The 72,089-nt window shown below is 39.6% G+C and overlaps 2 protein-coding genes and 6 non-coding genes across 8 annotated transcripts in view; 6 read left to right on the top strand and 2 right to left on the bottom strand.

Moving 5' to 3' along the window:
- Positions 1–2,051, top strand: part of LOC119746388 (neuropeptide S receptor-like) — a 6,156-nt gene extending 4,105 nt beyond the window's left edge. The window contains exon 1 of the mRNA XM_038223303.1: positions 1–2,051. This exon is cut by the window's left edge and continues 4,105 nt beyond it. The gene's annotated coding sequence lies outside the window, so the exon portion shown is untranslated.
- Positions 2,052–31,428: 29,377 nt separating this feature from the next.
- Positions 31,429–31,501, bottom strand: Trnam-cau. Its single transcript has one exon. It is a non-coding gene; the product is annotated as a tRNA-Met (tRNA).
- An 862-nt stretch (positions 31,502–32,363) lies between these two features.
- Positions 32,364–32,436, bottom strand: Trnam-cau. The gene has a single exon. It is a non-coding gene; the product is annotated as a tRNA-Met (tRNA).
- Positions 32,437–32,901: 465 nt separating this feature from the next.
- Trnam-cau lies at positions 32,902–32,974 on the top strand. Its single transcript has one exon. It is a non-coding gene; the product is annotated as a tRNA-Met (tRNA).
- Positions 32,975–34,161: 1,187 nt separating this feature from the next.
- Positions 34,162–34,234, top strand: Trnam-cau. Its single transcript has one exon. It is a non-coding gene; the product is annotated as a tRNA-Met (tRNA).
- Positions 34,235–49,570: 15,336 nt separating this feature from the next.
- Positions 49,571–49,643, top strand: Trnam-cau. The gene has a single exon. It is a non-coding gene; the product is annotated as a tRNA-Met (tRNA).
- A 166-nt stretch (positions 49,644–49,809) lies between these two features.
- On the top strand, positions 49,810–49,882 carry Trnam-cau. Its single transcript has one exon. It is a non-coding gene; the product is annotated as a tRNA-Met (tRNA).
- Positions 49,883–65,572: 15,690 nt separating this feature from the next.
- Positions 65,573–72,089, top strand: part of LOC119746430 (scavenger receptor cysteine-rich domain superfamily protein-like) — a 14,845-nt gene continuing 8,328 nt past the window's right edge. Inside the window, exons 1-3 of the mRNA XM_038223383.1 lie at positions 65,573–65,828; positions 66,226–66,413; positions 70,618–70,831. Coding sequence (XP_038079311.1) covers positions 66,341–66,413; positions 70,618–70,831 — 287 coding nt within the window. The 5' untranslated portion in view covers positions 65,573–65,828; positions 66,226–66,340. The remainder of the gene's footprint in view (positions 65,829–66,225; positions 66,414–70,617; positions 70,832–72,089) is intronic.

Below are 72,089 nucleotides of genomic sequence, written 5' to 3'. Positions count from 1 at the left end.
CTGTTGTCAGTTCTTAAGCAATTGACATGTCGTTCTGATCCTGTCTATTCGTTGATAGCTTCCAAGTCAACAGGGACTTGTGTAGCCGGGAGATGACAGTTTGGCCAGCTGCCTATAATTAATGAATTACTTGACCCAATTGTCAAATATCCACTGGGGAAAAGTCCCTTGTAACATTCTTATTAACAGTGTCAAAGCCTTGAATAATTCTCTCGCTGTTTTGGCTTAGTTTTACACAGTTTTTACACATCGATACTAAACTATAGCCTTTAGAAAAGAAATAAATCTTATTGCTGAAACATGATCTAAATATTATTCTGACCTTACAGATACCTCGATCTGTAAGAGATGTTCAATTCATTCGCACTGATATAAATACTGTCTATTTGTGATTAATCACTGTTTGTAACGTAAGGACATTCGGTGGTTGTGTAGCAACGGGGCAGGAATGGTAATACTCAATACTTTCCCCGGAAGAAAGGCAAGAAAACAGAGCACAAACGAAAACAAAAAATGGCGCTTCAGTTCCATCATTCGAATTGTTTCAGTATGTAAAAAGAAAGTATTAAATTCGAAATTTTTGATTTAGAAAACTTGAGGACTTATCCAGCGAATAGAACATTTCTGAGAGACTCCTTGCAAAAAAAATCCAGGAAAAAAAAAGATATACTTTGATTTCGACGCCAAACTCTACGCAACATTAATGAAGACAGATGAACGGACGGACGGACAATCCGATGCGACTGTATATTTTAGTTGAATTTGTTTGATTATTGAAGATTTAGTTTAATTGCTGCACGGATCTTGATTCAAAATTTCACATTTTTTTCCAGACTTTGGAATTCATTAAAAATGATTAAATATGAACTGGTGTTGGTTAAGATCCAGTGTTTTAAGATGTGTCCTGAACTATTGGAAAACGGGTGGAGAAACCTGCATAAGAACTTGGATGGCCTCCCGAACTGACGTTAATCGTCAGAGTTTCCATGGCAACAAATTGGACGCAACCATTTTTATTCGGCCTATTAAGCAACAAAACGTGCTTGAAACTACATGTAGGCCTGTCTGTGTTTTTGTGTGTGTCAGCGTGCTTTAATGTAAACATTAATTATTAAACTTTTTCTGCAAGTGAAACTAAGTCATTTATTGTTATCATTGTAAACAATAATAAAAAAAATGGAATCCTATCCAAGCAATATCCATATTTGAATGACTTTAATTTTAATGATTTTAATGTGTCTAATTTAAATCCTGATATTCTCTGTCAAATAATAATAGACCATAAAACAAAAGAATGTTCTTAACACTTATTTCAGGTGTATGTTGATAAACATTCATGTTATTGTATATAATTCAAATAAATTATAGACGACGTAAGTGTGAACACATGTGGAGTATGCTTGACAAGATGGGACACATTGTTACTGGCCCGTGTATATAATTGCATGATGCAGATAGAGAAGTTACAAATAAATGTTCAGTTTATTTTTACACCGACGTATTATTAAGGATTGGTACGAAACGGTATTTCAACGGCGCATCTTTTTTACACTGTAAAAATTGCCCGGCGCATTTTTGTTACACTGTAAAAATTGCCCAATGTTGGTCAACTCATACCAACTGCCAACACTCTTGGGGAAATCCTTTCCAATAGTTTGTAATTTTTTTACCCAATGAGGTAACTTCATACCAACATGATTTCACCCAACTTTTTGTTGTTGTACAGTGTAGATTACATTAAGTGTTTCAATTTCTCCCCACTAGGGCAAGATAAGAAGCATTTAGTTCGAGAAACGATCTTCTGTTTTGTTAAATACCAATACCTCTGGACAAGTGTGAACAAAATAATGGAACACAAAATTTGTGCTTGAATGTGCGTTACTTTAAAAAAAATAGAGTTGAATCCAGCTGTATTGATTTTTTTTGGAGGGGTAAAAGTAAGGAGTGTTCCATTTTATCCCGTGTCCCATCTTGTCTCTGTTTACCATAAGACGTAACGACAACATAATCTTAAAGCAAAGAACTGTATATTACCAATGAATGAATAAACTCTCTCGAATGAAATTGGTTGCGGTGATTGTTTGTTTGTTGGGCTGTTGGGGTGTTTGTTTATTTTACTTTATTTTGTTTATTTTTGGGTTGGGTTGTTTTGTTGTTGTTGTTGTTGTTTTGTTGTTGTTGTTGTTGTTGTTGTTGTTGTTGTGTTGTTGTTGTTGTTGCAGCTGTTGTTTTGTTGTTGTTGCTGTCGTTGTTGTTGTTGTTGTATTTTTTTTTTTTTAACTGTCCCAGTTTGTCGTTCCTCAGCATGTTATTGGAACTGACTCACATGCAAGTTCATTTGCACCAATTGTTCACGCCACGTCTCCAGGCTTGTATTTCAGATTTTTTTTTTTTAACTGGCCAGCCGTCGAATTCTTTCCATATAATAGGCATGAATGTGCCTCATGCAGGTGCGAAAAGAGCACCCGCCAAATTACCACTTCAATTTCCCCCTCCTTCTGCGTGACGCACGGGGCAGGTTGGGCCGCTGATTAACCACGGTCGGACGGGGGGAAGTAGTACGATCACGCGTTCGGTGATTGGACTTAGCGCGAAAGATTTCTGAGTAATGCGCACCGCAATTCGGGCGTGCCGGGTAAAGCTAATACGAAATTTAAAAGCAGTGGGCTGGCAAGTGAACTCAGAATTAATGTCTCCCATCAGAGGCCCACAGTGCAATATGGCTGTCGCCACAACGGCTCTGCTGACTGCTACCGTATAAACGACTACCAACAATATTTGATGAGAATAATAGATTGACCCTTGCACATACTGTCGCCATATTGAACGTGTTTTTCGTAATGAATACAAGCAAGGCATGGCAAACTTATAGTTGGTCCCATTCCCAGAGCGCACAAAATACTCAGTTGATTCAGAATAGCTTTTCACTGGAAGTCTTTCCATGTACGTGTGTACACATGGGCCTGATCAGTAGCCCATTCTCTGGCGTTACGGAGTAATCCTATACGATAGGACTACCCAGCTTACAAGTGACAGTGAGCCAGTCAGTCAGTGAGATAGGTACAAATGTCTATTCGTGCGTATCCCTGTTCAACTAGGGCACTGCAACTCTCCAAGATGGCTGTTATGATAAAGACCTGTTAACTTTTGTATCTTAACACAAACAAATCGTTCCGTACCTGCAATTTCCTCCGAGAACGTCATCTTCTTCAGCAGTATATCCCGAGTGTTGAACCCGTGAGCTGTCAGTCACGTGATCCCAATACCTGATCACAATCTCCAGATTTACTTCTATCTCTCTCCATTGGTTAAGTCAGCAAAATATCCTGCCGGATACATCAACGCTAACTTGCATTGGACGGAACTTGTCGTTGCCGTACTTCATTCTTATAATGACGCCGGTCACTGCTAACCCCCCAAGCACAAAGTCTTACGAAGGAAACTCTGGTGTCGCGAAGCATTGTGGGTGTTTCAGAAATCTTCGCAATACGAGATAATCGTTCACCTGCCTCTCCTGATCTTGCCTTGAAAACAGATGTGGTAACTCTATGCAATCGTGTCCAATTCTGGTCAATCTTATCAGTTTTGTTCCATTTTTCTGTTCCAAATTATTTCTCTCTTGTATAATGACACCAAGGATTCTTCAAGCGTTCACTGGCGCTGTCACTCGCTGCTTGAAGAAATCTAGAAGAATACGATGAAGAGATGAAGGGAAGTTCAGTTTAACCCTAAAGGGGCCGGGTTATTTTGACCATCTCTCAGCCGGGGGGGGGGCGGATTCCGCCCCCCCCTAAGATCTCGGCCATCGAGTGACGAAAAATTTTGAAACTCAGCACATGCATAGAGCAACTCTTCCTAAACATGCCCAAGAAATTTCATGACTATAAGTCAAAGGGTTTTGGAATTATGGCTAATTAATTATTCATATGTATGAATGGCAATTCTGCTCGGTGTACACAACGTATATGCGAAAATTCAGTTTTCACGGCGCGTAGCGCCGGAAAATTTTTCGCTACGTGCCAACCCGTGGTCCGATTTTTATGTTTTTGGTATCAAAAGATGCGCAAAGCTCGAGGCTAAAAAGTCATAACAGCTCGGGTCGCGAGAAGCTATCGCGGAAAATGTTGAGGGGGGGGGGCGGATTCCGCCCCCCGGCCCCTTTAGGGTTAAAGGGTGGGATGAAATCGGAAAGGATTTTGCATCAGCCGTTTCACGGATACCACCATCTTTGTGGTCACGTGGTAATCTCAGGAGGCATTTCAATAGAAATACGTCCCATCGTGCTCATGATACAACGGCATGATGGGGTGTATTTCTGTTCAAATTCCCCCGGAGATTATACCCATTACAATTATGTGACGGAGGGGTACCCCGCATGTCCCTATTGACCATAATCATTCTGCCACCATTTCAGTCATGTCCCCTGTATCCAATAAAACTACTGAATGATATTTTTTTGTGCAAAAAGGAACCAGACTATTTTTCCTTCTAGCCTCGCTTTGGTTACGTTGATTTGAACGAGAAAACAAAAATCATGATGACCGCAACATGATAATGGTCTTTACCATATACACACCCAAGACTAATACTACCTAGCAACCCCCCCCCCCCCCGATACCTCAAAAGAATCCGTGAGATTCTGGTAACACAATGACTAGCACTAAAGAGGGGGGGGGGGGGTCCCCTCTGTCCCATATCTTGCCACATAGGCCGGAGATTACTACGTGACCACAAAGATGGCGGTATCCATGAAACGGTAGCCATATTGAATTTCAGGTGAGGTAAAATCTCCATTTTTGGCACTTGCCACACAAAGTGAGGCTAGCATGTATTATTATGTTTGAATAGTCTGGCACCACTCCATTCAACAGTTTACAATTAATAAAATACATTCAGGGAATACGACCAAAATGGCTTTCTCGGTCCACCGGGTAGTTCGACAAACCCAATGCCCTTTACGGCCTGGAAGGGAATCGAACCCAGTTCGCTTGGTGGTAAGCGAGGAAAGAAACACTGTACAAACCTTATTACCAAAGTACAGTGCTCAAGTTGAACATTGTATATCCTCCATACGTCTTTCGACGTCCCTTTGATGTGCTTGAGAACGGCCAGTTTGTTCCGCTTTCTGCTCAATCAGATCGTGAAGTGTTTCCTTTGCTTTAATGCATTCTCTGATCCTCTTAAGTTGTAGAAACCTCGCTCTAATGTCGTGTTACTAAAAAAACACTGTCAAGATTGACAAGGACAGTTTTACTCACGAAAAGGTGCATAACCTAACGAAACTCGGAGTAGATAATGTATTCAGCACTTACTCAACTGAGGAGAATAGTACATGCCAGGCAAAACGGACTAGACATTTCAGCGATGGCCACTTCAGGATAGACCTCGTTGAGCCGTTTATCAATGCCTTCTATAAACAATATCTGACTGGCCAAACAGAAAATATTTCAAGACAAAGCGGATTTACAGCTATTCAGCGCCCTGGAACTGCAGACTTCAACAAAGAACAGAATCGCAGGAATGCCCCACATCAGCGAGAGCAAAATTTGCCACTAACAACCCCCGCACTGTTGTAAATAATCAAAGTTCTGTGCACAATGACCGGGTTTACAAAATTCGATAGGAGGGGAAAATTGGAATTGTTGGAGAGCAGTACATCTTCCAATCCATTGTGCTGATGCCATGAAAAGGTCTCTTAAAATTGAACGGGCAACGTTGCTTGAGACCTAATTTAGAGACAACGAAGAAATTGTCGTTTTGTTCTAAAAGAAAAGGAAAAACCAGCATGATGATAAACCCATGACACTTTGCACGGGACTGAAAACTAAATCCGATCCGGCCCGGGCAGGATTCGAACCCTTGCCACATGCACAGACATGGGCGTCGCAAGGGGGGAAGGGGGGCAAGGGGCAGGGGCTCCCCCCCCCCTCCAAAAAAGGAAAACAAAAAAACAGAGGTGCAAAGTCATATTGCTGTTAATTTAATGCACATTGTAACAACATTGGCGTCCGCAGGGGTGTCAATAGGGATGGGTACGGGGGCAAACGTCCCGGCCCCCGCCCACCCCCGTACAAAAATGATAAATTGAGACTATGCTGGAGAAAGTAAAATGATTTTTAGGAAATAATGTGCTTTGCCCCATCTAGAAAAAAAACCATGGCGACGCCCATGTGCACAATTTCCACACTTGTGGTACGGCATAGGGACATAATTGCATTTTGTGATAAAAGCATGAAACTTGGCATGTGAGGTCTTCATACTATGACAACAAATTCCAGATATGGAGGCATTACATATCTGACCCCTGGTGACCTTTGAGGGGTCAATGACCTTTGAATACTCTATTTATACATATTGTTCTTGAAAACATCGCTTTCCTATGACCTAATTCTATGTATAGTCTTCATACAATGTTAATAACGACCAAATGCGGAAAAATGTCACAATAATTGACATTTGATCTAAATTTTCCTTTTTATAAGGGCAGACGCAGGCGCAATAGAATATAAAAGGCACATCGCACAAGCATCACTCTTGGTAAGAAGTGATGGTAAAAAGGTCAAAACATGGTTATCCAAGTCCATCTGGATACAAAATGGTGTAATAAGTACATAAGAGTGAATATTGCTTGACATAACAAAAATGTACATTTTCCATAACAAAACACACCCACAGATTTCTATTCCAGTCTCATCATATTACGTCTGCCAATAAAACAAGGTGAAACGAGGTCAGAGGTCACCTCAAAATTGCTTGTTGGGTCTGAATTCATAACATGAATGTAGACTAATAGATGCATTACCGTTCTTTGGCACTATTGAGGCTTGGGTCACGAAAAAAATGGCGTTTTGACAAATAAATATGATAAATAACGGCAAAAAAGTAGAGAAGATATACAGAGCTCATTGGCCTCTCCAAGGGTATCCCTACGTCAAATATGATGTCCCTACATCATGCAAATACTTTTCATGGCACAAAGATTTAAATTTTAGACTTGGGTCATGAAAAAAGTGGCATTAACAATTGTGTAAATCGTATTAATATCCATAGGTAGGCTATGGTTTTACAAAGGTCATGACCTCTCGTAATGTCACCAGAGGTTAAATATGAATTGGGCTATATGCGAAAATTATCTTTATAGCATGGATACCTTTCATTTAGACATGAATTGTGAACAAAAGATGTTTTAAAAAAATGAATCTTACAAATAGCTATAAACAGGCTTACAAAGGTCATTGACCTCTCAATTGTCACCAGAGGTCAGATATGAATTGTTCCGACATCTGATGATTTTTTTCATTGTTTGAAGACCTATGACATAGACTTGGGTCATGGGAAAGTGAAGTTTTGAAGAACAAACGTTATGGAGAGAGTGTATGTAAAGTTCATTGACCTTTCAAAGGTCACCACAGAGGTCAAATGTGAAATGTCTCCATATTTGGAAATTTTCTCCATGGCATGAAGAACCAACATGCGAAGTTTCATGCTTTTATCACAAATTTCACAATCCTTTGGCATTTTGGGGCTATGCCGCACCAATGTAGTGACCATTCCTTTGCACCCGGAGCCAATCAATGGATGTTAAAAATCCACAGAGCATAGAGTGTTCTTTTCCAACTCCGTGCAAGGTCAAGGTTGCCAAACAGACACAAGATTCCAAATATCATTAGGTTGTTGCAAATACAAAATACACGACAAACGCTGTGAAAACTTAATCAAAATGTCTCTTTCTTACATACTGAGGGTGGCAATATTCAATTTTTACGGCTTAAATTTATGCCCTTGTGGCAGTCCATACAAACTGGCACTCAATGTTTACAAACAAAAGAAAGGTCTATAGAACCCTTGCAGTCCTTGAAGTTTTTTGTTGTTGTATTATATTCGGTGAACAAAGAACTGTTCTCAGCTGTGACGTCAATTGCAAGCGATTTATAATCCATGCAATTACATGAAAGGGATATTACGGTCTGGAATACGCCCAATCGGGCTACAAAATGCGTTTTAAACGGAACGATATTAAATAGAAAGAGCATTTAAAGGTAGAATATAAAGGCCCACACAACCATCCTTTCAAAATCGGGCGTTTTGTGTTATTCTTGCGAGAACCATGCAAGAACGAATTTTGGGGGTTATAATAATTTTGTGCCCGAAAAATCGAGCTGTTCAGTGCTAGTTGTGATCCAGCCGCACAGTGGGTCGCACTCTGCGGACGTGTAAGAAACAACATTTGTGTATTTGTAAGGTGTGTATTATGTACCACACACAAAAACGTGTACGCTGCATTGAATACACACGACTTGAAATATGTATGGGCATGCCACAAAATGACCGTCGCGTCCGATGTAAACAACCGTTTTTTTTCTTTTTTTTCTCTGGAACGGTAAGACATTAGGTTTGTGTCCTTTCAGCCAGGCCTTTGAAATAGATAAGTAAACAATCCAAAACATAAAATTTTCGGTGATTTTAGGCCGTAATCCCCTATAACGTAGCTCTTACCATATCTGCAAATACGCAGCACGCAATGACTAGTTTCCAACCAAAGATTCAGGGCTCAATTTTTATTTTTTTCAAACATTCCATTGTGTATCCGATTACCCTATCCCTCCGTATTGATTCAAAGCGCACACGTAACCACTCAACGTCAATGTTTGCACATTGAGTCGTGTGCGTTCGTGACCCTGTGGGAGAGGCAACATGCATATGCTTTGTACACAAAGTGGAATTGGTTAGGATCACACAGCTGGTTGAAAGCAAGTAATATTAAGTTCAGAGTTATAGTCTGACCCCCCAAAAAATGCAACCCTGAAACATTTTTTTTCTTCAAAAACATGATCTGTGAATTTTTATGTTTTGGATATCACATTAAAGCTGAGAGTTTGTCTTTCAAATACTGAAAAAAAAAATCATGCAAACAGCACATTGGGTTGCTGAGAAAATGCCAATTATGTATTACACATCTTCTTTTCGGTCCGTTCGTTTGGCATTGCCACAGTAAACAAACGTTCATTTTAATATGTCTTTAGTTTGTGCAATTCATTGAATTTTTTGACATATTAAATGATGCTCAAAAGGTTAATTGTCATATTATGTCACCGTGTTGTTTGTAAGGATAAGGACACAATGCGCCACATGCATTTTATGCACCAATAGGTACAGTGTAAATTCCTTAACTGTGGTAATGCCAATGAAATGCACCAAAAAGGAATTTTGTTACATAACTGGCATTTTTTTCAGCAACCCAATGTGCTGTTTCATGATTTTTTTTCAGTATTTGAAAGAAACAACTCTCAGCTTTTATCGGATATCCGAAACAAAAAATTTACAGATCAAGTTCTTGAAAAAGGCAAATGTTTCAGGGTTGTATTTGTTTTTTTTTGTGCCGCAAGAAACAAAAAAGCGCCCATTTTTTTCCCAGGATGTTTGTGTGGACGTTTGTAATCTACTTTTAAATGCTTTTAAAAAGAGAGACTTCGCCTCTCTTTAACATTCGCTGGAAGTACAAACTGACCCAGATAGGCCCACTGTCTTTGACCTTCCGTCGATGGATCAAGGCAAACGTACAAATCGCATTCCTTCACCTCATGCAATTAATGCTCTGCCGTTCGGAATTACAAGACGGTATAAAGAATGTTAAGACGGTTCGGTGCTTCGGCGCCAAAAGCCAATCTGCCATTGACTTTCCACAAATGGCGCACCCGCCATTTTTGTTCAAGCAGAAACAGTCGATAATGTGGCAAATCAGAATGTCCCAACCTTTTTTCTTATTCATTTGTACTAACTTAATCGCTTTCCAATCTGCAACTGTTCCCGTTTCCCCTGTAGCTGCGTCAAGTTTTTTTTGTAAACGTGGTTGCCCCAAAAAGCCGATTTGAGGAAAACCATGAGGTTTGCTCAATCAGTACCGAGTCTCGCCTGAACAGCGGGCAACTTAGCGAAGGTCCACCGAGCGAATGATTCGAATCCAGGCCGGTGATTCACACACACAGAAAAAAAATGGAAAGACGTTTCGCCGCTAACTGACCAGACCTTTGCTTTGTAGGCATAAACGACCTGGACCCAACATTGCATCGCAAGATATTTCTTTTAACGGAGCCCAGCCCATTTTTGGGGAGGCCGTAAACAGCATGTTCAGCGAAAACACCACAAACTGCAGAGGCAGAATTTGCTACAATGGCGATATTACCACTGCTCTTCATGAAAAAATAATAAGCTCTGGCCGTCACGTGGCATGAAAGTCTTGCATAAACTCTATCCTTGCCTGACGCGGTCTGTACTATAGTAACCTATGCATATGTACATGCAGTGTGAATAACGACTAAGTAACTGGCTACTTATTCAACGTTGAATGTCGAACGGGGCACCAGTCTCCTTTCCGCACCAGCAAATGACCAAAATAAGACCCAAGTTTCCAAAAAAATATAGCGCGCTATATACCAAGTCACATACCACGTGACTATAGCATTACTGCACATAAATTATCTTGCCACCATTTACACAATTGTCATAAACAACTTCACGAATTGTTACAAACAACTTTTGTTATTAAGTATGTATTTTTTTTGGGGGGGGGGAGGGGGGAGGGGAGATTAAAATTATGTATTTTATGGGAAACTTAGGGGGCTCGTTTTTTTTCAATTTTTGAGGACCAACCGAACAACCACAGAGTGACATGAGCTTAAAAGTGTGGATTGGCTGTCCAAAGTGAAGTCACCACCCGCCAAACTGTACCATCCCATTAACAACGGTATAACTTCTGTCACGAAGGCCCCTTCAATGGTGAAATCATTGTGCTAGCTATTGTTCAGATAATCCATCACAGGGCAGTTGCGTTGTACAATTATAGCGTGCACAATGGTTTCCCCATTAAAGGGGGCCTCGTGTCCGGACAGTGTTATACGTGCCTGGATTCATTTATACGCACCGACTAAGTTTCCTTGGTTTACTTTGATAAGACATGACTCTGTAGAATGCAACGCAGTGAACGTTCGGCTCAGATCGATGAACGAACTTTCTGTCGTAGAATGTATACATAATAATTCATAACAATGCACTAAATGCGAAGAAAAGCTGCCGAATCTCACCAAATCCGCAACGGTGTCGGGTACTCGAATACTCGCTAACTCGAGAACTGAAACAAATTTTACGAAGCCAAATGAATTAATTTTTTACTTCTGACGTTACTTCAGATTTCCAGCGGTAAACATAAGCCCCCTTCTTGGACGAGAAGTTTGTCCCCGTTTTCCTTGTCAGTATCTTCTTTAAAGTGAATTGAATTGAATTCAATTCAAAGTACGGTACGCGTCGTGTATGTGCACATAATGTACACTGAAGTAAACAAGTTGTTTCCCGCAAGTCCGCAGTATGCGATGCACTGGTTAACATGTGCGACTGGAATCACGACTAGCACCAAAACAGCTCGAATTAGAGAGCAGAATTATGACTCTCCAAATTAGTTCTCGCAAGAATAACGCAAAAACGGCCAATTTTTTTTAAAGGATGGTTGTGTGGACGATTATATTCCACTTTTAAAATGCTCTTTTCAGTTGATATCATTTCGTTTACAACGCGTTTTATAGCCCAATTGGGCGCATTGCAGGACGCAGTGCTCATTTAAGCACAAGGAGTTTGCTGAACGCACAAACAAGTTCGAAGTAAAACAGCTTATTCCAGCCAAAAGTGTTATCTATTTTTGTTTGCTAATAGACCTTAATCATGCTGCCACCAGTTTTAATAGTCATGTTCCCTGTATCCAATAATAGCACTGAATGATAATTTGTTTGCGCAAAAAGGAACCAGAATATTTTTCCTTCCAGCCTCGCTTTGGTTACGTTGATTTGAATGGGAAAAAATCATGATGGCCACAACATGATAATGGTCTATGAATGCCCCTCAGGAGATAGTAACATTCGCAAAGTAATGCTTGTTTGCCCTGCCACTCAATCAAATAGATTGTCGAGATGGTTCATGTTAAAAGACAAATCTCCTTATTACATTCTGTGTTATTACATTACCCCTACCCGCCAGCATATTCATAAAATAAATTGAAAAAAAAAACCACCACATCAACTGTTCTCTTTTCGAGAGTAAATTCCAGGCACTTTATTTTACTATTTTACTGATGCCTGGAAATGGTATACGTGACGGCAATACCGTGTTTGCAGAGTGTGGCCAGAACATAATCTTACATGCCCCGTTTCCTAAAAGGGTACTGCAATTGCCGACACGTACTGGCGGAATGAAGTGTTGACGTAAGTCACTTCGGTGTATTAGCTCTTGCTACGGCCTCGTTCATCAGCTATCGTCCTGCTATCTATCGGCACGACGCCTTGCTGCAAAACCCGCTGATCTAAAAGGTGTCGAAAATTAACGAGAAACGTGATCTAAACCATGTTCTACTTGTGTGAAAACCCCTGGAGTATAAATAAAAATCAAGCTTTTTCCCCCTGAGCGCATTTAAAAAGGATACACGCTTCAAAAAATGGTGTTGAATTAGAACATCGTGATATTCATCGTAAACAAATAGTCGGATACAGATGCTAGCAAACTGAAACGCTTCGGGTGTCGTGACTGTCACACCTTGCCCTTTGCAGAGAACTAACTATACATTTTGGTGGTATTTGTTGAATGTATTTTATTGTCCATCTGAGATAGGACCCCAGCATTGTTAAATTTCCAAAACTTTTTCGTTTGGTCCTATACGAAATTATTTACAAATAGGGCCATGTCGTCTACCTCATACCATTCTAAAATGTCTTCGAAGATCAAATGTTATACATCAGCTCACCTGAAAACCAAATAACACGTGGCCATATGTTAGGAACGAAATAAGGCCGAGGGGAAAAATAATACATTTTGTAATTTGTTATACTAATGTTTTTCTGCGTGTCCGTATTTATACTGACTTTGTTTACAAAATGTCGGGACTATTGTTTTAGTGAATTTCCGCATGTAGCACTTTCAAAATCTAGTATATAAAAACCCAATTCATAAGCTTTCGTTTAGTACAAGAATCATACAAAGCACTCATGTAATTTTCAAGTTACGGCCGGGAATGTTAAACACAACCACCGTTTTAAAGTTCTGCCCACGGATCACAGAAAGGTAACTGTTCTTTCAGCAAAACGAAAACAATTCACATAGGGATGTGTGTGAATTGTTTTTGTTTTACTGAAAGAAGGCACACATTTTTTTGTGATCCGTGGACAGAACTTTAAAACGGTAGTTGTGCTCAAAATTCCTTTCTTTTTTTGACTCACCCTGCAGTCTAAAAAGCATCTTAAGATACAGGTTTTAGATGTCTTTTGATACATGACAATTTTGAGCTTTTCAGTAACACTTTTCATGGAGAAGACCTACGTAGTCTACTCTTTTAATTGAAATCGTAATCACAATGAAAAAAACGTAATTTTTTAAACGCAGTCAACGAAGACTTTTCTAAAATGCGCTGGTCCTGCAACATTGCCACAGTAGGCAGAGCAGGCCCACGTTAATACAATGATCAATCTGTTTTGTTCTCCAGTTCAGCACACAATTGTAATTACAGCCTAGTACAATCATCAACATAGAGTTTCAAGTGGGGGCTAAGCATAAACGAATCATCAGAAAGCCTTCCCTGTAACGTGTACTATGATATCGTTCCTGATTGAAAATTCCAATGACGGGTTTGAATTGAATCAGCTCAGCGTATTCGCTCGATTGAGGATAAGAGAAATTCAATCTCAAGTCTATATACTACGTTGTAATATCAGTCCTTTTTTATATTGTTGGACATGAGGATTAAGGTTTCGACCCTTTGTTGATAGAATCTTGTAGTTCAGATAGTAGGCCCTATAATTGGAATCCATCTTGTTTGCCCCGATGTTGTGTGTGTGGGTGTGTGGGTGTGTGTGTGTGTACATGTTTATGGTGCAAATCGAGGACACGCTTGTGAAGCATCATCGAGTAATTTGAGGATAGGAGTCAAATCGAGGACGACCTCAATTACAAAACGTATACAACCCAATGGGAGCTGTTGCAAAAAAAGTATAAATAAAAGATCGACGATGAGGAACAATATAAAATTTTTCGATTACACCATAAACTAACGTGTGTGCGTGTTTATTGAGTAAATCGAGGACACACACGTGCAACATCTCGATGAGGACAGGAACCAAGCCGAGGACGACCTCGACTAGAAAACGTGTACATAACCAATGAGAGCTGTTTCAAATAAGTTAGGAGTATAAATAAAGGAAAAGGGCAGACAATCCTCGATTTACACCATAAACACACCTGTGTGTGGGTGAGTTTGTTTCTGCATTCAATAGGGGACGTTGAACAATAGAGGACAATAGGTTCCCAAATTCCCGAGAGGTCCCCAATTTGGATTCGTGTATAAAACATATGGGAGGTCTTCCTAAAAAGTTAGTACAAACAAAAGAGGGACAATAGGGGGTCCCCGATTGCCTACAAGTGCAACAGGTCTATTGACACAAAATTTAATTGAATTTCTAAAGCCATATTGCTTCCTTCGTGTTTTATATTAATATCCGCAATAATCATTGGTTTTAATTTTTTTTTTTGTGAATGAATAAAAAATGGTTGACTTGAAACGTACTTTTTGGGTTTATTTATTTATTTATTTTGTCAGTTTTGTTAGCGTCTTCTATCATGAAACTAAAATACAAATCCTCGATATTTCATGAAACGTTTTTGTATGAATAGTTTTAAAATGCTGTAAGATAACATTATGAAAGGAGGCATTCTCATTGATTATACATCTGGCTGTTCCCCCACGAATAGCGCCACCAACCGTCCGATTGACCCCTGCTAGTAAAAACATGTCGTGGTAGAAAGTTTAGGTGAATTGTTTTGATTTGTTTTCAAGACACTTTGAAGAAATATTTCTCATAGCACTACCTGAAACCACCTGCACAACTAAAAAAGTTATGGTCGTTATTTTCTCGTTCAATCACGTCACATCTCGCATTCACGGATGCAGAATGTTATCCAAACTGGCATCAGTAAGTATGGCGCTGAAAAATATTGTGATGAAAATTACAATTAGTTTTGCTTCATTCAAAGTATGCCGCTCTAACATCGGACCTTAATATTCTTCAGGTCTGTCACCTGTTGGAACTTGACTTTGAAATTCAGTTGGAATCTTCCTGTGCGTTGATATGGAAGTGGCTCTGACAAGATGTAGTGGCATCGGTTGACTGAATTGGGAATTGTATTAACAAGAGCCGGGCTTTGGGGTGACACCTGGCTGTAAGGACGCCTTTATTGTCCCGCCGTACGCGGCGGTTATGTCACGGCGCTCTTCAAGGGACCACTGACCGCAGGATTCACCTGCTTCATGTGAGGGTCGCCCCCGCAACAGAAACCCAAGACACGCTGGTCATTTTGTTTACCCACTTCACCCGTTTTTGTTCGACGTTTTCTTGATAAAAATACTTCCGTCCAGACTTGTTCAGTTTCATTTGTATAAGCAACTGCAGGAAATGCCTTTAATAAATTCAGTTGAACAAAGTGGTCATTTGCATGATGAATAATTTACAAAGTAATCCTTGCATTCTTTAAAGCACTTTCAATTCAATTCAAGAAAACATTTATTTCATACTACTTTAGCGAAAAACATCAATAAATAAAAACTATCTGGTACACAGCAAGATAACAAATTTGGTAAATATATGTCGCAAAAAATGTAATAAAGTAAAATGCGTTATGAACAAAATAATGATAAACTAACTTTGGTTTATGTACAGGAGAAAATAGCAGTACGGGGCTGTTAGAGTAAGCCGAGGCTTGTAAGAAACAGCCCTTTCAGACAACAATAACAACCGACAAACAAAACTATAACAAGACACGGACAAAACAGACAAGACAAATGTGACACGACGAAAGCTGACATGATGTGAAAGTACAAAGTGAATGAATAATTGGAAGAGCAATGATTGTTAGAGAGAAGGAGCTATAATAAAAATTTGACCTGAAATTATTTCAGGCTTATCGAGAAACGTGGGCGCATGATTTTGTCCCAGACCAGACAATTCCTAAGATGGCAGCAGCTCGGTTGTTATCAATCACCGTCACTGACAGAGTGAGCTACACTTTTTTTTTAACGGCGTGAAATTGGTGCCGGCCCCGTCCGGTTAAAATTGTCACGCGCTAGTCACAGCCCACGGCACGCTACACCGTTACCCCCACATGTCTCTTATTAATAAATCTCATTTAGACCATTGCATGAGTCCGTGATTGAAATACACAATCAAGATATAAACAAGAGGGTGTTTTTTTTTCATGGGAAAGGAAATGGACAAGTGTTGTTCAGCCTGTGGCAATCTGAGTCTGAGATTTCTCAGGAAATATTGGCTGGCTTTTAGGGGGTTGGATACAGTACCGCCCGAATCAAACAGGCACGTACCGAGCCTTTTCAGTGCCTCCCGTGCAAATGTTTGTCGTGTTCGCTGCATCAACTACGAACACTCATCTGTATACATGGTCACGCGCTCTGCGGCTATAGTCATACCTACTTCAGTGCGAATTAGCTTGCATGGCAGCTAAGTAGTTTTAAGGGCGAAATTCTGATCCAGGGATGGAGATAGTTTGACACCCGAGGTGCACTTTTTGTTGTTAGGTATAGCAGAAACTGTTGCACAGGCGACACGTTATAAATGAAACTAGAGTCATATAAAATGTTGCGAAAAACAAGTAAGTGCACTGCAGAAGTGTGGTCTGCTTAAGATAATATGACCAGTAGCATCCTGGACAAAAGTGGACATGCTTCTGAAACCACTTAATATAAAGAAATCCTTAGTTACACATCTACTCCTATAAACAGGGTGAACCCCCCCCCAAAAAAAAAAAAAAAATAAAAAGAAGAAGAAGCAAACCTCACTCCTATATACAGGGTGAACCCCCCCCCCCCCCAAAAAAAAAAAAAAAAAAACCAGACAAACAAACAAACAAACAAACAAACAAACAAACAAACAAACAAACAAAAACAAAAACACCCCCCCCCCCCCACACACACACACACTAAAAACGTGATCTGTGAATTTTTATATTTTGCATATCAGATTGAAGCTGAGAGCTTCTTCTTTCAAATACTGGAAAAAAAATCATGAAAACAGCACATTGGGTTTCTGCCGTTCCAATGGCATTACCACGGTTAAGGGATTTGCACTGTGTGCATGAAATGCATGTAGCGCATTGTGTCCTAATCCTTACAAACAACACCGCACGTAAGTGAAACAAATTGATTTGATGGGAATACCTTTTGTTTTCCATCTGAACAAGTACCTTATCCTATTAGTCTTATTTTTAACCCTTTTCAGCATCATAAATATGTCAAAATATGAAAGAAATTGCACAAGTGAAAGACAACTGCACAGTGGGCTTACATGTTTCACTGCTTGAAGCACTTTTGGAACGGATGAAAAATCCTTTCTTATAATTGACATTTTCTCAACAACCCAATGTGCTATTTTCATGTTTTTTTTCAGTATTTGAAAGAAAAAGCTCCAAGCTTTAATCTGATACCCAAAACCTAAAAAATCACACTTCACGTTTTTGAAAAAAAGGTAGATGTTTCTGGGTTGCATTTTTTCTGGTCACAGTACGAGGATGTCTGGGCACGAAACCTCACTTTAAGAAGTAATGGAGTGATGTGGCCTAGGGGCGCTTGTTAAGGGCACTTGATTCGTGGTCTGTGGGTTAAGCTGCGGGTTGTGGGTTCGAGTACAGCCGGGGTCATGGTGCGTGTGCCCTTGAGCAAGGCACTTTGTCACTCATTGCTTCTCTCCACCCATGAGTAAATGGGTACCTGTGAGGGCAGAGATGGTTATTGGGATTGAATAAGCTTGCTTGCGCCTAACAGGCAGCATCGAGCTGTATACTCCCCAGGGAGCTGAGATGGTATTTGGAATGTTTAAATGGCGCAATGATCAGGGGCAATAATAATACTGTAAGCGCTGTGATTTAGTTTACTAATAAGAGCGTTCTTAAATGCCGATTATTATTATTATTGTCACAACTTCTGAATCCTTTCAGCCAATCTGACGCGTACGTACTGCTGATCATTATGCATGATGAATATACGCATGCGCACATAACAAACCACGTTCCGCCTGCTTGATTCGAGTTGGAAACTCAGATTTTTAGTAGTGATCACAAATAATTGAGACGGATTAGTTTTGGTTTGATGTCCAATCTAAAAGCGAATAAATTAATAACACCAATAAGTCACGCGTATAATTAGTACCCACATATCTTTAAAATAAAGTGGACCTTAACACTATTAGTGATAGTCACTTTTACTGCCCTGTTGGGTGAAAGGGTAGATACAAATGCACCGTCCATCAAATGTAAAGTTTGTTTTTCTTTTCTTTTCATGGTACACTCTAAACGTTAGTATAGGTCATTGTTTTTTAGAAGTCTGCACATCTTGGTTGATGTTCTAAAGAAGTAGGCATTATTGCCTTATGCTAATTCTGCATACAAATGAATTATGTCTGATGAAATTGTTGTCTCAGTTGAACAGGTCTTTGTTGGAAAATTCGGCGCAAGGTTCTAATTAACAAAACAAAGTGCTTTAAATAACAAACTAAAGAGCAAAAGAAAATTGCAAAATCTAAGCATATCGTTGGACAAATAAGATTAGTAAAATATATTAGTCTAGAAGTTGTTTTGATCTGAAATAATTTACCTTTTCAAGGTCAATATCTGACCGTTGTAAAGGCCTTTCCGCACTGAATCTAAGAAATATTCTCTCCTTTTTTCCCAATAAAACAAGGACAAAGTATAGCACAAAACAAGAGAGAAAAACACAATTTGAAATATGAGAAATCGTGTTAATTTACAAACTGTCTTTGCTTCCTGAACTGAATATGGGATGATCGATGAGAGCAACTTGAAGCCTTGCGTTTACACAAAATGCTTGGAATTTAATAACTGTCCGACGCGCTTTGTTAATTTGAAATGCGATTCCAAAGGCCGGTGATTTTTTTTTGCGAAGCGACAGCGATGGGTGCCTCGCCGTGTTTACGGCGTGTTTACCCCGTTCTGATCCGGCGAAATCTCGTGCTCGTACTAACCCACGTAGAATCGTGGGTGGAAATGGAATATTGGACCACTTGACCCGCAATTTGTCGTCTTAACAGCGCTTTTAAGCGCATGAATGTAGTTCAGTGGAATAATGGATGTGCCATTTTGACGAATTGCGGGTAAACACGACTCCACTGCATTCGTGTGAAGTGGTCGACATGTGCGGCCTTTTCAGGCTATTTGACTTACATGATTTTCCTGAGAATGGCTAAGCCATTCTCTTTAATCTAAATTCGTTTAGCAGAAATGGAGTTACTTTGCAGTTCAGTGAAATAGAACGCACACTTTACAGAGTATAATTACAGTTGTAATTTGGTGAAAAGAAGACGACACAACTCGTCCCAGGTTAAAGAGTGTAGTAAATGGCGAAATTGGCAGGTGGTGATGTATATTACTGTTTGACTTTAATTAGAGAACAAGAAGAGAACAGACATACAAATCCACCCACACACAACATTACTTGTTTATTTGGTATCAAGTGATGCGAAGTTGACCTGGTTTAGCTTCGTCTTCATTATCTCGTCCAGTTAAATGGAATATACAGCATTTGCAAACATCGAAAAACAGAACTACACATTTTTTACGAAATACCTTAAGTTACTAGGATGGTGGTAAATGACAGTCTTAAGCAGGCCCGGATTAAGTGTTTCGTAGGCCCTAGGCACCAGTGTTCCGAAGAATGGAGTAGGAAGGGGAAAGGAAGAGGGAATGAGAACAAAGTGGAGAATGTAAATAATAAACACCGCTGCTCAAAACTAAAATCAGGTTCTGCAACCCATGTCAAGAGATTGTACATTCTGTAATGTCGGCACAAGCTGCCGCGCCAAGTCGCTTCATATACGGGGGTTGACAGCTACAGCTGTGCAAAACACAAGCACGTGCTCGCTCGCAGGCGTTTACGAATTGAGCTGATTCTTATTAGTGACTACTCAAAATAACGAGGGCATATTTCGATAGAGAGTCAAGCTATAATTTTGATATTTGCGCCACAGAGCACAAAACGTGGGATTTAAAGACCCCCCCCCCCCCCCCCCGCAGTCTGGGATTAGGGAACAGGCGTGAACAAGGTATGCGCAAAGGTACTGAGCATGTACATGCAGTTTTGCGACAATGAAATAAAAACATTATAGCTGCATTGAATTTTGTATTTTCGAGAAATTTTAAAAGTAAATTTTTAACGATTACAGCACAATTGCAAGCTTTCAATATAACAAATTAATCATTCTTGCAATTATTGTCCTCAGATAGAAAAGAAAGAAAAAACAAAAAGTTATGTGGCGATGACCAAGTCTTCAGGAGTCGGACTTATGACCCTAACTCAATGAGCCCCTTACCGACTTCCATATAGAACTCTTCTGGGTCTCGGTACCCGGCCCACCACACCTCCTTCCCTGTCCATCCATGTAACTCGAAAGTCAGGCACCATAAAGGGAGGAAACGAGGTGGCACCCTAAGCCTTGCTGCCGAGTCAGCAAAAGAACCCCGTACCTATACGCAGACGCCAACCTGGACTTCGCAGACAGTCCCAACTTGTGAGTCAGCTTACCGACCGACCGAGCTAACTGCTGTTGGTAAATGACTACGGGAAATTAATACTCTTAAATGACAGAACCGCGGGCATCGAAAACCAAAAAATGACACCAAGCGGGTTCGAACCCCTAACCCCGGGGTCCGCTGTCAGACAGCTTAACAACTAGGCTGTTTTAGTAATTGCTTTTGCTCTTTGCGTTTAAAACCTAATCTTTATTTCCGCCGTGGGAGAGTTACTTTGTGTTTCATAGCTGCACGAAAGATGCATCAGCATCGCGCTATACACATGAATGCTGTTACGTAACTCTTTTCTACAATCATTCTTATGTACCGAGCAGATGGCTATTCAGAGTCACTACGAGCAATTAACCTTACCAAGCTCGTCCTTATTCTCATCAATTGTTTCGCATTGCGCGTCTTTCGGCCGGCACTGACATGTCGCGCTGATTGAGAGAAATTCTAGCAAGTTTCCCTTACCTCATTATATTTATATCAAACTACTGACCCGTTTACAAATATTTACGAGGGAAGTTTGTTTGTCTGACTTTGTCATAGCTGCACGAAAGATGCATCAGCATCGCGATATACATTAAAGTCATGAATGCTGTTACGTAACTCTTTTCTTATCATTCTTATGTACCGAGCAGTTGACTATTCAGAGTCACTACGAGCAATTAACCTTACCAAGCTCGTCTTTATTCTATCTTATTGTTTCGCGTCGCGCTGCTTCGGCGGCGGATCGCGCTGATTGAGTGAAACTCTAGCAAGTTTCCCCTACCTCATTATATATTTATATCAAACTACTGACCAATTTATAAATATTTACGAGGGAATTTTGTTTGTCTGATTCTAATTCAGTTCCCTCAGCTAGCTTGGGGAAATTCATCTTTTCTTGTACTAACGCTAAGTCTAGGGAATGATGCCATTATAATACAATGTCACATTGACGTCAGCCGGTGGCACGATTAGAATCGTGAACACGCGAGTGCAATGACTGCCAGTGGCGTAAATCTGTGCCGGCGAGTGTGAGCTTGTCTTACATACGCAGTGTGGACTTCCGAACAAAAGACGTCCACATAATGTAGGTAGCACCGACGTTGTGTGGACTTGCCCACGTCCACACAGTGTTTCCCCATTTCTGGAAAACAGGTTTAGAGGCATTTTTGGGTTAGGTTTATCTGTAGCAGAATGAAGAGAAACACTAAAGGGAATCATAGAAAAAAAATTGGGTTGAAAGAGTTTTCACAGTTTGAGAAAAATGAGTTTTTTCACTGGTTTTTCTTAACTACACGAAAGCAATTGAAAGTCCACACTAGTCATGTGAAACAAGTATGTGTGTGTGTGTGGGGGGGGGGGGGAGGGGGATGACATTCGAAAAGCTTCTCAAAAGTGGGGTGGTACATACATCAGTACTAATTATATGCGAGTGCGAAGCCTAAACGGCGTGGGGTTCGGGGCCTGCTTATAGGTACACTGGGTCCTAGAACAGGCCAATTGGGATAAAAAATGCGCTTTGAACGAAATGGTGTTAATCTGAAAGAACATTTAAAAGTAGGATATAAACATCCACACAACATTTCTTTCATAACTGGGCGTTTTTGTGTCATTCCTGTGTTATGCGTGCATGACCGAATTTCGGGGTCCACTTTTCCGACCCCAAAAATTCGAGCTGTTTTGATGCTGGTTGTGATTTCATCCGTTTTGCGGACGTATAAGAAACCACATTTTGTGCGTTGGTGATTGGTCACCGCGCGCTGTTCGTGAGCACGGTGCTGTGCATATAAATATCGTACGTACATTGACTGAAAGTGAAAACGACAGGAAAAGCGTATTAGTACTCCGTTGAGTTCAATGTAAACAAACGAGGTTAAGTTTTGTCTTTTCTCGGGAACGGTAAATCATTAGGTTGCTTTCCTTTGAAAGATGTTTGAAATAGGATAAGTAAACGATCCAAAACATGGGATTTTCGAGGACTTCAGGACCTAGTGCCCATTTAAAGGCCCCTGAAAAAAAATTTGATTCTAGGCGCTCTGTGGTGCGATCTGAGGCAATTTCTGACGACTGCCAAAGTTTTAGCACAAGTTCATCATTTAACATCTTTTTCGAGTTTGGAGTCATTAAATCAGCTGTTCTGAGCTATAGAATCAAATGTAGGCTACATTTTTTTGTATTAAGGGATGAAAATCGTTGGGGAACGACATGTCCCCTCGTTCCCCACCGATCGACGCCCATGGTTAACACCGTGCTTCAGAACGACAGACTTTACACGTACATTTTATACGTAGAGCCTATGCATAAATGCTGTATATATACAGCGTCAGTTGGTGAACTCGAAAATTCTGAGAGAGACCCTAAAACATTTGTAAAACTTTTCTCTGCGCTTGGGTGTGTGGGTGGGTAGGCCTATGTGTTTCATGGCACACTGCGCTAGGCTCCCCCCCCCCAAGTTTTCGTAGGCCCCCTAAATTTTCGTAGGCCCTAGGCACAGTGCCTACTGTGCCTATTGGGTAATCCGGGCCTGGTCTTAAGCATCCTGTAAAATTATGGCACCTTGTGTGAAGTCATTTTCAAGAAAAGTGGTACTTTTGTACAAATTTCTAACGGTGGTCGGCCGACCACCGTTGGAAAAACCTAACTATTTTTCAACTATACTGCTCCGAATTTACCACTGTTTTTGTCAGTCCAAATGTTGTTTGCTATTGGTTACATGTTCATGAACGGGTGCAGGCCAGCTAGACTGGTTCCCTTACCTTAACATTTTCTGACATCTATGAATTGATCCATTTCATCTTTAGTGGAGTCAGGGAACCAGACTACTTGAGCATTTTTTGTTTTTCTTGGTTTTCCAGCATTTCGAACACAAAGCCTCAAACATGTCAGTGTAACATTTTGTTCTATTATACTTACCCCTCAAATAGTTCATTTCTGAAACTTACAGCAAAAGCCACTGATGTACATTCTTTTTAGAGTAAGGTTATGGATACTGGATGATTGGGTGACTGTAAATCAAAATCTGTTCAGTGATTTTACGATCAGTGAAAATATGAGCATATATGTTCAACTTACTTTCATGCGTCCAGTTTAAAACACCTATTTCGGCTTCATCGCTTATTGGTAACTTGAATACATATTTTTTTGCAAGTTGTTTTAAATTTCTCTTATCATTTTATTCCTTCGATTTTTTTGTTCACACTTCTATAAATAAACCAATAAAATGTCAAATGCTGATTTTGTATTTACATTGTACGGGCAAATAAACGACTCGCTTTCCTTTGACGTCACACGGGTTGCAAAACAATGTCAACACCATTTTGGCTAGAGCTTAATTTGCGCATTGCACACGTTGATATAAACGGTCAAACATTTTGTAATGACACCCCCCCAGCTGAATTTTACGATTCCCCAACTTCAACTTGTTCATATTTGCTTTACACAAACGAGAATTGAACGGCCAACTTTAATGGACAGCGCAATGTATTTCTTTTTCTCCCCTTCATTTTATGGAGTAGTTATTGATGATAGGTATTTGCATGGAGGTGGGTCCGTACACATGTGTAAGGTGTTTGCTCGAGAGTTCGTGACCGTCGAAAGCGCGTCGATGCCCCATCGATCGGACTGTGTCTATTTGGCTTTCAAATTTCCGATGGAAAAATATCCGACATTTACAATCACACCAATGGTGTTTTTGTGGAGTAAGATCTCACACACAGAGCCACATGTGTGAAGTAGTTTGTGATATCTGTTAAGTAAGAATGCGAAGCGAAAGGGAAACTTACCTTTAAAAGGAGCCAGTATTTCCCACAGTTTGGTTTTGGTATTCGTTGGCTGTGTATACGTTTTGTCATATTTTTTTTACTGCTTGTTCTCATCTTAGTGGGATTGACTATATATAGTAAATGCTTTTCGGTAGTGTAAAATTACATTTTACAAATTATCACAAACTATTACATGTATAAGAGAAATAAGAAGGGAAGATGAAGTGAAATCAACTCTAAGATCGAATCAACTACAATCCACACTATTGGGTACAGACGAAATGGGACGGTATCCAAAATTCTTGGCTACGACCGGCGGTAGCACAGGCGTCTATGGAAGGTGGCTTCAGTCGCTTCCAATAGTGGAAATGTTAGGGCTAGGCCTTTAGCCGGCCTGAAAGGTGGCAAAGGTGTACAGTTAAATGCCTCGATATCGGTAGAATAGTTTGGTCAACAGAAACATAAGCCATGCACCTTTATGCTGCCTGGTGAGATTCGCCCTGGCATCAGTCTGCCGTTTTTAGGGCTTAACAACACGCAGGTTGGAAACCCGATAAGATTACCTTATTGGTAAAAAACACATACGCCAACTGTGTCTCCGGGGAAATTGTGGGGCTAAAGAGATCACTCTAAAATCTATGTTTAGAAACTAAACACAATCTTGCTATCACTTTGTAAATGTGTTTAGAAGCTAAACACAACGTGTCCAATTCCTAAAAATCAGTGTTTATTGGCTAAACACTATCCATCCTTACTCTAAACATGTTTAGTATTTAAACATGTTTACAAACTGATAGCAAGAAAGTGTTTAGAAAAGTGTTTAATTGTTAAACACACTTCTTGCAGGGATTGTCTTGGAAATTTGGCTGCAGTCGACGCCGCGCCATTCGACAACCAAAATGTAAATTTCAAAAATCGGTTCAAAAATCGCTGACGTTTCGTGTTTAAAAATTAATAATATACCGATATTTAATGTTTGAGGTATACTTAATGTGCAGTATGAGAAACATCAAACAGATGGCGAATAAACATTTCATGAGCCAATCAAATATCTCCAGGATATTAGCACAGAACATATGACGGTCGCTAACATCTAATTCAATGTCACATCTGTTGTCACAATTTCGACAACAGTTACAGGACATAACAAAACAACTTCAATAATTTACATCATTTAGATTTTTTAAAGCAAGACATAATTATTAATAGACAACACGTTGACTGAGGTATTAAGGAGTTTGGATTTTGGTGAGTGGGCCTAATTTGTTCAATATCTGTAATATTGTTTTAAGAAAAAAGAGACAATTTTACGTCCTGCATAGACAAGTCTCTGCGTCACTAAGAAAAGGTTTTTAATGAATTTTTCTTGATAAATTTGTATCAAAAATTGTATGTGGTGGATTAACGATATTTCCTACTCACATTACATGTCACTTTTGAAGGAGTGACATAAGTCTTCGTTCCTGTACATCCGTTGAGTGCTTATTAAATATAGGAGAGCAATTCAGATTGTCCTGAAAACTTTGAAGGGTAAAAAAAAATTGAGAGAAAAAAGAAAAGACCTTCTATATAAAGTTATGCCTCTGGCAACACATTACAAGGACGGAAGTCGACTTGAATGATTCACAAAGATAACGCATGTAATCTGAGGCATCAAATCATATCCTTCCGACGGGGTTTTGTACAACTCATAATCAGTTATCAAGCAAAATTACAAAGACTCGTTTTAAGTTTCAAAAAAGGATCGTTTAGAATTGAATTCAATTAGATTTTTTGTTATTGCCCATAAGATGAGAAGCTTTCACATATTTGACGAACGGGTACATATGTTTTCCCGGCTATATTCAAACGGTTTCCTTTCCAATGAATCAATTCTAATATTCAAATTCGTCCAGCAAAATCGATTTAGTGCACTTCCATGTTTAATTTTGTCCTTGTTCACACAATTTCAATTGTAGTTCAGGCAACTTAAAACAATGAGCACACATATTCGTCCAGGAGTATTCGATTTCGACTCGTCAACACCGAACCGTGTTATTCAGCAAACAACTACGTCTTATGTCAAACAATTTAATGCTTATTTTGTAATTTTCGTCATACTTCACTATGAAATTTTCAGTATAAGAATACATGTCCTGAGCACTTGCTCATGAACCAATAAATGTTTGCTATAAGACCGGTTTCTTTTTTTCCGAGAAATTAAAAGCACGACAAGCAGACATAACATTTATGAGGATAAATCCCTACTTTTCAGGACAATATTTGCTTATGTTTGAGGGAGAAAAGGTCATTTGGTCTTGGCGATATTTCGGCGCAGCAGATCTGTAAATTGGCCATTGAATGATGGATCTCAATATAATTGAGAGGGAAAAGTGAGAGTATATTTGAACCGCGATTAAACACTCATCTTGGATGCGAAGCAAAACAATGTGTAGATGGAGACATAACGAGTAGTTCGAGCCAACTAAAGACCTTTGCATTATGAAGTGAGCAAAACTGTTGAAAATGACTCTTGGCCCCAACGCTCGATTTCAAACCGCATGGCCTGAAAACGGAAATAACATGTGCGGTGACACTGTGACATTTCGACATCTACCTGTAGCTGTGACTTTAATGCACAACCACGTATGCCTAACGGCCTTCCTACACACATGGACAGTTGAATATTTTCATTGAATTGCATTTTTTTAAATCAAAAATCTTTAAGGATTTCAATGGAGTGACTGCATGGAGCATTAGTTTTGGGTTATAACAATATCAGACTCAGAATCTTAGAAAAAGTTTTTTTTCCCAGCAATTTTGATAAACGTTACCTCTGTAGAGTGTACCTTGGCACTAATTAAGTTGCTCTTTAAAATCAATATGGAAAACTTCACTACAAAACGAATTAAAGTGCTGTATTCTCTAGAAGGGCGTCACCTAATGATAGCAAAGGGCTCCTTTAGGTCATCGTGCGTAACGCACACTAAGCTGGTCACGTGATCACTACATGTGAGATTGAGGGCGCTAGATCTACGTCATTTGGGGTATAAATCGACGTAAATTCAAGGTTATTGAAGTTAATCAACTTGATGTTGATGCTATAACTTAAAATAAAATTTGAAAATGAATTAGACTACGGCAAACTGCTTACTGATTGTATTCACCTTAAATATACAAATAAACAAAACAATGAGTAATCTTCTATTTTAGATTGAAGTGCAGTAACCTACAAATATTTTGAAAGTATGTACCCAGAAAATGGTGCCGAAATAGCGCCCCCGTCGTTCAGGAAAATGGCCAGTTGCTCGCAGCATGGTGGCAACCATTGTTCAAAATAGTCACAACTTTATATAACAAAAAGCGCTCCACTGTATTGTCTCAAGATTGCGCTCAGTCATTAAGGGCGAGTCATGCATAATAGTGGACCTCTTCAGAGTAACCCCCATTTCCTGTATAAATAAGAAGACATTTTCCACCTCATTGTCGACTGCAGTACGTGTGCAGAGCCTGAAGGGGCTCCCATCTAACGGTCGCGCCGGGTTGCACAGGAACTCCATCAGAACGATCCTTAAACATCCGAAATATTTGCCGACCTTCCCGTGTAAACGGAAAGCTCAATATTTGTTCAGTATCGACTCCATGTCTTCGATTATATTCCGTTTGTTTGGCTGGTCTCGGCTCATCGATAACTCTCTGGCGAAGTTAACACGTTATCTTCACGGCTATAGGACAAGGGAGGAGTGGTGATCCATAACCACGCCAACAATACAGGGTGAGTAAAAAAAAAAAAAAGAAGGAAACCTAAAATGGCAGGACCAATTATTTAATGAAGTTCTGTATGTTGCACTTTCAAAATCTAGGACATGAAAGCCCAATTAATAAGCTTTCTTTTAGTAGAAGAAACAGTCAAATCACTCTTGTGCGTTTCAAGTTACGGAATTTTGAACACAAACAGTTGAAAGTTTTGTCCACGGATCAAAATGTGGAACTGACATTTGGGTGTTTTTTTTTTTACTCACCCTGTATGGCAGCTGGTGAAGGCGAACGGCAAATAACTTACGTAGGTGTTGAATTTATTGCTCAAGCGGATGCCTCGTCGACTAAAATGGCTCCCACAATAAAATTGGTCTACAACAAACATTTGTACCGGGTAGGAATAATCCATCCGATAGATAGCTCTGAAATTCTTTGTCAAATGTACTCACAAACTAAGCTACTTGACAACATAACTTCACATTCTTTCCGTCATTAATCTGTTTGCACAAGGCAGTCAGTCCAAATATTCTTTCCCCATGGTATTTCTACGGCATCCCGACCATTCTGTACCCAAGAGCAATGACAATATGGTTCTCCAAAGTCATTCCTAAGATTTCTAGAAGAACTTTGTGGATTATACCCGTCGCAGATGTCGGCAATATCAGATCTCCATAAGGGCTTCGTGTACCGCATCTGACATTCCAACATTTCTTTAATGATGTTTTCTTTCTATCACAATTTTTTCCCCATTTTTGATATGCATCTCTGTCGCCCATTATATTGCATTAGCACACGTCCCCGCATTCCTGTAACTGTCTGCATAAATACAGTTCTGAATGGCCGACACAATTTAAACTCCATCCTCGGCTTTTTGATAACACTGATTTCCTTTGATGCTTCCCGCCGCTCCGGAACAATTAGATTTGCCGATTGTTGAACAGGTTGTACCCATCCTCAAATCAGTGTCCATTTTGGGAGCCTGTTCCGTTTTCGTCTTCGTCCCAAACCAATACTAAACAAGCTAAATCAAGCCCCCCCCCCCTCCAAAAAAAAGGATCCCGTAAAAAAAGAAAGGTTCAGACAATAACATAACTGGGTCACACTTGAACTCACGACCCAGAATGTAGTTTGCGAAACCTACTATTTCTATAGAGCAAACGACAGCAGCGAGTCACGCGCCCCGCCAACGTAATTTGCGCGGGAAAGTGGCCACGTGACCGGTTAAATTAGCTAAACAAATCACGCACGGCGTAACGTATCCTGAACAAAAGAGAAGGGGAAAAAAAGAAAGAAAGGGAACTTTTTTAAGGGAAAATGACTATTTTGGGGAACGGCAAATTGCGAGTCACGATTCTCAAGTACATGAGATGGATATGTGAATGTTTGAGGTAAAAACTCTGTCAATCAGAATTTCTTTTTTCGACTCGGACTTTTTTCCCGTCGTTTTTCAATTTAGATATTCGTTCTAATCACAAAGGCCTGAGCTGTCCAATACGAAACAAATATATCGCTCAAAAATATAAGTGGCAAACAATCCACATGAATTTTTGGAAATTGGACTTTTCCATGAAAGTGACAAAAGAAAGACTGTTATTTTAAATAATACAACATTTGTTTCTTAAGAAAATACAGCTAAAAAGTACCATTGTATTTTACGTCAGTGCATGCCAAACTGGCTCATCAAATTGTAAACCAGAACAATATCGATATAGTAATGTACATCAAAATACATAAATTAATTTAAAAAAAAAAACAGTAGGCCTATATGCGCAAAAATCAAGTTCTGAAAATTGGACAGAAATGTGTCTCTTTATTTACTACCTATCCCTGCAAATTTAAACCGCCAAGTCGATTTAAATTATGTGTGATAAAAAGGAAACTCTTTAAATCCTTGCAGTTGTATTTCAGTGACATTTCTGAGAAGAAAAAAAATCGTCTAAGATTTCAAGTGAGCGTTGTTCCGGGACTGACGTTATTCCGGTGTCGGAGACAAATTGTGACAGCAGTGCTGAAAAAAAGGACGGCTTATCCTTAGGGTATACAGTTAGCGTGAAATCCCTAGGGGACCGGAGACCAGACTAATTTGATATCAAAACCGTGTGGGGGAAGTCTCATAGGTCTTTATAAATTATGACGTCACACCAGTCGCAGTGCCACAGGCGAAACGCGAACGAAATGCCAAACTTGGGACGTGCACCAGAGTTTCCACCCAATTGCCTCTTACACAATCACGAGGGGACCGGAGACCAGACTAATTTGAAAAACCAACTGCGTGGAGAAGTCTCATATATAGTTTTTTTTTTTTATACATTTTGACGTCACACCAGTCGCAGTGCCACAGGCGAAACGCGAACGAAATGCCAAACTTATGGGACGTGCACCAGTGTTACCGTGAACAAAGTGTTTCCATAAAATTGCCTCTTACACAATCACGAAGGGACTGGAGACCAGACTAATTTAAAAAACCATCTGCGTGGAGAAGTCTCATATATAGCTTTTTTTATACATTTTGACGTCACACCAGTCGCAGTGCCACAGGCGAAATGCGAACGAAATGCCAAACTTATGGGACGTGCAACAGTGTTTCCATGAACAAAGTATTTCCATAAAATTGCCTCTTACACAAACGGCACATTGACATATGGCCATTTAAGGTTTGGGAACGGAGTACTTCTCTTCGAAGCCAAAAAGAACCCAGACCACACTATCTTAGACAAATGACTCAATTAAAGCAATACGGTGGTCCATTAATTTGTGCCTCCTTAAAAAATAGGCTGTGTACAACGGTCCCAATTCATAAAAAAAAGATTCAAATATGTGCTTTGATGGTAATTTATTGAGTGCTTCGTTGGCGCAGTCGGCAGCTCGTCAGTCTCATAATTTGAAGGTCGTGAGTTCGAACCTAGGGGCATTTTGTAAGGTCTCATTTGTTTGTATATGATGTCAAAATTTTATGGTTCCGCGTATAAAAGGTAATTTTGTTCCATATTTTGTCGAGTAGGCACTTTTGTCTTTCATTTCTTTTAAATTTAAATGGAATACTGCCCTCTGGTGATTGTTTTAATGTCAAAATCAACACAAGCAGATTCACCGTATATTTCCAAACTTAAGGTAATATTAATACTTCAAATAGATTTTATGCATTTGGCCATAATTTTGCAAAAGCTAAAATGTTCGTTAGCAGAACGCTCGGACGAAATTGACAGATATCTTGTGTAACTTGATATCTTTTTTTTTTCGCTTTGTAACTTCAAACAAAGACACTCAAATTTTTTTGGCGATTTCAGCCGTTTGCATGCTGGAGAGTAAAAACAATAATTGCCCCGTGTGAGGCTCGAACTCACGACCTTCAGATTATGAGACTGACGCGCTGCCGACTGCGCCAACGAGGCAGATAACATACACAAAGTCAATGTTATAATGTTTTTCAATTCTACTATGTGACGTCAGTAAAACGTATAAGTTTCGCTGTTAATTTCTGTCCATCAGAAAAAAATGCATCAAGACAATTTCAGAGGTAAATCTCTGAGCACTTTTTAAGGAAGAAAAAGCCAAAAAAAAAGAAGTGGCAAACAATTCACACGCATTTTTGAAAATTGGATTTTCCCAATTAAGGCAAGTGACAAAAGAAAGGTTGTTATTTTTGAAAAATAACACAATAATTTTTTAAAAGAAAACAAAGCTAAACATGACCATTGTATCACCAAAATTGTATATTACCAAAACATTGTATATTACCAAAACATGGTAATATAGACTACTTGTGGTTTTTACTGTTATTTTAACCTTTTAAAATCATTTTATTGTACATTAAACCGCAATACGGCCATCTGGTCTCGAGGGTTTGATAATAAATAATACATAATAATAATAATAATAATAATAATAAAGTAACTATGTACATCAAAATACATTAAAGCTCTCCGTCGTGCGTGTGGTCGCCAACTTGTACAAGATTGGTGCTTTAAACGGGCAAACTGGAAGAAAGCCATTCTGCCCTGTCATCGTCTAGATGGATGATACCTTCGAAACCAAGTGGAGCCTGGTGGATGTTGCAGCTCTGAACATTATTTACACAGAAATGTGTCTCTATCTTCTTTACTTATCCCTGCAAATTTAAACCACCGAGTCGCCTTCAATTCTGTGTGGCTGTGATAAAGAGAAAACTCTTTAAATTCTCAGTCGTATTTCAGAGACATTACACATTTCTCCTTTTTATAAAGTGTTTCCATAAAATAATGGGGTAAAAAAAATTGCCCCGTGTGAGGCTCGAACTCACAACCTTCAGATTATGAGACTGACGCGCTGCCGACTGCGCCAACGAGGCAGTTAAAATATATGTGAACGTGTCCCGGACGCTGATTTAGGGCGCAATTCAAAACATGACTCGGCAACATTTGAATTGAAATCTAGATGCTGAAATATTGTTTTCTTGGAATATACAGCTAAAATTTAATCAGGCTAGTTGTTAAGCACCCGTCTTTAGATTTTGAGCACTTTTGTTGCTTCAAACGAAAAAAAATTGCACAAATTAATGACAAATGATGCACTCTATCATGAAACAAAAATATATCTAATCAACTGTAAAGCTTCTGAGTCCCAAACATGTGTTTGTATTTTCATGGTGAAAAATGGCGTTAGGGTGGAGCATTCTTTCCCCATCAATTAAATGAAAAAGTACAAATGCAACGAAAAAGATATAACGTTTCAAATCAACAGAACAAACGATGGATACAAGCCATTTTAAAAGACCAGCCTATCTTAGATACGTAGTTGTGAACATGAGCCAACTGCCTCGTTGGCGCAGTCGGCAGCGCGTCAGTCTCATAATCTGAAGGTCGTGAGTTCGAGCCTCACACGGGGCATATTTTTATATCTTCTACCAAAAACAAGAGATTCACCACTGGACATGACTGATGTATTTTTTTGTGAAGGGCGAAAAGAGAAGCGAAACTTAAGTTTAACCGATGTCATAATTGTTGAAATGGCAAAAATTTGAGTTTTTAAGAATTTTTTTAAATTGAAAATTTTAATCATTATGTCTTTGAATATTAAAACAACGCTTTTCGTTGAAAATAGCCAGGCATCTTGCCAAAAAATTGAAATGATTTCAAGAAAAACAATCACCAGAAAACTTTCTCATTCAGTCGATTGCAGCTACGCGCTGACACGCACTGAACCGACCAATAACAGCAACCGCGTGCGCGTGTGCGTCGTGCCAATGCTTGCGCGCACCCATTCACGGATTCGCCCATTTTATCACGGACATTTCAAAAATGCGTCACTTTGACACATCTTTCGAAATGACCTTCTTTTACTGTTTCCTTCAAAATGACAGCACGCCAGAAAGAATAATTTCTTAGGGAGTTTAGTGCCATTACAATCTTTAAACCAAGTAAGCTCTTCAATAATAAAATGTCAGTTACTTTTTGGATAGCTGCAAATGATACTCTAGCCTACCACTAATTGAAGTCACAGCCATGTTTGCAAAAACCCATTACTAATAAGTCAGTGATCATATCAAACATATTTCTTTACAAGGTGGTTCTTTGGACTTCGTGTATTGACTTAGGCCCACGTGCGACGGTAGTACCAGACGGCTGATGCAAGTACGTTGAAGGGAGACATGTGTGCACCCCAAATTCTAACATTCAATAAGCAGCCGAAGTGGAATTCAACTTAAATATGTAAAGTTACTTCTCTGTTTTGCTTTAAATCTGGAGGTCATTAGCTAGAACTTCCGACGGCAGTTCACTGTTATTTATCCCATCAAGTTGATGTCATTTCATCAATGCAGATGGTTGCAAAAAGGGTCATTAATGTTAAGCGAATATTTGGCGAAATTCTAGTGCCCTCAGCACCGATTGTTTTACTTTTTCCCCCAATGTGAAAAAAAAGAAAGTTGCAATTACAGAGTTACAATATCTTTGAAACAGCAATTCCTTATTACATTGTCAGTAACACTGAATCCTGATACAACATTAAAATGTAAAGCAGAGATAACCAGCGATAACGACTGTAAACGTTACAATGAATCGTATTTTTCGTAACTGCCTCGTTGGCGCAGTCGGCAGCGCGTCAGTCTCATAATCTGAAGGTCGTGAGTTCGAGCCTCACACGGGGCAATTTCTTTTGCATGTATTATTCAATATGTTGCCTTAAACACAAACGACATGCTTGACTCACTTTTAATGATATTATGGGCACTCGATAAATGCTTTGATGGAATATTGTTTTATTATTTAATCCTTTCAACCATTATACAACAATACCTGTGACAGAATGGGATTTGAAACTTACAACTACATGTACATGTTTTGTTCAGTATGGGACATTGGAGACGAGCAAACCGCTTTTACATCACATTTTTATTTAAAAATATTTGCAGTACGAAAATTCAGATATGAAATTCAGTGCAGAAACTCTTTCATTATGCGAATTTAAAAAATGATTTTGTGCAAATGTCGAATTCAGTGTCAGTTTCCATCCCAAAAACTAGGGAGAAAAATGTGTATGACAACATGATTTTTTTTTGTCATTTGCAATTTGCCGTGACGTAAGAATGACAAAATGCGATTAAAGACATTGGCATACGCATACAGTAAAATTTTCCAATATAAAGAAATGCTCATGGAATGGAAAATATGCTTGGGTTTTATGATTTAATAGCTGAAACTGCTTGTTTTTTGTTTTTAAGTTCTTATAAAGAGGAACAACTTAAATTCAATTGTAGAAATCAAAATCATTCATAAACAAGGTCAAATCTTCTAAATTAGAACGTGACTTACCCCTGTCAATGTAGGCCTACCTGATGCGTGATTTCGAATTTGCTTCTGACAAAATAATTGATGTAGGCACTTCCTTATAAATTCTAATCCAAAACAAGCTGCATATTTTTCTTTGCTAGAAGTTCTCAAATCCAAACATTCCCCGGATTGTGTTATGCAAACAGTACTCAGTGGCAGTGCAGTTAATTACTCGTATATCATGTTAAGTCTGTGACAAATCGGCGTTTTGATTACATTTGCGGATCGTGTCATGGCGATTATCCGGCGGATTGTCATCAGCAATCAAAGAGATCCTCTGCTTTTCCTTTTGAGATCTGCCGACAGTTTCGTGTTCCGTAAATTTGACAATTTATTTTCCGCGAGGAATTTAATCAAAGTCCGGTGTCGATCTTTCTCGTATCAATGTTTTTTTCATGGATAACGTTGGCGGCGTTATTAAAGATAAGGAATCGAAATCGGCTATAAGTGGTTAAAGGGATATTAAGGCCTGGAATACGCCCGATCGGGCTACAAAACGCGTTTTAAACGAGATGATATTAAATGGAAAGAACATTTTAAAGTAGAATATAAAAGTCCACGCAACCATCCTTTAAAAAGATAGGTGTTTTGTGTTATTCTTGCGAGAACCATGCGAGAACGAATTTCGGGGTTACAATTTTGTTCCAAAATATCGAGCTGTTCAGTTCAGTGCTAGTTGTGATTCCAGTCGAACAGTGCGTGCCTTCTGCGGACGTGTAAGAAACAACATTACTGTATTGGTGCTGTGGGTGATTTATGTGACACACACAACGTGTATCGTACATTGAATGAAAATGTATGCGTACTCCGTCGTGTCCGATGTAAACAACCAAGTTTTTTTTTTTTTGGGGGGGGGGGGTTCTTTTCTCAAGAACGTTAAGACATTAGGTTAGTTTCCTTTGAACTAGACCTTTTAAATAGTATGAGTAAACAATCCCAAACATGACATTTTGTGGGATTTCAGGCCGTAATAATGCCCCTTTAAGATTTTCACTGAGACGCTTCGTGCAGTCGAAATTTGGCTTTGCGAATTCTTTTTGCACACATGCATTTAGTGTAGTATCACGTACACGTATTTGGTATTGAGCTTATCTTGTCTCACTTACTGACCCTCCATCAAAAACCTTTTTTTATGATAAACGACGCTCTCTGAAACAAATTGGCTTCTTTAAAGGAGAGACAAGTCCATTTGGCAGACCATGACAGTTGGCTGTCGTAGGCAATTAGGTGTCTCGCTCATCAGCTATCAGGGGCTGCTTGGGTAGAAGTGCATCATTACGGGATGTCGTGTGTAGAAGCAAAGCGAGCCTGACGTTTTGACAGAGACAAATGGCCAGATCAGGATGATTGTTTAAGAGCCTAGTTTGAATCTTAATTGTCGTAAATATCTTCATGGAGATGATATTACTGACATTCGGAGAAGCTTATATGTAGCAGTCAGAGAGCACCAAGATCCAAGTAAAAACAAATAATAGAAATGGATTGTGTTTTACCAAAGTCAGGTTATAATTTGGAAAATGATGTGACTTTTCTTAGGCCAAAAAAAGTCTTCGGTTTCTGGTATGGAGCTTGCCCAAAAAGTGGTGTGGCGACGCGGCTTTTTTTTTCTACCGTTTTTTCTTCAAATGTCGGCTGATGAGTGCAAATGGTGCCCGTCTAAACTTAGTGCAAATATATGGGAGTCCAGAGAAACTTATTCTCGATCGTAACTCCATCTAAAAACACGTTAAAATTATGCAGCAGCAGGTTTCCAGTCAAACCAGTGAGTTTGGCGGTTTTGAGACATCATCTTTCATTGAATTTTTTTTTTTTCGTTTTGCCGACGCGCATGGCTACGGCGACGCGCGCACATACCACAAACCAGAGACTTTTTTTGGCCTTATTTCAAGTAAAAACGAAATGTACAAATACAATTGCTTTTAATACCAAAGCCAAGTATATAAAATGATGAATTATTTTTTAGTTATTTCTATCTCGAGAAAACTGAGCTAGGAATTATTTTAAAAACTTCCTTGAACCTTCCATTACAACTTAAGCTTCACTCAACCAAAAAAGAAAGTCCCCCTTAATACTTGTTTGTCTAACTCAAAAACTACTGGGCACATTTTGCCCAAATTATGACTGGTCATTGCAGAAATTCCTTAGCAATACAGCCATACTCTTTGTTTGGTCCCAAAACAGTGATAATGTGTACACAATTCTGCAATTTGTGACAAATGGTATCGAAAAAAGTTGCACTTTTGTACACGTGCAAGGTGAGAGTGAACCACAACTTGCACGTATACAAAAGTCCAACTGTTTTCGGTATCATTTGTCATAAATTGCATAAATTCGTACACATTATCACTGTTTTGGGCCAAATAAATAGTATGGCTGGATTGCTAAGGAATTTCTGTACTAATTAGTTGCTACTTGAGCGAGAGGTGCTTAGTAGTTTTTGAGTAAGACAAAAAAGTATTGGAAGGGGGACTTTCTTTTTTGGTTGAGTGTATTATAAACCCAGACATTTCAGGGACCGCATTATTTTGCAGTTGAGTGCAGTGTAGGCAAAAGTCTTCGTGTCATGCCATTCCCCGTGCAGCAGTTACAATGTAAATTCGTCTTCATATCATTTGCAAGGTAACAATAAATATTGATATCTTTGGTAAGTTAACGATGATTTTATAACTGGGAAGTACTACTCCTCGAGCCTCCTATTCCCCCGTAGCTGTGAAGACGAGCTTTTGATTATCTCGAGCCCTCCCACTTATACTTCATCATTTCCCATTTATCAGCGACTACAGACGCGATCTTCTCCGCGGCGACCATCGAGATTAAGAAAACACACTCAAGGGCTGAGATTTATCACTCCTTCCGCCGTCTCATCACTTCTTGCTTCGGTCTCATCTCAGGTCGTCTTCCGTTTCCTGGGTATCAGCCGGATCGGGGCATCCCACACACATGGAGAAGATGGCTAAGGAAGGGGGCGGTAAAGGTAACGTCGAGGGTGACAGTATATTTTTTTTCGACAACCTAGTATAGTCAGTGAGTATATAATATGCCTGTGTTGCTTCCTGTTACAACTGATAATGTAATAACCAACAGAATAACTAGCGGATCACTACCCAATAATTTAACACCAATTGACCGATTGTGTAATAGATTGTTGTTACGTTATCACAGTCCTAACCGAGTATGTGACACAAATTGACTGACAGTGTAGCAAGATTCACTACACTATCAGTCAATTGTGTGTTACATTATCGGCTAGTGACACAGTATCGGTCAATTGTTGCTACATTATCGGTTGGTGATACGTTATCCGTTGGTTAGCACTTTATCAGATGTAACAATTCCCTTTAAAACTACTCCACGGTCATGTAGGCCTACATACTTCACTCAGAAGTAGGATTTAATGAGGCACGATGAAAGAGAACAATTACCGTTTGGAGGATAAGTAAAAGGGGACACAATCGTTGTGATTCGAATCACAATCATACATGAATGTAAACAAATCACTAGGGCACAATTTCATGGTTCTGCTAACCACAGAATTCCGTGCTTGTGATCATATCAGTTTTCGTGCTTACCGCGGTACCAGCAAAAACAATCTGTGATAACCTTGTAAGCAGTGACTTACCGTAAGCACGCAATTTTCTGCTACAGTATGCAGGGTAAGCCGATCCATGAATTTGGGCTCAGAAGAAATAGGTTGCCGCGATACTCACTGGAGAATTAAACCTTATACAGTCATCTCAAGTCAGGTGATGTATTATTTCAATCACGTGTTTTGTTTCACGCACGCGTGGCTATTATCAGTTGCAGAGGCAAAAAGGAATAGCTCAAGCTTGAGTCGTCTCTTCATGATGTGCTATGAAAAAGAGTAGGTCTAACAGATTTGATGACAATGATTTGGTGCGAAAATCACCGCCTTGGGCAGTACTCAACGTGAACGCACTGTACGGGATATGCACGGGGGACGTCTTTCACCCCTTTGCGTAAAGCATATCCGTCCCTTATATCAAATACCAACATCAGTGTCGCAATCGCAGTTTTGTTTAGCCCTGGGCCTGTGCGCTCAATTCTTGACACCGTTACCGGGGAAAAAAAATCACCCGGGCAGGCCGTGTTATTATAAAAGTAGAGTTTTATCTCTCACTTTTTCCCCCGACTCTATAGGCATAGATAGATGGAGCTGATCGGAAACATCCTTCATTTCCATACTGACGCATTGTCATGGTCGATAGCAATGGGGTATGTGAATCGCACTTGGGAAAACGTACATAAAACAACATCGAATAAAACAATCACACAAAATAAGCAGATACATTTTCAGGTAGTTTCTAAACGTCATCATCTGCACGTATTTAGCTTTTATTAAATCATTGCACTACTGACAAATTCGGCCTACCTGTCTGCGTTTTTGTTGGGTTGTTTGTTAGGTTGTTGGGGTGTTTGTTGGGTTGTTTGTTTGTTGGGGTGTCGGGGTGTTTGTTTGTTTGTTTGGGTTTTTGACGGGGGTTTGTTGGGGTGTTGGGGTGTCTGTTTGTTTGTTTGGGTTTTTGAGGGGGGTTTGTTTGTTTGTTATTTAATATGCGACCTCGCCTCCTCATATTTTGGCAAAGTAAAACTATACCAATCCTTACAAAGTCGTGTGGTATCCGCGAATTTGGATTTCTTTTTGTTTCTTTCTTTTCTTTTTGTTTTAGAAAAAGGAACACCAAAAAGAAGAAAAAAATTATAAATTGTTGATTTAGCCAAGAAAGTGGATATTACAAACACACTGATAAAATTGTGTTTTGATTAAAGGGACTTACAGCGATTTACAATTCGGCGCAAGAAGCAAACAAAGATGACTGTATCTACTCTGCCCTTATCAAAACCTAATTTCATTCAGGCAATCTGTTTGGATTACTGTACTTTTGGATGTTTATGGATGGGCATTATGAGCGATACACATGATTATTCCTCTAAAACAGGAACGTGAATCATTTTGGTAATGAAAACATTGAACCGAAGATAAAAAGGCTCTGACTGTGATGGGGAACATAAGTTACTGACTGTGGCGGACCGACAAGCAATTTTTTTTTCAGCCACGTTGTAGTTACTGACCACAATGGGCATTTTACCTAAATGGTTCTTCGACTACAAAAGTTCCCTTTAAAAATCACGTAACATAAACAAAGGGAAAAATTCACTGAGAAGTAGGAATTTAATACCCCCCCCCCCCTACGGTATACAGGGTGAGTCAAAAAGAGAGTGACCGAATTAGAAGAAAAAAGTTTTAAAAATATGTGGCTCGCTCCATTTGATAAAAATACCATATGATAGCAACTGTGAAACTGTTAGGTAATGATATACTGTATTACCAAATTATGTCTATTTTATGTAAAAGATCACAAAATTCAGCTGTAGGCCTACCGTTCCACGAACTCATAATACAATAAAACATGGACTTTTTCCACCACCTCCATGGATGAACGAAAACTTGCACTAAGGAAAACAGACGAAAAACGCCATCAATTAAAAAAAAAAGAGTTGACTTGCTCCTCATTTTGAAAACACAAATTCTGACAGTAAAATTTATGTTTCAGTCTTGACTCAAATTATAAAAATCTCATTTGTATTTTAATGACTGTGTGTAATCTGTAGTTCTCACTCAGCTCAACAGCTTCCATTTGCATTTTATGGACGACTATAACGAAAGCTTATTTTAGTAAAACATGCATAACTACTGATAGCATGGATCAATTTGAGTAATTCTTCTCTTTTTTTTTTACAGATGAGTGGAAGAACATGCCGTTTTAATTTATTGGCTGTCAAATTTTACTGCTATCTAAGAGAAACAAAAATTATTAATCCAGGTCATTTTCTTTTGACTCACCTTGTAGAAATTTTTGGGGAAAGGGAATAGAACACAAGCCTTTCCCACTAAGCTGTGGCTTTAATTTTATCTCAAATCACGTGATACAGTATCTCAATCACGTGATGTGATTCACGCATGCATTTTTATGGTCAGTGACTATAATCGGTTGTTGAAAAAATAGCGACCGGGAGGGTCCACTCGGTAAAAATGGAAAGTTGCTGATGGAGTTGTATCAGACATTCCAAACGGGAGCCACGAAAATTAGAACGCGACGAGCGAGCCTCTGCTTTGAAGACCAACCGACCGTTTCGTTTATTTTCCGTCCTACATTCTTCCAATAGATGGAGGCTGTAGCTTTAAGGCTTGAGTTAAATAAGCAGAAGATAATGTTTCGGTTGGAAACAAAATTGGGGAATTTGGGATCACTTCTTGGCTTTGGGGGAAATAAACATCCAGCGATTGATAAAATACGGCTGGGTAAAAAACGTCAAAGCAGCCTGTACTCTCCTTTTGTTGGATTAGTCATACCATCATGAGATTATTGCAGTGCTGTATATATGGGGAGGACGGGACATATCTCGGCGACAATATTCTCAACAAATGTATGAAAAGAGCCGCGCGGATAATCCTGAAGTGTGCCTTCTTAGCTCCCTCAGCCAATATGTTTGCTATACTTAATTGGATTTCGTTGTCTGACAGAGTTGAGTATAAAAAGGCTATTCTTGTTTACAAATGTATAAACAAAATTACTCATTATATGACAAATCTATTCACACCACTTATTCAGATTCGTGAAACGAGACAATCCACTGACATGACACTGAAGATTCCTTTTGTGAAAAAAAAAAAATGTTATGCCACAAGCTTTGCTGTAACAGGTTACAATATAATATGGAGTAATTTGAATGTACGGTTGAGAACCATCGTCTTTGTGTTCACTACAACTTTAATAGTAAAGCCTGCTCAGCGATATTGTTTAACAATTGTAATAGTTTTATAATCGTTATAAGAGTTGTTTAATAGAATAGTTATGCATTAATTCTATGTGTTTATATTTTACTGTACATGTATTGTAGTTGTAGTCATTTGTAATGTATGCAGGGCCCCAATGGAAACCAGATTTAAACTGTTTGGGCATACCCTGGTAAAAAATGTAATAAATAAATAAACGGAGATGAAGATTTACAAAGTAGAGTAACGGTTATTCTTCCATTGTGGTGGAGGTTTATTATTTCTAAACTTGCCTTGTGTCCTGTTTATAGGCTATATCTTGATGTCCAACAACTTCTTTAGCAGAGTTACAGTGACTAAAGGCACTATCTTTAGAATTTTTATCAGCCAGTGTTTGTACGTAATGTCTGCGTATGGATGTGAGGTCGTATTATTGACATTTTCTAAGTAAACTCAGCAAGACGAGTCGTCAAAATGCTTCATACCTTCCCGCCTTTAAACCAATAAGTGAGCTTTTAGTTTAGTTGCCAAAGCTTTTACATATCATTCCCCTGTAGTGTTTCCCCACTTTTAAGTGCTTTTAATTGGCTTTTTGCGGTCTACTGAAACAGTGTGGCCAATCTAATCAACGGAATATTGTGCGGAAGAAAAGGTCGTGTCTGTAGGGTATAACAAACCAAATGAAGAAGACTTGGGAGCAGCTATACACTGTCTAAGAGGATCCTCGTACGGTAGCTTAACCGCTCACTCAATTCAGAGACGTTTTTGGGGAAAAAAGAAGGGAATGCACTCGAGAATCGACGACACTTCATGCTTCCGACAGCCCATTACACACGTCCAACGGTAACACGTAAAACCCCGGTGTCACCTTTTTTTGCGCTCTTCTTCTTCCCCGACGGTAATTGCGTCGCGCCTCTCAGCCTCACTCTCGAGTCGCTGTGATCGATAAAGCTATTCACTCAGGCTCCTCTAACCCGATGGGTTCTGGGTTTTTCATTTCCATCGGCAAAAAGACAGCCTAAACAGTACAAGCGCGAGACCTCAACAAGTATACTATAGACCGGCTGCCCTCTAAAATGCACTTACAGTATCTGGCGCGTGAACCAGACTCGATTTGCGGCTCAAAACTTCGCGGCTTTAATGCACCACGATGAAAGCATTTCTCGGCGCGGGGCGGAATGATGTCGGCTCGCCGCCGGTACATTTCCTCAGCGAGATCAATACAAACACGTTGGGAAACACGGGGTGAAGTCGCTACTGAGAGTTGTCAATTCAAGGGCTTGGGGATTTTGGAAAGTTTCGGGGAGGAAATGGGAACTCGGAGGAGTACAGAGCAAGCGTAGCTATGGGTGTCCATATACTGTCACAGTGGATATACCCTTGATAAGGACATCAGGGTATGGAAACCTCCAACGACCACCCCCCCCCAAAAAAAAAAGTGCTCCGGGGAGTAAAAAAATTGTATTCAATTGATTCAGAATAGCTATTCACTAGCAAGTATTTTCATGTACACCTGATGTTCACAGTGACTTTAGCACATTACAGGTTTAGCAGATTACGGGCTACGAACAACTGTGGCGGACGAGGTGGGACCAAATCGACGTCCCGCAAAAATGTTCCTGGTTACCGATCCTAGCATCCAGCTCCCGGGAATGGACCTACCACGCGGCCAGTGGTGTAGGCTACGTGTTTACACAACAGATTTCCTACTAACGCTGGACAGTGCCGCAGCAGCCTATACAAGTGGGGCTATGCCGCATCACCACTCTATGATTGCGGTGAGCGTCAAACGATGCACCACAGCATTGTGGAGGATTGTCCGCTCACCCGCCTGGCTGGGCGGGGGCGTTGCATGTCCTTCACCAAGCTGAGGAAAAGGCCTTTGAATGGCTGACGGACATTATAGATCAGAAATAACATACGGCATCATCATCACAATACGGGGTAATCCTATACAATTGCACTGCCCGGATCTCTTCACCAGTCTACAACCGTCTAAACCATACAAATATATTTACAAACTATGAGGACACTGAGTTGGCCTTCTTGGCACAGCAAAAAAAGTATAGAGTTGCCAAATGTATGCGGTGACCATTTTAAAAAGTGGCGTCAACACCTGACAAAAGAGACATGTTGCCGTTTCGTTTCTATCCAAAACACCGAGACTTGTAAAATCAGATACATGGGGGTTTTATCCTAAAGTATGCTGATTTTCATATATGTCTTTTTTACTTTCTATTATTTTTTTTCCAGTGACATGTTTCGATTAAAAAAAAAACATGTTTCAGATTGGTTCATGGTTCTATTTGCTCCCCAGCATTCTTTCATAGCGTGACGTGATAGACGCCACATGCTCTCACGCTGATGTTGCAGCCGTTTATGCATATAGATAGTCTGTCGCCTTCCGCATTAGTTGATAAACGTACATATGTACCAAGCACCAAATGAAGAAAAAAAAACCGAGTGGCCAAATACGGTTGACATTTCGTCAAACTTTCGGTTAAAAAAAAAATCCACTCCAGATTTATTGACCGTCCTCTGGAGTATTTGAGCAGCTCTCTATTGCCGGGGCAGACAGCCAGTGAGTGGTCGCCCTGTTTCAATTTATCTTTCGTACTTTTAAGAGTTGGACAATATTTGATCAAACGCTTTGGGTATACACTTCATAATTCTGCCAGGCAACACAAAAGGTCACCCCTTACGTGTTTTCTGAAAAAGAATTTAAAACAAAAATAGTGACAACAAAAGTATGACAAATTGGGTAAGAATGAAATGAATTTTGTCATGTCTATCGCTGACGTTGTTTGTCTTGATGTGGTTTCCCAAAGTTCGCTACATTTAGCAATAACTATGCTAGACAGGCAGAACCCGCACCACTGACCTTTCAGACGCTTGTTCTTGATTTTGAACGAATTGGGGTGCTTCGACCTTGCTATTTTTGTAGTATACATGTATGTACAAAGAAAATGGTGCCGTAAACATAGCACTTGCACGGTGTCCCCCCCCCCCCCCAAAAGTTGTGCAAGCAGATATTCTTTAATTTCTCAAAGCTACTTCCACATGAATATTGCATCTTGATGGCGCATATTACTTATACTCTTGTGAATAATCAGTGAAAATGCCATGAAAATCCGTTCATGCAAACCAGAGATCTAATAGATTGTAAAAAGCCATGGGTTTTTCAACCATTCCATTAGGATTTACACAGTTAGTGATATCAGTGCATCAGATTGTCATGGACCTTTTCACTCTGATGTAAATTAAGTTAACGGTGAAAAACCCATAGCCTTTTTATAATATGTTAGATCACTGGTTTGCACGAACAGATTTCCATGGCATTTTTACTTAATATCCACAAGAGTATAATTGATATGCTCCATCAAGATGAAACACTAACATGTTAAGTAGTTAAAATTTGAGAAATTAAAGGATATCTACTTGCACAACTTTTTGGGGACCCTGTAGTTGTCAATGGCACGAATTGCAAAACGTAAGACACAGCAAACCGTCGCAGACAATCATTACTGACTGTCTGCGATCTCACATCTATACTAGTAGTCTAGTCGAAAGATAGGGTTCCCATGCACCCCCTGGATATAGCTTCTATACCTCCACACTCAAGCAACTCTCGGTGACGTCACAACTCCCTGTGCAAAGAAATCGATTAATTTTGACTGGAATCGAAGCAGTTCCTGTGCCCTTCCCTTTATATTTCCCATCTCATTTTATTCGATCGTCTGTCTGAATGTCGGAGAAATGTTCCTTATTAATGTGTCCCGGCCACTGACCCTAGTATCTTCATTACTTTACCATTGATCATGCAACATGACACAGCGTCTCTCATTGTTATGTCAATACCTAATATACCAGGCGTGGAAAAGGTCCACACGAATCACGCACGCACGACCTTTTCCTATTAACGATGTTAAAACTCCTCTCGCCAATTCGTACGTTTCGATCGATATTACGAACGAATTGATTAGGCACGACAGGTGTTAATGTGTTGACGAGTTTGTCTAGAACAACGCAGACGTGTTTTTAAAAGAGCAACAATGGTAAATTTGACCCGTACTAACCTTTGGACAGGCAAAAAAACACACCAAAACCCGGAGCAGTACCATACCATGCATACGACAACTTAAAGGCAGCTAGGATCATTTTCATTTTCGCCGAAATTAAGGCCAAAAGAAAAGTCTCCGTTTTCTGGTATGGAGCTTGCCGCAAAAGTGGTATGGCGACACGGTTTTCCCCCTACTTTTGATTTTCTTCAAATGCTGTCAGCTGATGTTGCAGATGACGCTTCGATCCCCTTAAAACTCTTAAACATATCCTTCAGGGTGGAGCTTGAGGTGACCTCAGTAAGGCCATAAGGCTTGAGAATTCTGCACCCACTTACGATCTCGACCAACAGGAACATTCTTCGGGACATTTGGATAGTCAAGACAAAAATCATTTAGAAGAAATAAACGAAAATGTTAGTTATTTTCAGGAGCGGCGGAACGCTTCTAAAACTGTGTGTGTGTGTGGGGGGGGGAGCAACACCAAAAAGGGGCACTTACTCAGAAAAAAAGGGGCACCTACCGTCGGTGTGAAAGTGAAGCAAAGAATAATAATAAAAATAACACATTCTTATGGCACATTTTAGGACCGTCGGGGCTCGCAATGCGCTTTACAATTCACAAACAATTAAAGATATGACTAAGGAAAACAATTTTCAAATAAATGGGTTTTAAGGCTGGTCTGAAACAATTCCAGGTCACGTATTGATCGCAGTGACTGTGGGGGAGAATTCCAAAGTCTAAGGCCTTCACATGCAAATGCTCTTTCACTATAGTTCTTCATTTTTCCGGGGTTCATGGTGAGAAGATGCTGGGAAGACGATCTAAGGGACCTTGATGGATTGTAAGGTACGAGTAGTTCTGAGATGTAGGCTGGACATAGACCATGGATAGCTTTGAAGATGATGAGAATGACCTTATAATGTAAGCGAGACGGTACCGAATATGGTGCCGTTCATTTTGCTTTAAAGCTATATGACGAGGAACAAATTATGAATACGTTGTCTCTATTGCTCTTTGTGTTTCTTCTACCTAGTTATGTAGAGAGACAATTTTTTTTGTATCGCAAAAGGGGCACCGTTGCTTTTGATGCCCAGTTCAGTGACCATTTTATTCGCGTGAAGAGCATTATTATTTTTAGGGGCCAGTTTTTTTCCATCATGAAAGGGGGCACAATATTAATGTTGCGAGCGGGGCACTAATCATGCTTTCGAGGGACAGTTTTCTATCTCAAGAAGATGCACAATCTTGTTAATGCGAAGGGTAATTGTGTTTTTCGAGGGGCAGTTTTGCATTACAAGAGAGGAGACAATTTTAATTGTAGCGCGATCATATGCTTTCATGTAGGCCTATGTGTGCGTTTGAGGGGCATTTTGTTTTCATCTCGAGAGGGCACATTTATAACCGCGAGAGAGGCATTTTTGTTAGCCTGGGAAATGGGGGGGGGGGGGCAAATCACAAATTTAAGTTTTGGTGACGATTAAGTGGAGATTAATTTGTTTTGTGAGTTTGTGTGGTCCTGTGAAAAACCATGGGGAAAAAAACACAACGTTTCGAACAGTATTCTCTGCCTGTCTTCAGAAAATAGTCTTCGGGTTCTTCAGACGAGAACACAATTCAATGTTCCCCGTTTTATACGGTTACACACCTATGTTCCGACACACCTATCTTTCGACGCCCCTATATGTTCCGACCGCTCAGCCTATGTTCCGACACCCTTTGTTCCGACCTCCGTATGTTCCGACTTCCCTACAAAACGTATGCTCCGACATTATATATACATGTGGGATTGAGTGACTAATGCACAATTGTGTTTGTCATCTCACACAGATACTGTGATATGGCTTGTGCGGAAACATAGGGGTGTCGGAACAAAGTGGTGTCGGAAGATAGGTTGAACAGTCGGAACATAAGATTTTCAGAACATAAGGTTGTCGGAACATAGATGTGTATGTTTGTCGGAACATAGGTTGAGCAGTCGGAACATAGGGGTGTGGGAACATAGTTTGTCGGAACATAGAGCAGTCACCATTTTATACCAGCAGCCAAACATCTTTCTACAAAAAGGTCGACAGCTAAATCAAACCAACGATATTTTTCCCCGTTTATGTCAGAGAACTTCGTTATCCTGCTTCTCTAAAACCTGGATTTCCTTGCCCTCTCTCGAAAAAACATAATTATCTACATCTCCGTGAACATTCCACCACATTTAGCCTAAATTCCTGAAACGCATAGAGCGAAAAGAAAAGGTAACAGGTCTTAGTGCTTTTGAGAAGTGATCCATTTATCAAATCTAAGAAGCGTCCCATGCTTTTAGTCTATGACACTTTCAAACACCGCGCATTTAAGAAGATGAATGGGAGCAAGTATTGGCACAGACCTGCCTATCATTCAAAATAAAAGGCTTCCAGACCATACAACTCGGCCAATGCATTACAATAATGTGCTCATTTATAATCCCTGTATTTGTTATCAGGTATGCCTACCACGAGCCATCCAACATACACCCATTTATCTTTGTGCAATAAATGTTCCACTTAAAGATTATCCAGACAACACCGGGTTTTTTTGGAAACTTTAAAAATGCTCTTTTGTCTTTTCCCCCAATCCTCTTTATTATAAAACAGGTGGGTGTCTGGGGTCAACCCCCCCCCCCCCGCACTGACTAACAAAAGAGACAATTACAGTAATAAGTAGAGATCTGTATCTGTTCGACAACAGAACAAAGGGCTTTTCCGCATTATGTCTTTTATCAGACTTACATCGTTGAAAGGAAGTTCATATCTTTTACCAATTGCAAATAACAAGGCACTTCAGGTTTCAACTGGAAGGAAGGATACGTGATTTGTGCGTTATACCAAAATTGAAGACCCTGGATTATTTTACCGATAATTACAGTATTACGCAAGTCAGATCTCTCACAGTTGATATAAGATTGATTTTCAAAGCAATCTAGAAATCTTTGGTTGCTTGTTATCTAATACTTGATGACGTCATCGTGACGACATAACAAGAAAGCTGTCATCTGTGCTATTTGAATCAAAAATGTTATGTAGATTATATCTCTCGCGGTTGATTTTTTAACAATTTGTTACGGTTTAAAGATTTTTCATTGTAACTTGCGGTCTGGTGACGTCATCAATCTTTCTCCCCTGACGTTGTTTAAGCATGAAGCTGATTATATACGTCCATTATAAAGTGATTTTAGCAAACTTCGCCACATACATCAACGGATTATTCAAACATTTGTTCAGCATGCCGCTAGAGGGCGCTGTAACGTGTAATGACGTCCTCAGTATATTTTTGTGAAGTACAACCTAGCCAAAGACTAAAATCATTGAAAGCAAGTTCACATTCCCCCCCCCCCCCCCACCCCCATCCCGAGCCACAGACGTAAAGCTATCTACGAGCCTGTTACATAGCCTATCACGCATTCTTAGATCCGTGGAAATCAAAGCCAAACTTTTAGTTTCAATCAAGAAGGAAGACACTGTATGCGTGTGTGTGTATGTGTGTTTGGTTAGGTGCCAATGAAACATGATGTCGTATGATACGGGTTGGGGTGTCGTCGTTCTTGGGTTAGTTACGTCAATGATGTGGTTTCAGTTAATTAGGTAGATAACATTTCAGCATTTCAACTACCAACTTGTATATGTACTTGCAGAGTACACAGTTATATTTAACCTAATAAGCTTTCACATGGACTAGACTGCCTTGAAACAATTATAAAGATGCATTTGTGAGACATAATACTTCAAACAACAGCGTTACCTCTTCCTCAACAACTTTCAACAACCACGTGCCTCGTTGGCGCAGTCGGCAGCGCGTCAGTCTCATAATCTGAAGGCCGTGAGTTCGAGCCTCACACGGGGCATAAATTGTTTTGCTTTTACAAAACAAATGCTCTGAGTTTCACCACTAAAAGTGACTTTGTGCATTTATTTATGAAGGGCAAAAATAAAAGCGACAGTTACGTTTTTACTGACGTCATATCGCTTATATGCATGATATAAAAATATATTTTAGCAGTAGCGTTAACTGCCTCGTTGGCGCAGTCGGCAGCGCGTCAGTCTCATAATCTGAAGGTCGTGAGTTCGAGCCTCACACGGGGCATTTATTTTCATTATTACACACTTTAATTTTATTAAATTATCTTTATTTTATTACACACTTTAATTTTGTATGTACATTTTTTTGTATTTGTTTTCGATTGTCTATTGAGCATGTTCTAAACTTGTCTTACTGTGAATTACGAAGTCCTTATTTCTTTCACATTAAATGAAGAAATAATGAAATGATTAAAAACAAATCTCATAGGCCTATCCAAAATCTTCCCACGCACGTTTACGCGAGACCTTGACGTCACAAATCACACAATGCATACCTTTTGAGTGCTCTAGTCTTTACCGCCAAGGATAGGTTACATATTTCCCTAAAGAGGTCCAAATTCTTTCTCGTGAAGATCCATTGCTGGCTTGGCTCTGTTTCAAAACATATGCTTTTGTTTCTGCTCAAGGACGGGTTTTTCAATGACAGGAAACGCGCACAGTGTAGGAGGAAAAGCTTCGCATCGTAAGAGCAAAATCAAGGCTATTTATAAGCCGTCATGATAGATTGTCCGTTGCTTTACACGCTTTTTAAGCAGTAGTAAATAATTTAGTGCATTTTGCGTAGGTGATGAGTTTCATCATCTACCCAACGAAATAACCTAAGACATGAACCTCATACTAGCCAAGCAGCGTACTTGCCCTACAGTGTTTTAATGATAGTTTCATTGGCATTTGAGGGTTTTAGCTCGGGTTTGAACCGACTGTCTGAAATATCATATTACATGCGATATGAAAGCGTGAATGATTAAAATCAATCGTGGCCGCATGTTATTTATTATAGCTGACCGTGCGAGAGTCTTCGGTGCTCGGTACTTCCTTGCGAACTGGTCATAAAACAAATTAATGATTTCCAAGTCGTCAGTTTTCATGCAGAAGGCCGGTTTAAATCGAGATTTCTTACTTCATACAAAACGTGGTGGTTTGTTTTAAAGCTCTGCCAGGGGCTTCTATATGTCACTTGGTGGTCGGTTAATTGGTCGGTCAGTCGGTCGGTCGGTCTGTCTGTCTATCCCTGAAAAGTTACCAAAAATAATTGACAAATTGACCAAATGCCATGCCGTGGTCATAAAATGCACCTTTGCTGACGGTTTTCGGAACAGCATTTTTGTTTCGATAGATGCGCATACGCGTTTATTTTGCATATGTCTGTCCCTGAAAATTGTCCAAAATAAGCCCCACAAGTTTCCCACAAAATATATCTACCACATTTTAGTTTTCAAAACAATCAAAATAAATTGAATACTTCACAAAATATTGTGTAACAATTTAGAAAGATGTTTATAAAAATTAGTTGTAAATGGAGGCAAAATATGTGCAGTAGTGTTACAGTCACGTGGTATTTATCAAAAATCGCTAAATCTAGGTATAGGCCTACATCTAAAGTATGGTGCTCCATATGTGGCATCGGCGTCGCATTTTTGGGCGTCGCATTTTTAAAGCTACGGCAGGAATCATTTTGAAGTATTTCATGCAAGACTTTCATGCAAGACGACCAGAGATAAATGTGCACTCGACTTGTTAACCAAGGAAGGACAGGGTCATCAAATAGATGTTGTCATAACAACTTGTTATTAGATTTTGTATAATGATGTTAAACACGTGCATGCTAGGCATCATCGTATACATTTGAATCCAATCGTAGGATACAAGACTCATCACTCTATCAGGCTGCGTATTAGGCATTGAGTATGTTTCCCATTGCCTGTCAGTATCTCTCCTAACAAGAAACACTTCGGTTGATTGGTTGTTTTTATGTTACGAGTGGAATTAAACACGTCTGAGTCTGTGGTACAAATCGTTCCTTCTTACTGTGTTTGTTCCATAGTCATTTCTCTTGACAATTGTTTTAACGAGATGACCAAACGGCCACGTTTTGTTTTCATTACTGGAGGATTCAACCGGCGCATTTGTTGATTCCATGCCCCTCCATGCAGCAATCAACAGCCGACTCGACTGGAAATTCGGACGTGGCACATGTCAATTTCATTCACTCTGAGTTTCCGACTTGGGTGAAGCATTTCTGCACCAGTTGTTTTTCATCAATTTAATTACTGTCTTGAGTGTCATCCTTTTTAGCTGATGTTTTGCCTTATTCTAATCTTCACTAGGACGCCTTCAGCGAACTAACGTGAAAACAAAAACGGTGCGGAGAAGCGTTTCTTGCTTCTGCAGGCTAGTAAGATCATTTACCCCAATACGCATGTGCGAAACATATCACGTGATTATATACGTTATGTACAACGACGTGAAATAACTTCATACAGTTTAGATTCCACGGCGAAAATTGTGGCATCACTGTGGCCTGCTAGTTGCGCTATCATAGTTGGTGGTCACAATGCTGCAAATATGCACATTTTCTTTTTTTATTGTGTTTAATTAAGTCTTATCGACGATATGAATTTCACCTTTATTCTGATTCATTGCTGTGGATACTTTTAAGGGGAGATTAGTCCAGCAATTATTCCGTATATAAAATCTGTCGCCTGCGCATTTTGGTAATTCATTATACTTGGTTGCAGACAAAAATGGGCTGCCGAGAAGTCATAACCCATGGTCTAATGGGTCAAGTATAGTAGCCTCATTTTGTTTCGATAAAAGTACTGGAGATCGCGTAATCACCAATGCTTACGCGCCAGACTCTATTTTTTTTGGGGGGGGGGGTGGGGGGCAATTAAATATTTAGGAGGAAGTCAATGGTCCGGAAATAAGTCAGTAGAGCAACTTAGAAGGGTAGTCGTTTTTATAAATGAGAAATATTTAAAGCCGACTTCATTTGTGCAAATCGTGATCCCCGTTGAATACGGTTGGTGACCAGTATATGTGTAGCGCGCCCTCTTTCGGAAGAAATTGATGTTGGTTAAAATGTACGAGAGTGCGCTTACATACTGTAGTTTTATTTTTATTGTATTAATTTTTTTCTTGAACGGTTTCTATCAAATTTCAAATGTATTGTGTCATATATCACGTTCAATTATTGGACGCAATATCAATTCAGTGCAATGTGTTTTTCTTGAGTTAACATCTCCACAAAGAGTGCTTTATTTTGTTCAGTAAAAGTGACTCGAATTGTTCAATAAAATTGACTCGGCTTGAATTTTTCGCGATTAGTACACTGTATATTTCTTCAAATCATATTAAATTTATTTTCTAAGGGTTCCCGTCGATTTTCAACAGATGTGAGTCGTATTTCCCTTACAATTATTGGACAACATTTTAACTCACTGCAATGTGTTTTTCTTGAGTTGTCGTCTCCACAAAGTGTGTTTTATTTTGTTCACTTAGGCCCTAAAGCCGGCTGCATTTGTGCAGATCGTGAAAGTGCTTTCGGAAGAAATTGATTTTGGTTAATTAAATTATATTACATTCATTCTTTTCTAGAATTTCGTGTCAAATGCCATGACAAAATATTACAGAAAAATTCATTGCAATACAATGTGTTTATCTTGAGTTCCCAATTTCACAAAAAACTGTCTTTACATCTCGAACGGCCAGACGTCGGCCGCGGAATGCAGTGAGCAGTGTGTGTGTAGCGCGCCATCTTTTGTAAGAAATTGTTGCATGAGAATAATATACGGAGTGTCCTTCTTACTGCAATTTCCTTAAATCATATTACATCCATTCTTTGGCGGTTCCTGTCAAGTGTCTAGAATTTCGTGTCAAATACATAAACAAAATACTACAGAAAAAAATCATTGCAATACAATGTGTTTATCTTGTGTTCCCAATTTCACAATAACTGTGTTGAAATGACACGAAAATACGGTGTTTCCTCCATACTGCAATTTCCTTAAATTATAATACATTTATTCTGCGGCGGTTCCTGTCAAGTTTCTAGAATTTCGTGTCAAATGCCAAGACAAAATATTACAGAAAATTTCATTGCAATCGATGTGTTTATCTTGAGTTCCCAATTTCTCAAGAACTGTGTTGACATTACGAGAAAAATACGGAGTGTCCTACTGCTATTTCCTTAAATTATATTACATTCATTCTTTGGCCGTTCCTGTCAAGTTTCTAGCATTTCCTGTCAAATGCCATGACAAAATATTACAGAAAAATTAATTGCAATGCCATATGTTTATCTTGTGTTCCCAATTTCACAAAAAAACTGTCTTGACATCTCGGACGGCCAGACGTCGGCCGCGTAATGCGGTGAGCAGTGTTTGTGTAGCGCACCCTCTTTTGTAAGAAATTGTTGCATGACTAGGTGATTTATCATGAAATATAGATAAACTAGACAGAAGATTAACGCAAAATATTGTTGTTTTCTCCAAAAACAGTGTCTGGTGTCAACGCAAAGACAAACTTGGCGAGAGTGCAGTCCCAGTCCAAACAGACCATTTTCCACATTTTTTGCTCGGAAACGATAGTCATGGTCGACAAACTATCTCAAAAATTAAGTAATGTATTAAACTGAACGGTGGCCAGGTGATTTATCCTGAAAAATAGACAAACTAGACAGAAGATTAAGACAAATTATCGTTGTTTTCTCCCTCAACAGTGTCTTGTGTCAACACGGAGAAAAACTTGGCAAGAGTGCAGTCCCAGTCCAAACCGACCATTTTCCACATTTTTTGCACGGAAACGATAGTCATGGTCGACAAACTATATCAAAAATTAAGTAATGCATTAAATTGAACGGTGGCCAGGTGATTTATCATGAAAAATAGACAAACTAGACAGAAGATTTAGACAAAATGTTGTTGTTCTCTCCCTCAACAGTGTCTTGTGTTAACGCTTTGAAAAACAAGGCGAGAGTGCAGTCCCCAGTCCAAACAGACCATTTTTCAAACTTTTTTTGCTCGGAAACGATAGTCATGGTCGACAAACTGTCTCAAAAATTAAGTAATGCATTAAATTGAACGGTTGCTAGGTGATTTATCATGAAAAATAGACAAACTAGACAGACGATTTAGACAAAATATTGTTGTTTTCTTCCTAAACAGTGTCTTGTGTCAACGCTGAAAAAAACTTGGCAAGAGTGCAGTCCCAGTCCAAACTGACCATTTTTCCACACTTTTTTCTCGAAACGATAGTCATGGTCGACAAACTATCTCCAAAATGAAGCAATGCATTAAATTGAACAGTGGCCAGGCATTGTCGGACCCATTGGGGCGCAGGGGGCAACAGCGCCGCGGCAAAAGCAAAAGCGCCACGGCAAAAGCAAAAGCGCCGCGGCAAGCGCAAAAGCGCCGCAGCAAGCGCAAAAGCGCCGCGGCAAAAGCAAAAGCGCCACGGCAAGCGCAAAAGCGCCACGGCGAAAGCAAAAGCGCCACTACACGGGTTTATTGGGAAGGGGCGTAATCATACATGCCGCTACTTCATCAAAAAATAAAATGGGAAGGAGAATGGCCGCCACCAGGACTTCTATTAATCACAGACTTTAATTCTTTGAGAAGTGATTTTTATGGCTGAGAATATTTTCTCAGCCATAAAATCAGCAAGGAAAACCGGTCAGTCAAGCAACGTTCAGGGAATAAATCGTCGATATTAATTTGTTGTAGGATAATTCCAAGATTATTCCAAGAGAGTTGCTGCCGTGAATCAGAGTTTATAAAGGAGAGGGAAAGTAGGACTCGCTATCAGCACCATCAGGGCCGTTCCTCATTTCTTTACATTTCGTGGGATGCAAACAATTACGAGGACGGGAGGCTCTGTGAGCTGATGCATTTTTTGGAAGAGTTTTTTTCCCTTCTGAATAGCATGCAGAGAAGAGTTCCGTTAATTTGAGCCTTAGTTCACCGGTGTGTATACCAGTGTAGGCACACAAGTGAGCTGCCCAGAGTGTATGAGTTATTTTTTTTTCTTTTTCAGTATATCATACACATCTAGGAAGTCGATTAAGGCTCTCCTGCAGGGCTGCGGTAGTGGGTGGATAAGCCTTGTCAACACGTAACTCGCCCGCGGGCCCCTTAATTAGGTTAGAAATTCCCAGAGAGCGGGAATATTTCAAAACTCTTCCCTGAACGTTGCTTGCACTGACCGGTTTTCCTTGCTATTTTCTCAGCCATAAAATCACTTCTCAAAGAATTAAAGTCTGTGATTAAAAGAATTCATGGTGGCAGCCATACTCCTTTCCATTTAATTTTAGATGTAGTGGCGGCATGTATGATTAGCCCCTTCCCAATAAACACGACTGAGTTGAAGAGAACTCACAAATCGAGAAATGGATCGTTCTATTAGACAGTTGCAACGCTTTCGACAGAGGAGGTTACGCTGTGGATTTGATGTAAGGAACGTAACACAGCCGAAGACTTTGGATATAGAATAAGAAAGAAATTAATTAACTTTAAAAAAAAAAAAAGGGGGGGTAAGGCCAAAAAAAAATAAGTCGGTCTCTGGTCAGCGCGCGCGTCGATTTTAATCATGCGCGTCAATCTTTTTTTTCCAAAATGTTTCGCGGTAGCTCTAACAGCGCCCTCTATTGCTGCACCTCCTCAATTTTTTCTACCAAAGAGCACCAAGGAATGGGAAATTGCACCGAAGCAAATGATCGAGAGCACCAAGGCAAATTATAGAGGACACCAATGTACATGAGGACACCAAAAAAGCAAAATAGTACCCCACCTTGTCTGTACAATCCAAGCTTGAAGAAAGGAAAAAAAAGCCGCTTCGCCGCGTCAATTCCGGAACTTTGGTCTGACCAGAGACCGAATATTTTTTTTTGGCCTAAGGGAGAGACACTAAACAAAGGAGAAGTGTTATCGTTCAGATGCAAGGGCGGATCCAGAACACAATTTTTTTTTGGGGGGGGGGGCCAAAACAATTTTGGTCCCCCAAAAAAGTGGGTCAAAAAAATTACGGCGTGGGGTTCGGGGCCCGCTTAAGGGCCCGAAAATTTTTTGGATTCTAGATGCTCTGTGGTGCGATCTGAGGCAATTTCTGACCACTTCAACCAATGTTTTTTTGAGGAAAAAAATGGTGGATGTACTCATTGCCTGCCTTTATTGTGATGTCACATAAAAAAATTTAAAAAATTGGTTTCGTTTTTTTTTGGGGGGGGGGGGCATGGCCCCCTTTGGCCCCCCCCCCCCCCTGGATCCGCACTTGTTCAGATGCACAGTTCTAAGCTCTTCTATGAAAATTTGGTGGCTCTGAAAAGAGCCGTTTGCTTTGTTTCAAGTGAATACAGAACTATTTGATGCCGGAAACAAGCCCCCTTTCTGCCCTGCAGGCTGATTCTGCGATGATGTGGAAGACTGTCCACAGGGCAACTCATCATCGCTATCGCTAAGCATCAACAGGTCTTGTTCGGCTTCTTGGTTTCTTGAGCCGGGGTGGGTGGGCAAATGAGTTCTAGGTTCTAAGTTAATTTCTTTCTTTCTTATTCTATATCCAAACTCTGGGCAGCTCAATTGTGTGCCTACACTGGTATACACACCGGTGAACTCATGGGCGTCGCCAGGATTTTTTCTCAGAGGGGGGCAAAACATATTTTTCCCAAAAAATTCTTGTATTTCTGAACAAATTCTCGATTTCTCAGTTTAAACCGGGAGCAGGGACATTTTGCCCCCCCCCCCCAAGTCATTAAATTTACACCACTATGACTTCGCGCCTCTTTTTCTTTTCTTTTTTTCTCTTTTTTTCCCCTTCCTTTTTTGTGTGATATTCCAGGGAGGGGGAAGCGCCCCCCTTGCCCCCCCCCCCCCCTCGCGACGCCCATGGGTGAACTAAGTCTCAAATTAACGGAAATCTTCTCTGCATGCTAGTCGGAAGGAAAAAACTCTTCAAAAAATGCATCAGCTGCAGAGCCTCCCGTCCAAGTAATTGTTTTGCATCCCACGAAATGTAAAGAAATGAGGAACGGCCCTGATGGTGCTGATAGTGAGTCCCACTCCTTTATAAACTCTGATTCACGGCAGCAACTATCTTGGAATAATCTTGGAATTATCCTACAACAAATTAATATCGACGATTTATTTCCTGAACGTTGCTTGCACTGACCGGTCTTCCTTGGCCTTGCTATTTTCTCAGCCATAAAATCACTTCTCAAAGAATTAAATTCTGTGCTTAATAAGAATTCCTGGTGGCGGCCATTCTCCTCCCCATTTTATTTTTTGATGTAGTAGCGGCATGTATGATTACGCCCTTCCCAATAAACCCGTGGCGCTTTTGCTTTCGCCGTGGCGCTTTTTCGCTTGCCGTGGCGCTTTTGCGCTTGCCGTGGCGCTTTTGCGCTTGCCGCGGCGCTTTTTGTTTTGCCGTGGCGCTTTTTCTTTTGCCGCGGCGCTTTTTGTTTTACCGTGGCGCTTTTTGTTTTTCCGTGACGCTTTTGCGCTAGCCGCGGCGCTGTTGCGCTTGCTGCGGCGCTTTTGCGCTTGCCGTGGCGCTTTTTGCTTTTGCCGTGACAGTTGTGGGCCACCGTAGTGATCCGACGGGCCACGCGTTTTGAGTTTGAGGGAGAACAATCGTTCAAAGGCGTGGCAATTTTCACGAACCTCCTAAGACTTTATGCGCGGGTTATGATGGCCACACGATACGCGGATAAAACCAAGGTTGACTGTAGTGGAGTCCCATTTTGCGTATTTTTTAGCGCGTCATAGTTACGTACATGAGACTGCACGCGGACAACTGCTGCGTACAATGCGTATGAAGTCGAACCGTTTTCACGCTCAAGGCTTGGTGACTAAACAAATTCAAACAATGGCCACTTCAGATTCTATTAAAAATATGTTTCTGATACGTTTCGTGCCAGTTTGTCACACTTCCCATGGAGTGTCCTTCATACTGCAATTTCCTGAAATATATTACATTCATTCTTTGGCCGTTCCTGTCACGTTTCTAGAATTTCCTGTCAAATGCCATGACAAAAAATTACAGAAAATTTCATTGCAATACAATGTGTTTATCTTGAGTTCCCAATTTCACAAAAACTGTGTTGACATTACGGGAAAATACGGAGTGTCCTTCATACTGCAATTTCCTTAAATCATAATACATTTATTCTGCGGCGGTTCCTGTCAAGTTTTTCGAATTTCGTGACAAATGCCATGACAAAATATTAGAGAAAATTTCAGTGCGATACAATGTGTTTATCTTGAATTCCCAATTCCACAAGAACTGTGTTGACATGACGAGAAAATACGGAGTGTCCTTCATACTGCAATGTCCTTAAATTATATTACATTCAATCTTTGGCGGTTCCTGTCAAGTTTCTAGAATTTCGTGTCAAATGCCATGACAAAATATTACAGAACATGTCATTGCAGTCTGTCTTTACATCTCGAGCGGCCAGACGTCGGCCGCGGAATGCGGTGAGCAGTGTTTGTGTAGCGCGCCCACGTTTGTAAGAAATTGTTGCATGTGGACAAAATACGGAGTGTCCTTTTCACTGCAATTTCCTTAAATTATATTACATTCATTCTTTGGCGGTTCCTGTCAAGTTTCTAGAATTTCGTGTCAAATACATAAACAAAATACTACAGAAAAAAATCATTGCAATACAATGTGTTTATCTTGTGTTCCCAATTTCACAATAACTGTGTTGAAATGACACGAAAATACGGTGTTTCCTCCATACTGCAATTTACTTAAATTATAATACATTTATTCTGCGGCGGTTCCTGTCACGTTTCTAGAATTTCCTGTCAAATGCCATGACAAAATATTACCGAAAATTTCATTGCAATACAATGTGTTTATCTTGTGTTCCCAATTTCACAATAACTGTGTCGACATGACGAGAAAATACGGAGTGTCCTTCATACTGCAATTTCCTTAAATTATATTACATTCATTCTTTGACGGTTCCTGTCAAGTTTCTAATTTCACAATAACTGTCTTTACAACTCGAACTGCCAGACGTCGGCCGCGGTGCGCGATGAGCAGTGTTTGTGTAGCGCGCCCTCTTTTGTAAGAAATTGTTGCATGAGGATAAAATACGGAGTGTCTTTCATACTGCAATTTCCTTAAATTATGTTACATTCATTTTTCGGCGGTTCCTGTCAAATTTCTAGAATTTCGTGTCAAATACCATGACAAAATATTACAGAAAAATTCATTGCAATACAATGTGTTTATCTTGAGTTCCCAATTTCAAAATAACTGTGTTGACATGACGAGAAAATACGGAGTGTCCTTCATACTGCAATTTCCTTAAAATGTACGGGAGTGCGCTAACATACAGTAGTGTTTGTTTTGTTGTATTATTTTTGTTCTTGTACGGTTTCTGTCACATTTCAAATGTATTGTTTCATATATCACGATCAACTATTGGACGCAATTTCAATTCAGTGTAATATGTTTTTCTTGAGTTGACATCTCCATAAAGAGTACTTAATTTTGTTGAATTTAAAGTGACTCGAATTCGGATTCAATTTTTCGCGATTAGTACACTGCATTTCAATAAATCATAATAAACTTATTTTGTAAGGGATCCCGTCGATTTTCCGCAGGTGTGTGTCGTATTTCCCTAACAATTATTGGACGAAATTTCAACTCAGTGCAATGTGTTTTTTCTTGAGTTATCGTATCCACGAAGTGTGTTTTATTTTGTTCACATAAAGCCGACTTCATTTGTGCAGATCATGATCCCCGTTGAATACAGTGGTGACCAGTATTTGTGTAGCGCGCCCTCTTTCTGAAGAAATCGATGTTGGTTAAAATGTAGGCCTACTGGAGTGCGCTTACATACTGTAGTTTCTGTTTTTATCGTATTATTTTTTTTTTCTTAAACGGGTTCTGTCAAATTTCAAATGTATTGTGTCATGTATCACGATCAATTATTGGACGCAATTTCAATTCAGTGCAATGTGGTTTTTCTTGAGTTAACGTCTCCACAAAGAGTACTTTATTTTGTTCAATTTAAAGTGACTCGAATTCGGATTGAATTTTTCGCGATTAGTACACTGTATTTCATTAAATCATATACAATTTATTTTCTAAGGGTTACCGTAAATTTTCAACAGGTTTAAGTCCTATATCCCGAACAATTATTGGACGACATTTCAATTCAGTGCCATGTGTTTTTCTTGAGTTATCGTCTCCACAAAGAGTGCTTTATTTTGTTCAATTAAAAGTGACTCGAATTCGGATTCAATTTTTCGGGATTAGTACACTGTTTTCATTAAATCATATTAAATTTATTCTTCAAGGGTTTCCGTTGATTTTCAAACCATTTGTGTCCTATATCCCAAACAGGTAGTGAACGAAATTTCAATTCAGTGCACTGTGTTTTTCTTGAGTTAACGTCTCCACAAAGAGTACTTTATTTTGTTCAATTTAAAGTCACTCGAATTCGGATTTAATTTTTCGCGATTAGTACACTGTATTTCATTAAATCATATTAAATTTATTTTCTAAGGGTTACCGTCAATTTTCAATAGGTTTGTGTCCTATATCCCGAACAATTAGTGGACGAAATTTCAAATCAGTGCAATGTGTTTTTAAAGAGTTAATGTCTCCACAAAGAGTACTTTATTTTGTTCAATTAAAAGTGACTCGACTTCGGATTGAATTTTTCACGATTAGTACACTGTATTTCATTAAATCATATTAAATTTATTTTCTAAGGGTTCCCGTCGACTTTCAAGAGGTTTGTGTCCTATATCCCGAACATATATTGGACGAAATTTCAACTCAGTGCACTGTGTTTTTCTTGATTTATCGTCTCCACAAAGTGTGTTTTATTTTTGTTCACTTGAAGCCGACTTCGTTTGGGAAGATCGTGATCCGCGTTTACAGAAGGGTGCAAACCAGTAAACAGGCCCGAAATTGCCTACGCCGGCCAAATCACGATTTGCAAGATCTCAATTTCTTCCATATTCGAGCATTTTGTTTGGCCATGAACTTGAGGGTTTGTAAAACAAGAAGGGTGGAAGCTGTGCATACGGATGTGAGCTTGTATTTCTGTGAAATTTTGATTAAAGTGGGCCCTAAAAGCGCTATGTTTTGCAATGGAGTGTATATGCATCGGTTTTCAAAATGGCGATGGGCTTCAGGATTATTCAAGGGGCGATCATCTTTTGATGGAAATTTCTCCTAAACGTCATCGGATTACCCCACAAAATTGAACAGAAAATGAAAATGATGAAATAAGCTTTGATTTGATGTGTGTCTCGAACACCTCGGAGAGTTGTGAGTATTTTTCCTGAGTTTCTGCAGTCTGAAGTGGGAGTATTTATTATTGTAGTGCCTATAGGGCCTACGGAACACTGGTGCCGAGCAGGCCCTAGTTTGTTGGGATGCATTTTGGATGCAGTTGGGCCCGAAAGTGGCGCTATTTAGTCATGTTGTGGAGTGGTCCTTTTTCAAAATGGCTATGATTTTCCAGTTTAGGAAATATCGTTCATTTTAGGGATGGTCTTCTTTGGGTGAGAATATCTCAAAAAGTCATTGGTCAACCCTCCCAACTTTAAAAACGGAAAATGAAAGACGAAATATGTTGATCATCATTTTTCTTTGCGGTCTGAACGCTTGTGAGACTTTTTAGTATTTTAAAAGAGTGTTGAAGTATGGGAATTTATCACTGGTCTTTATGGGAATATAATTTGCTTGGGTGCACCGGCCCTTTCGGTGCAGGCCTGTAAATCGCCCTCCCATATACCTCAGTGATAATCACGCATACTATCAAAATGATTAAAATTACTCACAACTCTCCAAGGTTTTTGAGACAGCCATCAAATTAAAGTTAATTTCATCCATTTTTATTTTCTGTTCAAATTATGGGTGGTAATGCTATGCCTTTTGGGAGAAAATTCCGCTCCTAAAAGTAGTTCTGTGGCACGTCGCCATTTTGAAAAAAATGATACCTGCGCTCTTTTGCCACCCCCGCCCCCCCCCCCCCCCCCCCAATTTTAGGGCCCAATTTCATCGGAATTTCACAGTTTTACGAGCTCACACTCCTGTGCAAGGCTTACCATCTTTTCTTTTCTTTCTTACAAACCTTCAAGTTCATGGCCCACAAAATGCTCTAATGGCAAAGAACTTGAGGGCATGCAAATCGTGATTTTGCCCGCGTAGGCACTTCTGGGCCTATTTACACCTATAACAGTGGGGTGGTTGGCTGGGGAAATGTTCACCCCCCCCCCCCCCCCCCACCCCACCCCTCCCGCCTCGCCCCGAACACAAAGAAGTTGCATATCTTAGAACACTGATTGAATAAAGAAAATTATGAAACGTACGGGACAGAATGTAATTCTTTTTGTTTGTCTCGATAGTTTATTTTTAGAATTGCATAGTCCCTATCTACTCAATACAGTTATGAGTCCATCACAGTGTTTGTATTTCCCGTTTAGATGTGAATCAAAGATGTGAAATGCGACCCAGTTGTCATTTCGGTCAGCGCTTCTCGTTTCGATTTCTGGAAACACGCAGTCACGGGATCCAGTGATGTTTTCGATGTTCATTTTCACTCACACGGTTGAACTTGAACAAGGAAATTTACTGTGTGTGCTTGTACTATATAATCGCTGGAGAAAAAAATTACGTTGGAAAACAACATTCTTGACACAAAAAGCAGCAACAGACCCGATGATTTTGCCTTCGAAACGAAGACTGCTTTGGAACAACCTCCAGTGATAAACTTATCCAAGAACACACGAGGGCGCCCTCCTTTCTAATGCTTTCTATCTTTAGACTGTACAGCCAGGACTAATGCCGAATTTAAAGATGCTTTCTTTGTGCTATTTTCGAGCTTTACCTTGAAAAAGAATGCTTTTTGTTAATTGATGTTCTCCCAGCAATAAAATAAAGTTATTCACTTTGGAATGAGACATTGCACAATAGAAAATCCACCGACGTTTAGTAATTGAGTTATTTCTTCACAAAATTCGAATTATTGGCTGCAAGACAAAGTGGTTTTCTTTTAGTTAAAACTGGACATACACATTGAAAATTCGTTAGGAGATTTGAACAAAGTCATATCTTGAAGAGCATGGTATTATGCATCTTTGATTCGACATAACTCAGCTTGTTGTTGAGCTGTTCATCCGAACTAGTGACTTCTAAACTAAACATTGAGTTTTGCCCTTCACAGACGTATTTTTATAAACACTGTATACTCAGTGTTGCCCCCAATGCTTTCACTTTCAAGGAAATTTCCTTATTTTTTGAAATGTTAACGTCCTAAGAAAATTTCTGAGGAAATGAAAAATGTAAGGAAATTTTAAAGAAATTCAAACTCTGAACGACAATTCAAAGAAATTTCAATATGGGAATTACTTAATAAATTTGTGTCCAAACGAATACTTAGGCCATTTGGGGGCCTCTACAGAACAAGAGTGGCTTTCGAAACTGAGAAACTAAACCTGTTAGAATTATCCATTTTTTGGTCATTACCATGGTGACTTTTAAGTTAAAATTATTGAAGGGAAAAAAATTCAGGAATTTAATTTAAAAAAAAAATCTAAGGAAATCTAAGCGAAAAAAAAATGTTCCAATCTCAGGAAATTCAAATTTGGAAAGTGATGGAAGCGCTGGTTGCCCCGAAGTGATCATTGTGAGAAAATTGTGGATTGTAGTAATTTCAACGCTTATTTACAATAGGCATACTTGAACACTGTATACCGGCCAAGCATGCTCACCGTGATACAACCTTGAAGCTACTGGTGAAATCTGGGGGAAAACCAATTATTTCAATTCTCATATCTGCATGGCTTCATTTTTGTTCGGATATGAACCGTGGATAGTTCAATGGCCCGCCAGAAGTGCAAGACTTATTTAGTGGAGTCACGGTTCATATCGCATGCGTTGGCAATAGTCCAAGTGTCGAATTCATTGATAAAAAAAGAAAATATCATGATTCATCTGACTACCTGCCAGATTGTCCGATTCTGGTCAAATTTTGAGGACGGGAGGGGCAGAATGGAGATTTTATTTTAATAATCGAGAAAAAGTTCCATTCAGAAAAATGACATAGGGCGATAAAATTACTACGTAACTACCCATGCGCACTGTGTTATAATCTTTAAAGCAAAACTGCAGTACACGGTGAAACCCCAACAATTCTGAATGTATTATCATGACAAAAATACGAATGATTACAATGAAAAAGGAGGAACTGATTTAATTGAAAAATAGGGAACTGGTTTACAGAGTATACATCCTCAGGGGAATAAGGGGGATTCGGATTAAAAGCAAAACAGAAACCAAAACAAACTGGGTTCATGTATTTTGCGCGTGTCATGCAGTGAGTTGCAAAATGATACAGATGTGTACAGATTTATCTTGGGCAGTAGCCAAACAGGATCATGACATAACCGGCATTTGAAGAACCCGCTTTTCCTTCTTTAACTGTGGGCGGAGCCTGATTTTTTTGGGGGTGTAAATAACTTTTTTTGGTGGAAATGAATACTTCAAATACATGTACCGTGCATGCATGGTTTTGATACATGCAGACAAAGCGGACGGAAATGGGTTCAAGTTCTTTGAAGTTCTGGGCGATTGAGCATAGCATAATTCGGGTCACCCCCTCCCTTCTGCTCCTGAAAATACATGTGTATAGCTACAATAATGACGCAATCACACGGGCAGGTTAGTCCACTGACCATATGGGTAATCAAAATAAGCAATCGCCCTAAACCCCTTGCTCATAATTGCATCATATACTGCAAATAGCGGCTTCAAATGCCAAATTGCGTACTTATCGCACAATTTGTGTACAAACTGTACAGATGTTATAATTGACTGCGACATTTTTTGCCGGGATTTCCTACGCAACGCTCTCGTTTACAAGAAAGGACTCCCCCACTTTAAAATGGAACAAGCGATTTTTCAATGAATGAACGCCGGCACCAGAATGTAAACACAAGCCACCCGGCATTTTTACTACGATTCGCGCCACAAGATCACTGATACGCTATTCCACGTGAATTCGAGGACGGAAAAACATAAATATTATCTCATTTTCATGCTTTGTACACGTCACAAGTGGAGAATGTCGATTGAAGTCCTCAATTGAAGCAGTGGAATTCCAGTGTCGACGACCGACAGCAGATACGCGACAAAAGCCGGTAAGTTATTCCCCCCTCTGAACAGCTATAATGTTTTGGGTGTTACGCCTGACCACATTTTTGGAATGCAGGAAAAAAAGAAGGAAAAAACTGGGTGTAACCGTACGTTGACAGTGCTGCATGTATGGCTATTTTGTCAGTTTTGGATGGTTAACAATTTCGTGTAAACTTCACCCATTGTTTCCAAGTCAGTTTTTTTAATGGACAGGTCCGTGTTTTGTTCGAGTTTATTTTTCCCAAGAAAAATTCCCCCTTCGGCGTTTTCATAGCAACAATCACAACATTATTTGTTCGAATACATCTCCCGCGTAGATTTTTTTTTAAATTCAATAATACAGCAGAGCAGAAAATATGGCAGTAAAATATATTTACAATGTTCATGTTTGTCTGCCTATAGGTCTGGTTTCCATATTGTGCCGATCTGCCGACCAGTATTTTTCTGGAGAGAAAAAAAAACCGTGGGAGTAAAACTGAGCTGAGGTTACTCTGCCGGTCAGCTTCAGTTTATCATCATGGGGCATTTACTGGACAGGCTAGGCTTATTACAAGTCTTAATTCTGATCATCTTCACAACTCTAACCAAAGGTAGGTGGTGATGACGTAAGCATGATACATCATTTTTTTAAATCCTATTTTTTGGTTACAAGTCTTCAATTAACACCGTTTGTGAAATGAATGAATCTTTGTATTTATTTAATATTCTGTGTATAACGAAGAATTGCTATAATTAACTTGAGTACATATATATTGTATATCATAATGCTTGAGATCTATCATTAAGGCCTATGGTAAGTTTATTTTAGAAATAAGAGTGTGCATGTAAACCATTATTTGTGGCTGTAAAAAGGTGCCCACAATCACTTTGCACCCCCCTCTCAAAATATATAAACCTTTAACTGAAATAAAGGAAATGAAAACTACAGTTAGACAAAAACACACGAAATATCATAAACTGCCTGGAAGACACATTTCTTTATGTCACAATATATCTTACTTCACCATCAAAACACTGGCGCCGTCAAAACAAGCAATCTCATTATAATATTAATTCCTCTTGCAGACGCATTCTAGCCTCCGCAGTTTCCCGCCCACGCTTGACGTTATTAATAAGTAAAAAAAAAAAACATGCAGGCTCATCAATATTTCCCGCCACCCATACAGCGCACCAATATGGCAAAGCTGCGAGATCTTGGAACCGCAAGTTGTGCGCAGCAGACGACACAATGCATGATCTGTAACCGCAAAAAGCGGCGTGCTTGCATCATCTTTTTTTTTGGAGGGGGGGGGGGGAGACCATTTTTTACCCGGGAGGAGCGCAATTTTACGGGGACATATCTTCCTCTTTTTACTTGAAAGCTTTTGAATTTTAGAATGACATCAAATGACGGATATGAAAACCAGTCACATCCAAATATAAATCTTTTCGGCTGTTGACCTGAATAAAAGTTGCATCCGTCCGAATACGTTTCTGTTTGTAAACAAACCCCCGCATGAACGTTGCTACAATGTGTCATTTTCCCTCCCAAGGACCTATAACAAAGCGCGTTACTTACGCTTGATAAGACAGGAGCGCTGAGAGCCATTTCATTTGTTGGTTCTCTAGGATGGTTCCTATGTATGATCATGGAGCTATGATCAATCGATGTGTGTTTACATCTGTAGACGGATACCAGTTTTACAAAAACGAAACTCAAAACCAGACAAAATCCCCAAAAGTAAATAAAATATGAACACAAAATAAAAATAAACGATACGGATGAAATAAATTAATAGAAAAACGATCAAAGCCCCAAGTGTCGTAAATATAACGGCAATTTAAAAATGTAAATAAACAATACCGTTGTGTATTCTACAATAATATTGATTTTAGCCTCTTCTGTCGGTTAACATGTTTATATTTTAATATAAATGTTTATAGAATCGCGCCAAAATAATTACGATCTTTTCTCTCTCCTTAAAAATAGAATCTCCGTAAATATTCTGATTTTAAAAATGCGACAGATATAAATATTTTGGAATAAATCACTATATTTCTCTCATACACTGATTGTTGTTTTTAACATTTGGACAAACGCAGACATTACACGATTTCAGTTGTGTGCACAAAAGCCGTCTTAATTAATGTGGGTTTTTTTTTCGATTGCTGTATATCCATTTAGAATTTAAAAAAATGTGCACTGTCACACCCGGAATAAAATTAATAACAACAGCAAACATTCCTTGAATAGTAACAGAAACAGGATTGTTCTTTGCCTCACAAAAGACCACACTTCTCAACAATGAGAGTACACAAGTAGCATCCGGGTTAACTGGTAAATGTGTAGGTATAGGCAATGGACCAAATCTCTTGGCACACACTTTCTTATGGATCTAAAGTATACATGTACCGTACACTTTGTAATACGCAAACACGGGCCATGGGCGTCGCCAGGATTTTTTTTTGGGGGGGGGGGCAAAGCACTTTCCCCCCCCAAAATCCTTGTACTTTTCTAACATATTCTCATTGTATTATTTCTTCGAGGGTGCCAGTGGGCGGGGGACATTTGCCCACCCCTCTGCAGGCGCCCATTTTGATGATATTTCTCTCCTGAAGACGGTCAGAGCACTGACCGGAACGTCGAGTTTATACCTCTGGTTCTTTTCAGAACCATTCTCTTAGTTGAGAAATTATGCACACATGGTGTTTCCGCAAACCTTTCATTATTTGCATTATATCAATAGCAGATGACTTCGCACCTCGTCTTTTTTCTCCTTTTTTCACTTTTTTGTTTTGCTTCTCCAGGGGGAGGGGGCAAGCGTCCCCCCTCCTTTGCCCAATCCTGGCGACGCCCATGACAAGGGCGGACAATGTCCTATAATCAAGATACAAGATAACAGATATCATATTAAGTCACTACTTAAAACAGTGACAATTGTTTTCCTGGTTTACATAATTTTACCGATGCTCACAATACAAAATAATTAAAATGGCCCGACTGAACAGGGGTTTTACGATGAGTTTGCAGATCTTAACCTGTCCAGTTATGACTTGGAAGTTTAGGGTAAAATATAATGCCATTTGTTGATTTCAAATATCTAAATCCAGAATTTGTAGTGTTAGGGTCAGGGTTATGGTTAGTGTTTGGGCTCGGTAAAGAATTTAAAGGGAATTCGTTTGGATGCGTTTCATTTCTTGAGCTTTGAAGAGTCTGAGCCACTTATAACATAAGGCCAAAAAAAGTCTCCAGTTTCTGGTATGGAGCTTGCCCAAAAAGTGGTGCGGCGACGCGGCTTTTTTTTTTTTACCTGATTTTTTTGCTTCAAATGTGTGCTGATCACTGCAGATGGTGCCCGACTAAACTTAGTGCAAATATATGGGAGTCCAGGGAGGCCACACAAAGCTTATTCTCGACCATAACCCAATCTAAAAACACGTTAAAATTGTGCAGCAGCAGGATTCCAGTCAAACCAGTGAGTTTGGCGGTTTTGAGACATCATCTTTAATTGAAAAAAAAATCATTTTGCCGACGCGCATGGCTACGGCGACGCGCGCGCATACCAGAAACCGGAGACTTTTTTGGGCCTAATTTATACTATATTAATTATTACACAGGGGGTATTGTGTATCCAGGTGAATAATATGAGGATTTGTTTGATGTTTATATGATTTTCCACGCATCTTACGTATTCGTACTGAAATTCGGTCACTGGAATTCCACTACAATCGATACGTCTACGTCAAAATTCTATATTCGCATTTTTTACGAAGATCAAATCGATCAGTTGTACCCTTGATACTGAAACGTTCTGCGCCATTGCGTATTAATAAAAGATATTTCTTTCTTTACCACGGTCGTTTAGCAGCTGTACGTGTTTCCATTATCAAGCCTTTGATGTTATGCCGCTAATCACTCTAAACACCGTCCTTCAACCCATGTTATTTATAGCCGCTTCCGCTGGCCTTATTAAAACAGAAAAGCGAGTCCCTTTTACGTCAATGAAGCATTCCAATGTTTGCTGTTAAGACACATCAATATTATTCTTTTCACAAGCTAGACCTGCAAAAAAAAGGGAAATTCCCACAACTATTGACCAAATGAAATCGGAATTAAAAAAACAAATAAGGTAATTTAACTGATCTGAATTTCCTTACTGATAATTGGTTAGTGATAACATTTCAACATATTTCATTGATCAAAACTATTTTAAACGAAAAAAAAAAACGGTTGCAAAGATACTGTGCATGGAATTTCTATTTTCTTGCCTGGTTTGTCTTCGGGTAGGATATTCCCGTTTCAGGGTGAGTCCAAACAAGCGGAACCCAAACACCAACATTTATTTTTCATATTTAAAAACAATTCGTCCAAAAATGCGATTTCAAGAATCGTCGTCACAATTGTTTTCAAACATTACCAGCGATAAAATCTCAGTTTAAAAGTAAAAAAATATATTTAACAAAGTTCTTTTGAAGGCCCTCCTTAAAAAAAAGAGGATTTTATAAATCATATTGTTTGCGTAACCAGGGTTGTTAATAAAGAGTTTGTGCACTACAGGTGTTGACAGTTAATGTGAAAACAAGTATTCTGTGCCATTTTCTTTGTTGTTCCAAACAATCAGAATACACACTAAAACTGTTTCTTTTCTTTTCTTTTTTTGACGAAAGGGATTTAGGGTCATTGTGTTTAAATGGCAATATTCTTTGAACGGATTGAGCAATTTCAGTAATTTTTTTTCATCTAAAAGTAGGCCTAGCCAATCTCATCCGACCAAAAAGTCATCACATTTTCCCCCTCCTTCTTTTTTTTCATAGCTGATGATGTGCAATCCCAGTGCATCGCGGGTACCTATATGAAGTCGTCCTACCCCGATGCGGGCCACCGGTGCGTTGCGGACTGCGGCCCGGGGCAGTACGGGGACGACTCCACCAGATCCTGCCAGTTGTGCAGCTCCCCCTGCCTGACCTGCGCCGGGACAGCAGACAACTGCACTAGTTGCTCTGAACCGCAGTTTCTCCTTGGCAACAGGTGTGTATCTTTAAGTTAATTCATCCTTACCCAACTCAAACTCTTTTCTTTTTAATGAGCAATGATTTTAAAGTTGGTATATGCGAGTTTTTTCATAATTTCGATTTTCCTTTCCAAAAAAGGGGGATTAACCCTAAAGGGGCCGGGTTATTTTGACCATCTCTCAGCCGGGGGGGGGGGGGGGGGGGGGGGGCGGATTCCGCCCCCCCCCCCTAAGATCTCGGCCATCGAGTGACGAAAATTTTTGAAACTCAGCACATGCATAGAGCAACTCTTCCTTAACATCCCAAGAAATCTCATGACTATAGGTCAAAGGGTTTTGGAATTATGGCTAATTAATTATTCATATGTATGAATGGCAATTCTGCTCGGTGTACACGACATATATGCGAAAATTCAGTTTTCACGGCGCGTAGCGCCGGAAAATTTTTCGCTACGTGCCAACCCATGGTCCGATTTTTATGTTTTTGGTATCAAAAGATGCGCAAAGCTCGAGGCTAAAAAGTCATAACAGCTCGGGTCGCGAAAAAATTTTTTTTAGAAGCTATCGCGGAAAATGGTGAGGGGGGGGGGCGGATTCCGCCCCCGGCCCTTTTAGGGTTAAACTCTTGCCTCTCAAGATTTGCCTGTTTCCAACACTTCTTTGCCTACTGTGTAGCTTTTGAACAACGTATAGTTTGTCTAGAACCTCCTATGTTAAGGTTGCTCATGTCTACGATATAGAGAGAAAGTACGGCCGGGCGCTGAATCCGATATTTCAAGGAGTATAACGGGACGTTAAATCCGAAATTAAAGGGAATATAATGTCTTGTAACAATTACATTTGCTTGTTTGTTTTTGTAGGCCATTATACAGTTTTATAAATTGGTTTTAATGGCGCGCTCCCGTTCAGATATTGCGCACACTATTCAAAACGAATTAGGAGCGTCCCGCTCTTAATTCAAAAGTTGAAATTAATTAATTGATTACTTGTCAATGGCCGATATTTTCGTGCGATGTCTCATTGGAAAGTTCATAACTAATGTTATGCTCAAAAAAATATCAATTCAATTTGAAGCTAAATTTTGTCAAGGTGTCACACCCAAAAGTCACGTATAATGATTGTCAAATGGAAAACTACGGTAGCACATTACATGACTAACAATAATATTATTGTCAACATTCACAAATCTGGCGAGTTCAAATTGGGCGTGGAATCTTCAACCGTTGACATCTATTATACACGCGATTCACTGTTGTTGGCATTGTCAGTCAACTT

Source organism: Patiria miniata, unplaced genomic scaffold (genome assembly GCF_015706575.1).
Source record: "Patiria miniata isolate m_02_andy unplaced genomic scaffold, ASM1570657v1 HiC_scaffold_7, whole genome shotgun sequence".
Classification (NCBI taxonomy): domain Eukaryota; kingdom Metazoa; phylum Echinodermata; class Asteroidea; order Valvatida; family Asterinidae; genus Patiria; species Patiria miniata.
The sequence above is the reverse complement of the archived record's forward strand: the minus strand, read 5'-3'. Positions and strand labels throughout refer to the sequence as shown.